The 72,089-nt window shown below is 43.8% G+C and overlaps 1 long non-coding RNA gene across 2 annotated transcripts; it reads left to right on the forward strand.

Annotated features, from left to right (window-relative positions):
• The first annotated feature begins 3,652 nt into the window (after positions 1 to 3,652).
• LOC128341713 (uncharacterized) lies at positions 3,653 to 38,977 on the forward strand. Of its 2 annotated transcripts, none has more exons than XR_008314522.1 (3): positions 3,653 to 3,712; positions 27,334 to 27,587; positions 36,541 to 38,977. It is a non-coding gene; the product is annotated as an uncharacterized LOC128341713 (long non-coding RNA). The 2 variants fall into 2 exon arrangements; XR_008314523.1 differs by lacking the exon at positions 3,653 to 3,712 and adding an exon at positions 26,840 to 27,142.
• The last annotated feature ends 33,112 nt before the right edge of the window (positions 38,978 to 72,089 follow it).

Consider the following 72,089-nt stretch of genomic DNA (forward strand, 5'->3'; position numbering starts at 1 on the left):
GGCTCCAGACACCAGGACAGCCCCGGCAATTACCTCTCAGAAGCCAGAGAAGATTCAGAGAGACATGCCCCAACTGCTGGGGGATGGGCAGGCATCGCCCAAGAGGCAGCAGATTGGTGGAGAGGAACTAGCCAGGAAAGCAGCTCCACAGCTGCAAGCAGCTGGAGGAATGATAAGGCAGGGGTGGAGTTGGGGAATGAGCCCCCTGTGGAGGCCAGGGATTGGTTGCCCAGGACATGTGCCTGGCCACGGAAGACGGAGCCAGCTGAAGGCGGGGAGGAGTGTCCGAGATGCAGGGATTTATTTAAGGCAGAGGCTGCTGAGGATGAGCAAATCAGCCGGGACGGGGTTTGTAAGCCTGACATTCTCCCAGAGAGGGGCTAAGGCTTTTGGCTCCTACTGATAGGTGAAGGCGGGGAGTGAATAAACTTCATTCCTTCCCCAACTCTGAGGCAACGCCTGCACCTATAATTCACTGCGAGGGAGCAGAAAGGGCACTTTGGAGAATTCCTCCTCCGAAAAGCCAGACACTTGATATCAGTGTGGCCAAGTTTCCTAAGACCTGGGTACTGTTGTAAACATGTTCTCTGGTTATGAAAAATAACGCTTCCTCTCTAGATTGTTTTATAGGTTGGCTTTCAATGGAGCATAAGGAGGTCCTGATTCATGGCCTTTGGCTGGTGGCTATTCCAAGCCACTGGAATTTGTGTTGCACTCCAACTGTCTGGAAGTGGGCTGAAATGAAGAAATCTTATTTTCACCAGGAAAAAACGTACTTCAAAAGTATTTTGAATTTAGAGCTGGTTAGCTCAGTTGATTACAAGTCCCGCTTCTGATTGGCAGAAATTGCTTGTAGGGTATTGGGGTGCTAGACTAATTTGGTTTTTTGGGACTGATACTTGTGCTTGTACCCCACGGGTTCAACCTATATATCAGTAAATAATTCATTAATTACCAAAGTAGATCTGTAAATCTCCACAGCTTTATCATCACATGGACACTGAGGCTTCCTCTGGGAATTTAAGGAATGGAGTGGGGCATTATTTTATATTACCCATAGTGCCTGCTTCCAAGCTACCCCCACACACACACACCATTATACCCTCATGCACACATTATAACACCTGCTGCTGCTGCCCCAACAATCTCCAGGGGGGAAACCATCCCCTGGTCTGGCACCTCACAGCCCCTGATCCTGCCTTATACCCCAGTGAGATTACTGCTGCTTCTTGCTTTCACCCGAGCATAGTCAATATCCAGAAGGCCCTCAAGCATTGATACTGGGAGCTTTAAGAATATAAGAACAGCCCTCCTGGATCAGGCCTAAGGCCTATCTAGTCCAGCATCCTGTTTCACACAGTGCCCCACTAGATGCCTCTGAGAATCCCACAGGCAGGGGGTGAGGGCTTGCCCTCTCTCCTGCTGTTGCTCCCCTAAAAATGGTATTTAGCAGCATCTTGCCTCTAGGGATGTGCAAACCAGTTCGAGATCCAGCCAGTTTGCCACTGAACCAGTTCGGCTTGAGGGCTGCAAATACGCATGTGCGGCAGCCTTCAAAATGGACACTGCAAGCCCCGCAGGGCAGGAAAGGCCCCCAAATGGGCCGAACTGGCCCCATAAAGACCGGGGGCAGCTGGGAGAGGGGGGAGCTTTAGCAAATCCCCTGCAGCAGCCGAAGCACCCCCTGGAGGCAGCAGAGTGAACCCGGACCTGGTGGTGAGTTAAAAAATAGTTGTTGTTTTGTTTTGTTTAGATTTCAAACCTGGACTGGCTCAAACTGAAGCGGAAACGGTGGGGGCGGGGTTGTTCAGGGGTGCACAAAACCAAACATGCCTGGTCCAGTTCAAGTCCAATCTGGACTTGAACCAAACTGGGCAAACCGATTTTGTGCATACCCCTACTTGCCTCTGAGGCTAGAGGTGTCCTATAGCCACCAGACTAGTAGTCACTGATAGACCTGTCCGTCATGACTTTGTTTAAGCCCCTTTTAAAGCTATCCAAGCTAGTGGCCATCACCACATCCTGTGACAGATAATTCCATAGGTTAATTATGCACTGTGTGAAATAGTACTTTTGTCGGTCCTGAACTTCCCAAATTTCAGTTTTATGGGATGACTCACGGTTCTAGTGTTGTAAGAGAGGGAGAAACAATTATCTCTGCCCACTCTTTCTACTCCATGCATAATATAATACACCTCTATCATGTCTCCTTGTAGTCACCTCTTTTCCAAACTAAAAAGCCCCAGATGCTGTAGCCTTGCCTCATATGGAAGGTGCTCCAGGCACCTGATCATCTTGGTTGCCCTTTTCTGCACATTTTCCAGTTCTACAATAACCTTCTTAAGATAAAGTGACCAAAACTGTATGCAGTACTCCAGATGCGGCCACACCATAGATCTGTATAAGGGCATTATAATACTAGCCTTTTAAAATTTTCAATCCGCTTCCTATTGATCCCTAGCATGAAATTTACCTTTTTCACAGCTGCCGCACACTGAGTCGGCACTTTCAACAAGCTGTCCACCATGACCCCAAGATATCTCTTCTAGACAGTCACTGACAGCTCAGATCCCATCAGTGTATATGTGAAGTTGGAGGTGGGGTTTGCCCCAATATGCATCTCTTTACACTTGCTCACATCGAACCATATTTGCCATTTTGTCACTCACCCAATTTAGAGAGATCTTTTTGGAGTTCCTCACAGTCTGTTTTGGATTGCACTGCCCTAAATAGTTTAGTGTCATCTGCAAATTTGGCCATTTTGCTGCTTACCCCAATTTCTAGATCATTTTGAACATGTTAAAAAGTACTTGTCCCAATACAAATCCTTGGGGGACCCCACTTCTAACTTCCCTCCATTGTTAAAACTGTCAGTTTATTCTTATCCTCTTTTTTCCTGTCCGTCAACCAGTTACTGATCCACACATGAACTTTCCCCCTTATCCTATGACTTCTAAGTTTACGCAAGAGCCTTTGGTGGGGAACTTTGTCAAAAGCTTTTCGAAAGTTCAAGTATAATCTGTCAACCAGATCACCTTTATTCACATGCCTCTTGACACTCTCAAAGAACACCAAAAGCTTAGTGAAGCAATTTCAGTTTGAATTTCAAACATCTCTGAACTGCTCAGGATTCACACCTGATCTGCCTAGAATGGTACGTGTCTGGCATGCCACAGCCCTTGGAGCAAATGTTCTGATGAGCAAGGCTTGCAATTCTACAAGCAGCAAGTTCACCTAGAACAAGCCAGAATCAAATGTCTGCATATCTTCCCCAGCTAGGAAGCCTTAAGTGACCAGTTTGGTTCAGTACTGATTAGAAGATAGGAATCACATTTGTTTCTTCAGGCTCGTAACAACGATAGGGCAAGGGGAGACAGTTGTCTGGGGGCCCCACTGCCTGGAGGGGCCCCCCAGAGGCACCTCACGTGACTCCCCATTGCCCCCTGCCCAGCCCCAAGGCTCCTCAGCCATTTGCCCTGTTCGCCGTCTCTCCAGCTTGTTCTCCTGGCCGGCAATCGAGCAGCAGACACGGGGCAAAGAGCGCCTTTTCTCCCGCCTCTCAGCTGATCGGCGGGTGGGCGTGGCTTCCACGGAGGTCTGGTGTAGGCCTCTGTGAAGCCTGAACTCCAGTAGGGCCCAAGCCAGCCAGGAAGGAGGAGGCAGCCAGAGAGGCCTCCACTGTTCTCTGCAGCAGAAGACCCCCTGCTGCCAGGTAGAGTGTGAACTCCTTTTTGTGGTTACCTTCCCCACCCCCCCACCTGGATATATAGGGATCTGCTTGCCATAGGGCTTTGATATGGGGGGGAGGGACTGAGAAGTCTCTGAATATTTATTTTGAAACAGCTTGGAAAATTTGCTGGCTTAAAAAAAACTATCTAAAAAGTCCTATAAGTGGCTTGTTTCATGGCAGAAAATTACAAAAACTTCTGGAAGAAACAGTATTATATTTATTTTATTCATTCATTTATAAATGCACTTATGTTCAAGTTGTTTTGCAACCCAGAAGGTCTGAGTGAGAACTGTGAAGCATGTCTTGTGCTTTTATTTTATTTTATTTTATTTTTCTTGTGTGTGAACTGCTCCCCAATAACTTGCAGGGACTTCAGGGTAAATCTGGCCAACATGTGAATGCAGCACCTCTATTCCAGAGGAGATGTGTGTTAAAGGGCTTTAAAAGCCTCCTGTGAAAAACCTCCTGCAATCAAACTTGACTGAATTTGTTCAGAATTCTGAGAAAACAAACATAGGCTCACCCTGCATGGTTGAAAGTCTCCTTGGCTAATCTGCAGCGAGGGGCCCATTTTAATCATTCATCTTTCTAGTGTGTTCTAGGCATTAAAAGTAAAACAAATGTATAGTACTCAATGTATATCACTATATATTGTGACGTGTGCGTGTGTGTATTCAGTGAAATGTATTTCCAGGCAGCATACTTATTTTGGAATATCAGACTTAAATCCTTGGGGGCCTGGGGTGTGCGGAGGCCCTGGACTTTGAGTGGGGGGGCCCCATTTTAAAATCTTGTCTCTGGGCCCACTCCAACCTTGCTACGCCCCTGTGTTTCTTGTATCTATATTCTGCCTTTCTCTTTCATCAGGGTATTTCAAGTATCTGGTGTTCACTCTACTGGCAAGCCTTTAGAATAGCTTCCATTGGCCTCCATCACCAGAATCACCAAGGAAAGAATACTAATGTGAAAACTGCACATTGTCCTTGATTTTCATTCAGTAGGCTGGTTGATGCCTACTGAAGCACAAATAGCCTTCGCATAGGAGTCAACTGAACCATGGCAATGGCTTTACATTGCAGAAGGGCAAATGGAAGTTAGATATTATTTTTTTGTAAGAGCATTCAAACCAGACCAATAAGACACTAAAAATGTCTACTTATAGGTGACACTGAACTTGTTTCATCACAATTTAAAGAAGAGATCAGATATGCCCCTGTTACAGATAGTTCAATAATCTCAAGTGAACCATTCGCAAACTCTAATTGGCTTCACTCACAAAGGAGTGCTTTTGAGGCCAGATTGATTGGTTAATTATGGTCCAAAACTAGAAAACAAAAGCAGGAAGGAAAAATACAAAATTATAAGATAAGTGATATAACTTACAATAAACCTATTTTACATCATTTTAGAGTTTAACAGTTATATTAAATCAGTACTCAAAAAACCAATACTTTTCCAGGGAATTAAGTTACAGATTTAACCATCGGATTCCTAATGGTACAAGCCCTGGAACAAAATTTTGCAGCATTAAAAGTAATATCTGTGTTGGAATCTGAAAGAAGAAAAGAGGTATAGAATTTATCTGACCTGCCTGGGAATTTCCTTACAATGTGAGTTGTTTGTTTGTTTGTTTGTTTTAAGATAAATGTCTCTATAAAATTGACAGAATAACAAAACATGATCCACTGTTTTAAACCCTACCCCTATTTGACAAGGACAAATCTGTTCTGCACAAGGGAATTTGAAGGTATCTCACCTCCAATACTGCTGATGGCAACACATAAAACCAGGCTAAAGTAAAAGATCTCCAGTGTTTAGATGAAACAAGAATATAAGGATACTTTGCTGGGGAGAAATCTTGCTATAGTTTCCAATCTCCAGGCAACAAGGGACTAGACCCTTGCCCCTTTGCAAATCAATGTCCCAAATACGTTCTTTTATGGCCTCATTTGCATTAGAATAGCCCAGAGGTAGCAAGACGGGGGGGGGGGAGTCTGCAACTCTGGCGTTTCTCCTCAAAGGTACTTATCCAATCAGAGTAAAAGTTATCAACCAAGTTGTCAACCAGGCCCATAGGGCAAAATGTTAATGTTTCATGCTATGTTAATATTTCAAGTAAAAAATGATCTTTCTTAACCAGGCTCGTGCCTCTGATGAGATGGACTCTGACTCCATACAGCATTGGAGACACAATGTGATACTGTATTCCAACAAATTGTTCTAGTAAGAACTAATCTGCCTACTTTCCTTTCATTCTCTCTACAACTGGACTAAATTTGGTTCAGATTGAGGTCCACAAGTTAGATCTCTTGCTCCTCAAATGTTCATGTGTCCACCATCTTGGATTGAGGTGGATGACATCATTACAAACTACACCATTAGGTGTCCCTTTATGTCACTCTCTACAACTGTACCAAACTTGGTTCATATCAGTTAGACAGTCTTCAAGTTAGTGCACTTGCACCTCAAAAGGAGTGTGAGCCAGACAATAATTGAGCAACCACCTTACTCTGGAACACCCTAGCCACAGAAGGAATAAACAAACCTCCATTGGAAAAAATAAAATCTATGGATTGCTGTTACACTTCTTTGGGCAGTCTCTGTGGCATGTGCAATCTGGGCCCTCTAGAAGCCTGTAAAACACCTCTCAGATATTTATACAACCTAACTTGCTCAATGACATGGCCATTTATTTGCCATCTATGTTTGGTTAGGCACCTGGTAAAGACCGTGACTTTTGATTTGGAGTATTGATGTCAAGCTTTTTGCCAGCAATAGATTGCAAAAGCCCAGAGGGCTGTCCTCAACCCTACTGCCAAAAAAGAAAGAATGGCAATACCGTCTGCATAAAACAAAGCGGAAATTGGACTATTCACCAATCTTGGAGGGTGGAAACTAGGATCAGTAAGAGCCTGAACCATTGAACTAATATAATAATTAAACAGAAAAGGAGCCCATATGCAGCCCTGCTTCACTCCACTGTTCAATGGAACTGAACCTGACAAGTGTCCCTGGGGATTACAATGTAACCTTCGGTGATTATTTTCATGCAGTCTATGAATAAGCACGTAGCTGGCAATCTATTGTAGAGGCTTCCAACTTCTTCCACAATCTATGTAGTGATGGGAAGGATTTGAGGGAGGACTAGGCCTCACTTAGAGCAACTGCTGAATGGATGGGCTTTTCCTAATAAGGGGGGAAGCCCACGGAAATCAAAACAAAGGACCATTCCTGAAGACTGGGTGGGAACTACACTCAGCCACCAGGAGAAGAGAATAAAGCTTTGTTCTGCCTCTTCTGTCTCAAGAGTGTCCTGAGAAAGCAGCTGGCCGAGAAGCTGCTGGGGAAATGCGAGGTCACAGCCTGGAGGCTAGAGACAGCAGGAAGATCCCTGCCTGTGAGTAATAAGATAGGGACCAGTTCAGTTAGACGCATGAGGGAAGTTATTTTCCTTTATTGTATTGCTTGAATCTGAGTTGCCTGGTTAATGAAAACACTCTCTCTGACAATCTGCTTTATGAAGAGACAATTGTTCTTATTGCATATTCTTATTTCTTTTTTAATATAGTAATAAACCCTTGTTAGTGAAGTGTGCTACTCTTCATTTTGGGTCTGCCTTAGTCACACGCCTCTAAAGGCCTAGGGATGCTCAGCCCCTTCTAAGGAGGATTTTTACACTTTACCCCCAGGAATCTTATGTGAAGAGTGGTTTGTCCCACATTAAAATAAAGTGGATGGTGTCAGCCTACTGTGAATCCTTTACAGTCAAGGCTTCACCCCAGTGAACTCACCCCTCCTCCTCTGGCTCTGGTAGGAGCTATGACAGTCTATTTCTGGGCACAGTGTCAAATGCTGACTTGAAATCAACGAATGTGGTATATAAAGCTCTTTGGGGGTTAGTACTATATATCTCGGCCAAATGCTGTTGTATTAGGCATTGGCCTACAGTAGACCTACCCACCCTAAAACTTGTCTGTCCTTTGGCTGAGATATTCTCATAGTCCAGCCTGTCCCACAACTTCCAACAAATGTGTCTTTTATAAAGGCTGCTAACTATACTTAGCAGACTAATTGACATGATACAATTTTCTTCCCTTTTTGTATAAAGGGATAATAATTGCAAGCTCTCAGTCTTTAGGAATCTGTATAAATTGGTCAATATAGGTGAAAAGCATGGCCAACACTGGGGCCCACCATTCAATGTTGTTTTTAATCAGTTCTGGGGGGATGTAATCATCCTCTCTGTTTGCGGCCAGACATTGGCAACCATATGGTCTGCACTGAATAAATTCTATACCAGTCAGTGACTGGACTACATAAGCTTTGGGAGCTAACTAAGGGTCTGATCCTACTGTCAAGATGTTCATTAACCATTTGGATGCTATGAGATCTTACATGAATAATTCTGATCATGCTCAAGGACTAATCTATACTGGCACCTATATTAGACATCTCCAGTTAGGAAGGGTCCAAGCCATGTTGCTGCCTGAGGCAGATACAATGCGCCCTCCCTGCTCCCTGCATCTACAAGTGAGGCCATGCTGCTGAGCTAGCAAAGGGGATATGTGAGTACTCTCAGACTATACCACCAAGCCAGGCAGTGGTGGGAAGGGCATTCCTAGTGCAAGTTGAGGGAGGGACATGTGCCCCAGAGGGATGAGGGGGATAAAACTAACAGTATTCCTTCATGAGCTGAGGAAGGCAGTAGCCGTGGATGGCAGGGTGCTACCTGGCACTTGATATCCCCTGTACCTGCCTCTGAGGGGACCACCTCACCACAACCTATAGAAGGGCCACCCCTGTCCCCAGTGTAGCCCTACATGACAGGGCTCCTATGCCTTTAACAGTTGCAAGAGAAGCAGAAGTTCAAAGGGTTTAACTTTCCACTTCACTGCAGCTCCTCCACACCCAGAGAAGCTGCTGAATTTATTCCTGAACCTGCTAAAGCTGCTATTGCACAAGGGGCAGGGCCTGGAACCTACTTGCACAAACAGCATGTTTCTAACTTTTTTGGTATGTTCTAGAGGTTTTAGGTCAGTGAGTCAGTGAGTGAGGGCCAAGCAGCTTTATATTATAAATGAAGCAGATATCCATAAAATTGAAAGGGAAATGCCATTTCCCCCTGTGTCAACAAATCAGGAACATTATATTAACTGAGCAGAATAACCAGTCTCTCTCTATATATAAATTGTAGGACATATGTTGCACATCCTGTGGTACATGGCCCATCTCGCGAGACTTGTGAGAGAGAGTTGTCCAGAGGAGAGAGAAGGCACAGAGTAGGGCTGAGTGGCAGATGGAGGGGCAGCTTTATATTATAAATGAAGCTGATATCCATAAAATTGAAAGGAGGGAAGGCCGAGGAGAAGGGAAGGCTGAGGAGGAAGAGACATTGAGCAGCGGCATCCGTCACCCTGCCAAGTCTCCTTGCAAGGAGGACCGCCAGGGCAGAAGAGTGCACAGGGGATTTTCTGTGCAGGCCAGAAGGGAAGCCCTGGCTCTGCCATTCTCCTCATGACAAGACTCAGCAGGGTGACAGAGGCTGGCTTTCAGTGCACTCTCCCACCCAAATTGACCATCCTCCTTTTGAGGAAATTCGGCTGGTGATAGGAGCCAACCTAGGCCGCTGTGATGCCTTTCTACCTAGGAAGGGGAGGGGAGGGAGAGGGGGAGACTGAGTGAGTGAGTTTTTTGGGGGAGTGAGTTGTGGGGGGAGAGTGAAGAGGGTTTTGCCACCTCCACTGCCATCCCAGGGTTTTTGAACCACTGCCATCCCAGGGTTTTGAAGAGGGTTTTGCCACCTCCACTTCTTAAGGAGAGTGGGAGAGGGAAAGAAGAACCAGGAGCCGGATTGTCCAGGGAGGAGTGAGGGACAGAGAACTAGGGCATAGATGTTCTGCGCAGGGCCAGCTAGTATTTATCATTGCTTCTAACAAGAACAAGACAATCTATAATCCAAATATATAGGATTTTGAAGGACATGATGCCAAGGGACACTCTAAAGCAGGAAAGAGGTTTACCAGGGGTTTACAAGTTCTGTTTTCTCAAGATCATTTATTTATTTTGTATGGAACTTTATTTGTCTAAATTATTCTTTCTCTGTTGGCTTGGAGGAAACATTATATAAACACTTTCCCCCATTTATATTAATGCTCATAATATTGAACAAAATGGATCCTGGATCTGATCAATGTTGACACTGCATTAAGGCTGAAGTACATTTTGTTCACCACAGTCAGCACAGCCTGAAGATTAGGCCACTTTGGGCAGAAATTGTAAAGATTAACAGGGAGATAGGATATGATGTTCCAGTCACTCCAGATACAATGGTGTTAGGTTATATGAAATATACGGTCCTGTCTAAACACCAGAACTTAGTGGGAAATTCAGCAATTGCAGCAAGAGCTATTATTGTTTGAAAATGAAAGGGGGAAAATGCTCTCCCACAGTTCAGGAATGGACAGATAAATGGTTTTTTGTTGTAAAAAAAGCTGATTCTTAACAGCTGAGTAGCAGAAATGGACTTGCTGCTACAGCCACCTTTCTTGCTCTCTAGAATAACAATAACTGTACCAATAATTATTAAAATAATGTATAACACCAAGGGCAAAATCCAGTCAAAGTGGAGCACTCACTAGTCAGCATGTGCTTAAATCTCTCCTATTGAAATCAATGGGCCTTTGAAGTGCTTAGCTTTGACTAGATCATGCACCATGCTATTTCCTGTGTAGCAAAGTAGTTTTGCAGATATATTATGGAAATGACATGCTGCATGATATTAATGTTCATTAATAAAGTCTATGTGAGGGGTGGGTGGGTTAGGAACAGAAGCATTGCCACTGCTCAGTCCCTTGAAGGAGCTTCACTTCCCACACAGCACCATGCCGCAAGGTCCTTCTGGGCATTCTGGAAGGCAAGCGCTGCATATGGTGCTTTGCCCTTTTAGAATGCCCATTGCCCCCCTTTAAAATGAAGATCGGTAGTGCCAGTGGCAGCATCAGAGGCCTGGCAGCCCAGCAACAGCAGAGGAGACCCAGGCCTGGCAACAGGGGCTTTTTCCAGTGTCAAAATAATTTTTAGTCTTCTCTCTTTACATCCCAAACTTTCTCCATGAAGTTTAGTGTGGGCAATATAGTTCTTCCTCTCCCCTGCTTTATCTTCCCAACAACCCTGTGGGGTAGACTGAGAGATCAAGCCCAAGGTCACCCAGTGAGCTGGTCTTGTGGTAGCAAGCATGACTTGTCCCCTTAGCTAAGCAGGGTCTGCCCTGGTTGGATATGAAAGGGAGACTAGAAGTGTGAGCACTGCAAGATATTCCCCTCAGGGGATGGAGAGCAGAAGGTTTCAAGTTCCCTCTCTGGCATCTCCAAGATAAGGCTGAGAGAGATTCCTGCCTGCAACCTTGGAGAAGCCACTGCCAGTCTGTGAAGACAAATCTGAGCTGGATAGACCAATGGTCTGACTCAGTATATGGCAGCTTCCTATGTTTCTATGTCTGAGCAGAGATTTCAGTCTAGGTCTCCCTGATCCAAGTCCAAGGCTTCAACTGCTACACCTGTGCAATTCTGCCCTTTGCACAGAAGACTTTTGAGTTCATGCATGTGATGCTAAGTGAAAATCTTGCCCTTTCATAAGCATAACAAACTATTAAAGCATGGTTTGTTGTTTACAGAAAGCACAAGCAAGAAGTCTTCCAGTTTTCATTCTATAAGGTCTCATTCCGTGAGATCTAATCTATCGTCACTGTTTAATCTATAAATATTTCTCTTTGTTCTTTAGATACTTCTAGCAAAACCCGTTATGTAAGAGAACAATGTATTACATTATGGCAACTGAATTAATGTTCTGGGAGATGAACATTGTGTTCATTTTGATTGTGCTCATATATTCATTATCATTGGACTGTACACATGTAGGACATTGTTGACTACTCGCCAGCAACACGCCAGAACACTGCTGTGTAAATCACTGCCTGCCTCAGCGGCCTCCAGCAGGGGGCCACCCATAAGGGCACATGTCTCCTCTCCATCTTCTCACCACTCAGCAGCAGCAAAAGCCTTTTCCTGCTTTCCATCCCATCTCGCTGGTCACTGTTGGATCCACCAGCATGGGAACTTCTCTTCCACTGCTACTACTGGTCACAGGAGATTTCTCTTTCTCCAAGGGACTACAACATTGGCCCATGCCCTCTGTCTGTTAGACCCAAGGGTGGCCTTTCCATGAGGCAAGGTGAGCCAGTTGCCTCAGGCAGCAAATGATTGGGGCTCTAGCAAGGCAGCATGATGTCTTCCCACTGCCACTCAGTTTCAAACAGGCCTGCTCAACTTAGGCCTCCCAGCTGTTTTTGGACTACACCTCCCATAATCCCCAGCCACAGTAGCCAATAGCCAGGGATTATGGGAGTTGTAGGCCAACATCTGCAGGAGGGCCAAAGTTGAGTGGGCCTGATTTAAAAGAAAGGGAGGAAAGAGGAGGAGGAGGAGGGAGGGTGCCCACAAGGGGGAGGCATTTGTCACCCTACATCAGGCACACAGAGGTCTTGAGCTGCAACTGGTTAGACTCATCATGGTATGAACCATATTATGAAAAAGAAGAGGATGCATCTTTGCTAAAGGAGTGAAAGAAAATGCATATTATCACTGGGTCACTATATAATCCTGCTATAATTATTGTAGGAGGACTGAATACAGGACAGTCCATAGCCATATAATAACTTGCAACGCAATTGTGTCAGGGCACATTGTGTTGTATGTCATACTGCTAAGTTACTCAGGCAATGTGCGGCCCATCTACAAGCCTCTGAAGACATATCTCTCCTGTCCAACTGGCCCATAGTTTGTCAAAGTGTGCATATGACATTTACAGAAGCCAGCCTAAACATCCTCTTTAGATCACTTCATGCCCCTCCATGCCACCCTCTACCCTCTACATGGGGAGAGGACCAGGAGCAGCATTGGTCACCACCAGGTAGGGTAATATGAGCATCAGGGAGGTGGGGAGGGGAAGCAGTTTCCCCCTCCTGGATGGAACCAGTCCCATTGAATTCAATGGGGCTTACTCCCAGGCAACTGGATATAGGATTGTAGCCTCCCCGCCGCCATGTCCAGTCCAGCAGACACCCATGTAAATGGTAAAGGGAGATGGGGGGGGTGCAATTGGTGGGGCTTGCGGAGGACGGAATGAGGCTGGGGGACTTGATTAACAGTAGGAATTTGCATGCTTCACATGCCATGAGTATGCAAGGAGGAATCAGTGGGGATTGTGGCAGCAGCTCAGCATGCTGCTGCCGCAAGCCTTTGGTGCGGCTTGAGCTGAGTCTGTTCCCTGTGGAATAACCACAAGATCAGAACAGATATAGAATGGACAGATAGAAAATGGATATATTTTCTCCGGACTCTCCAAGGCTGGGCAGGTCCTGGAGAATGACAAAGGACTTGACCTCCTGTGAGTTTATCTGCTCGGAGTATGGAGAACCTCTGTCAGTCATCTAGATGCATTTTATCTACTTGTGTAGTTCTGCTTCCTCACCTTGCTTGCTTTAATCTCAAGAAAACATTGTTTGCTTTATCATAAATTGACTTGAAGTGCTGTGGTTCAAGGATGAAGACGTGGTTAGCTGTCAGGTCCTGTTCTTTGTGAAGGTAGCATTGCTAATCTAATTCTCTTCATGTTTGATCTGCAGTGTGTGTGTGTGTGTGTGTGTGTGTGTGTGTGTGTGTGTGTGAAGAACGCTCACAGACTACTATTTGGGGAGTGCCTACAGCTCAGTGGTAGAGCACCTGTTTTGCATTCAGAAAGTTTACATATGCGTAACCCCGGGCATTTCCAGTCAACAGTACTGCAGGTGGTCTCTTGCCCAAGACCCTGGAGAGGTGTTGCCAGGACATTGACAACACTGGCTGTGATGGACCAGTGATCTGACTCAGAGCAGGCTGCTTCATGTGAATAAGCAAGGCCACAGTGCAGGTTGCTGAGACAATGTCATACGGAATGGAAGCACATGTTGATGGCTACATATTAATTCTGGGCTGAATTTGCATTGGCACTTGACTGCATCAACTTTTGCTGTACTGTACCTTGGCACATTATCTTCCAAGGAATTCAGCCAAAGGGTACAGTATCATTAACAGGACTACACAGAGGATACAAGCCAAATCTGTGTACCAGCCACTTATAAGATGAGCAAATATATTCCGGAAATATTAAATTACCTTACATATATGCTTAGGGATAGGTTGTCTTAGAAGCCAAAAGAATACCTGGGAGGTATGCCAGGAAACCCGTCACTAGAGAAGTGTTGTTTCCTTAGAGTTAACAACTTAGGAATTGCCTTGTTGAATCAAACCACAGCCCTCCAAGTTCAGCAGTCTGCTTCTAGCAATAGCTAGCTAGGTGCTTTTGGAAGCTCAGAAGCAGGGCATGAAACTGTGGCCCATGCCTTCTTCTTTGTCTCCAGGCCCCGATTATCATAGGTCTGGTTCTGATGATACTTTGCCTCCCCCCACAAGAACCAGTCTATGCAGTTAAGAAGGGACACTCATCAAGAGTTCTCCTATCCTGATGTCTTTTCCAGCCGACCTGATGTCCTCCCTTCACATGCCTATCACATGGAGGGCAATTCATACAAACTGCCATTTGACTACTATTCGCATTTGGGTCATATGTAGAGCAGCAGTTTGGATGCCTACCCTCACGCAATAAAAGAATGCACCGAGAGGACAACAGGATGGGCTTCCCCTGGACAGTGTCACTTCTTAATTGTATGCACCGGTTCTGAGGAGAAAGGTCTTGCCCAGATTGGCCCATTCAGTATCCCTGCATCAGAATATGGAGATTCATTTAGCAATTGGGTGTGGTTGATATACCTCTCCCTCCTCCGCATCAGGGCTAGCTTGCTAATGAAGTATACGGAGGCAGGCACCCCTTGTCGCTCGCCACCTCTGGTCACCTCTGCCAGCCCGCCACCCCACCCCCCAATACCTAGCAGTGGTGCACCAGCCGCCGTCACTCCTCTTCCTCCTCCTGTTCCTGCAAGACAGGGTGGTGGGCTAGAGCACCACTAGAGCGCTGATATGAATAACATTAACGAGTAGTACTTATGATGATGCTTTGGGATGAGAATCCATCTCTGTTCTAGCTCAGCACTCTACCTCCTTCCGTTCCTTCCTCTTCTGCCTTTTGAAAATATAGAAGTGAGGGGAGGAGAAACAGCAGCAGCATGATGTTGGGCAGCATATAGTAAGGAGCGGCGGAGTGCACAGCACCAGGGGAGCACCCTTGGGAATGGAAGAGCGGCATATGAAGCATGTTGATAGGGAGAAGCCAGGAGGGGGGACGAACTGGGGATGGGGCAGAAGGTCAGCTGGAGGAGTGGTGGGGTGGCAATTCATTGTGAAACATCAGGTGCTAGGGGTGTGGGCTGGCCAGGGATGTAGCTATAATTGAGTGGATGGGTTCAAATAACCCAGGGGCCCCAGGTCCTGAGCCCCCCACCCCGATCCACCCCTCCCTATTTTCTTCATTATCTCTCTCACTCTGAGGGGCCGCTTGGGAGAGGAGCAAACATGAGCCCCCTTTCCCCTGGCTATGCACCTGGGGCTGGCCGGGTCTTCCAACCCCTACTTTCTCTTACACACACCCATCCTGTCTGTTCCAAGAAGGAAGGAGTACAGTCTGGATTATGTATCCCAAATCATGAAAATAAGACTTAATCTTATTCATTTATCTGTGTCTCTTCAAAATGTTTGAAGGGCTCAGATGTTTCACTGTAGTAACATTGACTTGGCTCCACTTCCCACAAATCAATATCAGTTGCAGAGAAGCAACCTGTTACATAGGCCTTTGAGGACTAAAATAGTGCAAAGACTAATCAGGAATTCAGCTGCAGGAAACAGGCCTTCCTATGTCAGGAAGCAAAAGAGAGACTGCTGGAGACAGCAGTCCAAATGCCACCAATTGCCAAAAAGGACAACATGGCTGTACCAACAAATCCCATAGCAGGAAATTTCTGAATTATGTATTCAATCTGCAGAGCAATTTAGCATGTCATCTGCTTCCTGACAACAGATACTTGGGGTTATTTTATATGCATTTCATCGCCCATAGTCACGTTGAGACTATCGTCCTCTATGGAAGCTAAGGAAGTGAGTAGGTTATAGGGTTTTCAGACTTCTACCCTCAACAATATTTGTAACCTATTTTCCTCTGGTTATCAAAAGCTCTGTTGTTTGCAGTTTTAGGAGTTGATCATCTTGTCTCTGTTTTAATTTGTGTCCGGGCAAACTGGCACAGTCCTTTCCTATGCGGATTTTATTTAATTTTAATTTTATTTTATTTTATTTATTTTACATTTTTATTCCGTTCTTCCTCCAAGGAGCCCAGAGCAGTGTACATAGTTAAGTTTCTCCTCACAACAATCCTGTAAGTAGGTTAGGCTGAGAGAGAAGTGACTGGCCAAGAGTCACCCAGCAAGTATTATGGCTGAATGGGAATTTGAACTCGGGTCTCCCCAGTCCTAGTCCAGCACAATGCCATGCCAAATCTAACTTCCAAGTTAATATAACAGACTGACAAAAACAAGTATTGTTTAAGAAGGAGGAAGAAAGGAAGACTGATGCACTTTCACTAGCCATCTGCATTGTCAAAGAAAAAAAAAGGAAGATCATAGCACCATGAGATAGAAATTCATTGAAAAAATATTGTATTTATTGCGGCAGAATCCATGTACATGAATACGTGGAGCAAGGACCAGGATCACAAGCATATACCCCAACTTATCTGAAAATGAGGCCTAACTACTAGGGCTTGCACCATGCAAATCATAGTTCTAGGATGGATCCAATACCAATTAATTTGATGCATAAAGCTTTGATACATTGGGGTAGGAGTTACCTGAATTCAAGAAGCGGCCTTCCTCTATCTTCTACTTGGAAATTGGATGCCTTCTTGGCAGCTACTGCCTTCCTCCCCCTCCCTCTCCCCCAAGTATTGCCGCACAATGCTTCAGGGAAAGAAGCAGCATCACAACATTGCATTCTTTCCCCTGCGCATTACTGGGGGGGCGGGGGTGGGATTGCCACCACTATAATTACAGGGATCCTCCATTTTCTCCAGTAATGCCCCAGTAAAGGGGTGCAATGTTCTAAAGTTGTTTCCTTCCATGGAGCATTGTGGGGTGATAGCTGGAGAGAAAAACAAATCAAATGAATAAATACAAATCAAATCAAATCAATCAATCAATAAAGTAGGGGTGTTCATGAATGGATTGTGCCAAACAAGTTCACCTCGAACCAGGGGCAGTTCATCAGTCTGATTGTGGTCCAAACTGGGGGCAGTTTGTCAGTTTGATTGCGGACCAAACCGAGGGCGGTTTGGTCGTGATCAAACTGAAACAAGTCTGGTTAGGCTGAACCTGTTTGGCACGATAAGGGGGTCAGGCAGGGGCAGTGAACAAGTAAGTACGCTGCTTACTTGGCTGGTGCAGCTGCCGGTGCAGCCGCTCACCACCACTCACCCTCCCAGTGGCCCCAAGCAGCACCTTCTGCCCACTTTTACCGAGCTGCTGACTTGGCGGAGGCTCAGTTCTGGCATCAGTGAATGCGTGGAGGCCATTTCCATGGTGTTCACGCATGCACAGATGCCATTCCTGTGGCCATGCAATTTGCAACCACATGAATGGCAACCGTGCACGCACTCGTGCTACAGAAATGGCCTCTGAGCATGCATGGAGGCCAGAATTGAGCCACTGCCAAGCTGGTGGCTCAGTAAAAGAGAGGGGGAGCATGCTACTTGAGGCCATCAGGAGGGCGAGTGGTGCCAGCCATGTAAGCAGCTTACTCGCTCACCCCTCCTGCTGCCCCTTACCCCTGAAAGGGTCCCTCACCCCTTTACTTGTAAAGGGGAATCCTCACCAGATTCCCTTTTACATGTATATCCCCTGAACTGATTCAGCCTGGTTCGGTGGTCGAACCGGATGAGGACCGGTTCGGGCAGACATAAAACTGGACTACATCGAGTTGGTTCAAATCCAGTTCAGATTCAAACTGAACTGGCCAAATTGGTTCTGTGTACACCCCTAAAAAACTGCAGGTGCCAAGAAAGAAGCTGATTTCTTGTTAAAGATAGAAAGAAGTCTTGCTTCTTGAATTCAGGTGCTCCCCCCTTGTTGCATTGTTTTATTGGACACATTTTATCTTTGGATTCATTTTATTGCATCAGTTCCAATTATTGGCCCAATGCAATGCACAGCCCTGCTAGCTACATATTGTAGAGGATACATAGCTGTTATCAACCCATACCCCATAGTGATGTGCAAACATGTTTGACATCAAATGTGTTTGATGTTGAATTGGTTCAGTCCAAGTGTTCAGGGTCGAACCCAACTATCCCCTGTTCAGACTGCCCGCCCCCCTGCCATTCGGGGGGGGGGGTGTCATGATTTTTTTTCTTATTCTAATACACACACACACACTGGGGGACTTTCTCTAGGTGGTGGTGGGTTGGGGGGTCATACCAGGCTACGCAGAGGCCTATTGCACATGTGCAGCGGCCTCCAAAATGGCCAACGCACCAGAGGGGGAAGGCCCAAAGAGCCGGCTGAATGGGCCGGGTTGGGAGGCAAGGAGGCCGGTGGGTTGGGGGAACCCCTGCAGACACCCCTGCAGACCCACCACCATCACCTAGAGCAAGTCCCCCAGAGGAAGTAAGTTCTAAATATATATATATATTTTTAAAAAAATTGTGAACTCCCCCCCCCAGATCAAACCTAACGGAGGGGTTGAGGGGGTGCCAGAATGAACTGGCCCCATCCAGTTCAGGTCTGGTTCTGACTCAAACTGAACTGGGTTAGCCAGTTCCATGCACACACCTAATACCCCTCCTCCAGTAGTGTCTTCCAGGAACTTTTGGTAAAATAAATGTGTAGTATTATTTATTTATCATCTTTTTATTCTGCTTGACATGTACATCTCTAGGTGGTGTACAAAATTTAAAACAATATAAAAAGTCACAGATTAAAATCCATGAAACACCATAAAAACAATCACATAAAATAGTTATTAAAATTAATTATTAATAAAATTAATTCTAATTAAAACCCTGCGAGAACAGGTGAGTCCTGAGGGTCTTCCTGAAAACCAGCAGAGATGGAGATGCTCTTACTTCAGCGGGAAGCATATTCCAAAGCCCCGGGGCAGCCACAGAGAAAGCCCGTCATAAAAATATGACATTTTTACATTCAGCATTTCCTTATCTCCATTCGCTGGCTGTTGCTTGCAAGCAAGGATGACTCCAATGGCTCCTCCAGTATTTACTCTCCTGCTTTCACTTCCCCAATCACCAGACTGCAGTTTACAGAAAATGTCAGACAATACAGCCATAGTAATTTTATTTATTTATTTATTTATTGTTAAATTTTTAAACCGCTTTTCATTAAAATAATCTCAAAGCTGTTTACAATAAAATTAAAACAGAGCATAATTAAAATACATAAATTAAAACACATAATACAAAAGTACAGATAATATAAATATAAAAATAATCTCAATATAAAAATTTAATAACCCATAAAATAATAATAATAATAATAATAATAATAATAATAATAATAATAACCCTTTGCCTTCACCTCAAAAACACGAATGCCATTTAACAGAAAAGCAACAAGAACTAAAGCAAAAAATAACTGAGCACATGAACCAAACAACCACCAGGGTTCAACTTCCAGCTCTAAAAACAGTTGCCAAAAAACAACTTGCTCAGGCATTAAAAGATGTCAATGCTGCACTTGCAGAAATAACAACCAATAATTTGCAAGAAACAAACCAACTAATGTACAGTGCAGCAACAATAACAACACAAGAGCTCGGGTATAAGATCAGTGGACCTGAAAAGAAAGTAGTAAATCACCTAAATGGAAGATTAGATTAGAAAATAAAATCACCAGGCTTAGATCAGATGCTAGTAAAATGAAAGATATGAAAGACAAGAAACTGAAGAATGAAAACACCAAACAGTATCTGATCCAAAAATACGACCTAGGTTAAAGGAGAATTAGAGAAGTCCTGGAAATAATAAAGCAGCAAATAATAGCAGTGTCAAAGAAGATTAGCAGATACGAAGCCAGAATTACACAACACAGGCAGAATCTCCAATTCCAATCGAATCAGAGACGTTTCTACCAAAGCATAGAAGGAGAAACTGCAAAAAATGTAGAAACACCAAAAAAAAGAAGAAACAGTGCAATTTGGGGGGAAATTATGGGACAATCCAATAGATTATAATAAAAAAGCAGGCTGGGTGAAAGAGGTCGAAAAAGGTAACCAACAAATGCAAGATCTAATAATAACACCAGAATTAATAAGTGAAAGAGCAAAGAAAATTAAAAATTGGACTACGCCAGGTGACGATGAACTGCATGGCTTTTGGCTTAAACACCTAACAAGCCTTCATAAACAACTATCAAAACAGTTCAATCACATTTTGCAAGGAGGTGATATTGAACAATAGTTAACAACTGGGAAAACTCACCTCATCATGAAAGAGCCAGCAAAAGGTGCAGTTCCAAGTAATTATAGACCGACAACCTGCCTGCCAACTATGTTCAAATTATTAACTGGAATAATAGCAGATGAAGTGATGCAACACTTATTAACTAACAAAATTCTTCCAGATGAACAGAAAGGAAATTGCCCAAACACCAGAAGCACAAAAGACCAGCTGCTGATTGCCAAAATGATTTTAGAAAACTGCAAGAGAAGAAAAACCAATCTAAGTGTTGCATGGATTGACTACAAGAAAGCCTTCGATTCATTGCCTCACACATGGATACTAAAATGTTTAGAAACTACTGGTGTCAGCAAAAACATTCAGATACTTATAAAAAAAGCAATGAGCATGTGGAGTTAACAATCACAGTTAACAATCAATGGTGAGACACTTGGACAGGTTAGCATTAGAACAGGTATTTTCCAAGGGAACTCACTATCCCCTCTGCTGTTTGTAATCCCCATGACCCCACTTTCACAAATACTAAACAAAACAGGCCTCGGATACCAAACATCTAAAACATCAAGTAAAATCAACCATTTGCTGTACATGGATGATCTGAAGTTGTATGGAAAGTCTCAGTCAGAAATCGAATCACTGCTAAACACTGTCCGTATATTCAGTAGCGATATAGCAGTGGAGTTTGGACTAGACAAGTGTGCTGCATTAATAATGAAAAGAGGAAAAATAACAAAAATAGAAGGAATAGAACTGCCGAATGGAAGCAAGATCAAGAACCTGGAAGAGAAAGAACATCACAAATACTTGGGCATTCTCCAGGCTGATAACATCGCACACACTGAAGTGAAAAAAAACCTGGAAATGAATACATCAGGAGAGTTAGAAAAATCCTCAAGTCCAAACTCAATGGCAGGAACACCATACAAGCCATAAACACCTGGGCTATACCTGTTATAGATACACTGCAGGAATAATAGACTGGACCCAGGCAGAACTAGAGATGCTGGATCATAAGACCAGGAAAATAATGACCATCAGTCATGCTCTGCACCCCCACAGTGATGTAGATAGGCTATACCTCCCTCGCAGCTCAGGTGGAAGAGGAATGCTTCATGTCCATCAGACAGTAGAGGAGGAGAAAAGAGGCCTTGAAGAATATATCAAAGACAGTGAAGAAGATGCACTTCAAATGGTCAATTATGAGAAACTATTCAACACCAATGAAACAAAGCAGGCCTACAAGAAAGAACAAGTCAAGAACCGAGCAGAAAAATGGAAAAATAAGCCACTGCATGGTCAATATTTGCACAATACGTTTTAAAAGTGTTTAAAATGACTTTTCCCAAGAGCCCAGAAACAATACTATTAGGTATTGACAACAATGCTTTGCCGAGGAAATACTGGATCCTCTTTATGTATCTGACAGCAGCAGCAAGACTGACATTTGCACGCAAATGGAAAGACAGTCATTGCCCGAGTAAAGAGGATTGGATACTTAAAGTATTAGAATTGGCAGAAATGGCAAAATTAACAGCATTATTAAGAAATAAACTTGATGTATTTAAAAGGGATTGGGACCCTCTTCTTGTTTATCTGAAAACACATTATAAAATGGATTTTTATCAGGCCTTTGAGGAGTAACAACAAATGCTGTCCCAGAGTTGATTTCTATATGATTAATCAGGGGAAGAATGATGAAACTACTGGTAAGACCTGGGTATTGTTACTGACACTTGTTTCAGTGATGAGATGGAAGTCCTTATGTGCTCTTTTTTCTTTTCTTGTCTATTTGTTTGTTTTATTTGTGCTTTCCATTTGTGTGGTGGAAAAACTGAATAAAAATATTTTAAAATATATATATTTGCACAATATAACTGGAAAATAAGACATCACCAAGACCTGGCAATGGCTTAAGAATGGCAACTTGAAGAAAGAAACTGAGGGTTTAATACTGGCTGCACAAGAACAGGCACTAAGAACAAATGCAATAAGAGCAACAGTAGAAAAGTTAACAACAAACAGCAAGTGCCACCTTTGTAAAGAAGCAGATGAAACAGTGGACCACCGAATCAGTTGTTGTAAGAAGATCGCACAGACTGACTACAAACAAAGGCATGACAAAGTAGCAGGGATGATACACTGGAACATCTGCAAAAAATACAAGCTACCTGTAGCCAAACATTGGTGGGGCCATAAAATTGAAAAAGTTGAAGGAAATGAAGATGCAAAAACATTATGGGACTTCCGGCTACAAACAGACAAACATCTGCCACACAATACACCAGATATCACTGTAGTCGAGAAGAAAGAAAAACAAGTGAAAATAATCGACATAGCAATACCAGGTGATAGCAGAATAGAAGAAAAAGAAATAGAAAAAAATCACCAAATACAAAGATCTACAAATCGAAATTGAAAGGCTGTGGCAGAAGAAGACCAAAATAATCCCAGTGGTAATTGGCGCCCTAGGTGCAATTCCAAAAGACCTTGAAGAGTACTTCAACACCATAGAAATCACCATGAGCCAATTACAAAAAGCAGCTTTACTGGGAACAGCCTATATTCTGCGACGATATCTATAACAACAGCAACAACATTGATAATAAAATCCAGCCATCCCAGGTCCTTGGGAAGAACTCGATGATAACCAGTCAATAACACCTGTCTGACTGTGTAAACAACAATAATAATAACAATAACAACAACAATATTAATACACAACACAAAGCAGCAGCAGTTAAAAAAACCACAATACTCTCATTCAAAAGCCTGGGTGAAGAGTTCCTGACTCACACCTCACAGACCAATACGTTAAGACACATCTCAGCGTTACCACACCACACATATTGACTGACATCCTGACTAAATTTACTAGAGGAAGTTCTACTGAAATTTAGTAGGCCTTTAGAGTAACTCCTAAGTAGCACAATGGAATGCTTTATTCAGGATGTCAGCCATTATCTTGTTAGTTTTGGTTTGCTAAGGACTGGTTGCCCATTTGTTCTTAACTGACACCTAATGGAGGAGATTGTTACTATATTAAATGACAAACAGCAGTAGGAGCAATGACTATAGCAATGAACTCAGGAACCTCGTCTGTAGCTCCTTCTTCTGCAACAGTTATGCTCATCATCATCCCCAGAAACAGAAATCGTGCCATGCTTTTTCAATGTTTTCTACCTGGAATAAGGCCAAATTTGCTTTCTAATACAGCCAGTTCTACCAGCATATGGTATATTTTATTTGCAGATTTGGTGTTTCCACATTTACCCTCGGTATGAACCCTTCTGGAATCTACACAAGTGCTGCCTGCAATATTGGAGACCTTGGTAGTTCTGGGGTTAATTCTGCCCCATCTCTTTTGCTGAGAAGCTTTCCACTTCTTCCCGCAGGAACACACCAAAGGTCATTGCCCTGCCATATGTGCTCAGTTTCCAGTATCTTCCCTGCCATTCCAGTTCAACAGAAGCAACCCTCTCCTGTTTACTTCAGATAAACCATTGTGAAAAGTGACTTTGCAATTCTGCTTCTGAGCAGGAAATACTCACTTTTGTAGGACTCGTTTTTAAATTAACAGATAAGCATATTCCAGCTGATATAAAATTGGTTTGCCCTTCTCTGAATTTCATTCGCAACATCCTTTTGAAGCCCACATTTCTGCAAAATCAGTGGGAAAGAAGTAAAAAGTTACAAGCAATTCTGTAGTAAGGATGGAATATGTCTATCTGTTACAAACAAACAAAGGATATTCTGGCCAATAAAAATGAATTATTAAGACAAGGTCAGGACAAACACTACCTAATGTGATAAACAGTAAAATATGTATTTTAAAAATAGTGGAATCGTTTTAATGTAAATTCTGAAAAATATATACAACACCATTCCCCTGTACAAAGAATGCTAATACATTATAGTTCTTGCCAGATGCATTGCAACCCTTCAGTTGCATTACAAGATGTATCACTTGTTCTGGTTTTCAGGCTTGTGAGTACCAATCTCTAGGATACAAGTACAGCACCATTGTAACGGAGATGTGCTCCCCTATAACCCACAAACATGGATTACAAACAGACTTCACATAGTAAACTTACCCTTCGCAGGTAAATAATATTCTCCTCTCAAACTGGTCTTCACTGGAGACCTGTTGGTCCAAATTCTAGCTTTGTGGGAATAAATCTGTCACATTAAATACTATATTGACAATATCATGAAAACTTAACTCTAATGGAAATTTAGCAGTACACACTATAAACTAGATGTTAATAAGAATACCATAAAACTATGCAGGTCCAGCAAATTGCTGGGAGTGAGCTTTTTGTACTCAGTTAAAAACACTTACGTTGATAATGATGCTGAAGAAGACCTTGTGGGATCGAAGTAGGTCTGCAAAAGCGACACGTTTGTATATAGTTCTTTGTCAAGTCTCATTGTTTGTCAGAAGAACTATGCTTTTTGGATAGCACTAACATACAAATGATTGTATGTTATCTTTATAATGAATGCCTTCGTGCTTTATTGTTTTTATTGCATTAATTAGTATTTATCCTGAACTCCGATTACAAATATCTGGCTATGAAGTATAAACAATTTAAGCCAATTAAAGGACCAGTGTGATGTAGTGGTTAGAGTGATGGACTAGGTTTGGGTTTAAATTGCTACTCGGCAGTGAGGCACACTGGGTGCACCTGGACCAGCCACTCTCTACATTATGTTCAACACTTGTACAATGAGTGTACAGTGTATAAAGGAACAAATTTGTACACATGTATAGTCATTCATATGTTATGCTGAACACACGTACAGCAGTACACTTCCTACCTGTACCATGCATTTAAGAAGCTTGTATCCAGGTTCACTTTTAAAATGAGCACAGGTACAGTCATTCACACAAAAGATGTACAAGTGTACAGACATCTGTACACTTGTGTAACATAACAGAGTAGTTCTCATGATGATAAAAAAAATTCTACAAGCAAGGTAGGGAGAGGGGGAAATGCTAGACTATGAGCTGGATACGGGGGTGGGAGCCCTAGGGAATGGTTTTTCTCCCTCCTCACTCTGGAGCTGGGTGCTAGGGGTGTGTACGGAACCATTTGGCCTGGTTCAGTTCGAAGCCGGAAGAGCCGCAAATGGAACCAGGCCAGTTCGGTCCGGCCCCCATCGAACCCCACCCCTGGGTCCAATCTGGGGGGGGTCCACAATTTTTTTTGTAAATTTTTAAAATTAAAGTTAAATGCCTGTAGCCCCTTTGGAGGGCTTGCTGTAGGACCCGGGGGGGTCCCACAAGGGTCCCCTCTTCCCCCTCTGGCCTCCCTCATCACTGCCGCAGCTGGGTAAATGTAGTATTTTTGGCCCTTTCGGGCCTCTGTAAAGGTGAGCGGTGGCCAAATTTTGGCCACCACCACACATGCACAAATGGCCTCTGTGAGGCCATAGGCCATGCCAGGCCTTGCAGAGGGCATTTGCGCATGTGCGGTGGTGGCCAAAATGGCCGCTGCTCACCTTTACAGAGGCCCGAAAGGGCCAAAAATACTACATTTACCCAACCTCAGTGGTGATGGGGGGGGGAGAGGGAACCCTCGCAGACACACACACACACACACACACACGCAGCCTACAGCAAGCTTTCCAAAGGGGCTACAGATATTTAGCTTTAATTTAAAAAATATTTTTAAAAATTCGCAGACCTATCCCGCGGTTTGGTTCCAGTCCGGACAGAACTGGGGGGGGGGTGCATTCAGTTCGATCCCAAACATCCAGACCGAACCGCTGGACCGCAGTTTGCACATCCCTACTGGGTGCAGGTTCTGGGCTCACTGCTGCCACTCGCCGCCATACCCACACTGTCTCAGACATCATCAGGCATATATACACTACAAGTTTATACCAGTTTTATACTACTTTGATCAAACAGCTTCCCTCCCAAAGAATCCTGAGAATTGCAGTTTGATGCCTGGAGAACTCCCTAGCCCACCCTGTCCTAGAAACCGATTGATTGATTAAGTGCTGTCAAGTCGGTGACGATTCTTAGCGACCACATAGATTGATTCTTTCCAAGATGATCTGTCTTCAACTTGGCCTTTAAGGTCTCTCAGTGGTGCATTCATTGCTGTCGTAATCAAGTCCATCCACCTTGCTGCTGGTCAGCCTCTTCTTCTCTTTCCTTCAACCTTTCCCAGCATTATGGACTCTCCAGGGAGCTGGGTTTACGCATAATGTGTCCGAAGTATGATAGTTTGAGCTTGGTCATTTGTGCCTCGAGTGAAAACTCTGGATTGATTTGTTCTATGATCCATTTGTTTGTTTTTCTGGCTGTCCATGGTATCCTCAAGAGAAATACAATAGTAAATTTCTATGGGAAGATAAAATTACTCTTAAACTGGTTTAATGTAAGTGGCCAATAGGGATGTTCTGGCTATTCCTGATTTAATCTTCATTTATTTTAATGTAAAAATACTAATGTTAATTATGAATCAGAAAAATGCCGGGGGTGGGGGGGTGTAAAGTAGATTGAATACCAAAAATGCTGCAGAACATATTCACTTTTCAAATCATTTCAAAAATGTCTTTGAAACATATTCACAACTATGCAATTTTCTTTATTTCCCATTATGGAGTAAATAATAATAATGCTGATAATAGTAATAATAATGATAATCACAATAAAACTTATCTGTTGCTTGATAGTGCCTATAGTGATTTAAGATTGGTAGCTGTATTAAAGAGTTTCTCTTTTTCAAAGGCTTATAAGATTCTGTTCTTGGGAACTTGCACAGTACACAGAATTGCAGTAAGCCTGCTGCGAAAGAAATTAATCTGGCCATCATGATGGAAATTACAACACACTGGAATTCCTAGCCCTCCTAGCTGGAAGTCCACTTGATTATGCAATGGCTATTTGGAGAGGTAAGACAAGGGCATCAATGCCTTAAGTATTTGATTTCCTGAAGGCTTGAATCTGACAGAGCAGGCTATTGCAATGCAAGTGCTTTGGGTCTTATTTCCTGACATTAGCATTCCATTCCATACACATGATGATAACATTTGCTATGTTCGGAAAAAAGAAACATATAGTACCAGTAACATTTCTCCCACAGATCAGAGAGGATGATGAGATTCCACAACTCCAGTATTTTGCTGTGGGGAGAAGAGGATCGCAAACCACTATGAAATTGAGAGCTTACAAACAAGACTAATCATTCATGACAGAACCATAGAGTTGGGTGGGGGCCTGGTAGGCCATTTTCTCCAACCTCCGTTTGATGCAGGAAATCCAGAACTCGGGCACCCCAACAGAAGGTTGTTCATCCTCTGCTTACAGACCTCCAGCGAGAGCCCACCATCCCCCAAGGTCAAATTGTCAAATTACTCTTACCATTACAAAGTTTCTCTTAATGATGAACTGGAATCTACCCTTCTGTATCTTAAGCCTATTACATACTGTTGTCTGGAGAAGCAGAGAAGTAAGTCTTTGCCCTCTTCTTTGTGATAACCATTCAGATATTTGAAGAGTGCTATCATGTTCCCCCTTCAGACTTCCCTTCTCCAGGCCAAACATACCTACTGTAGGTCATTCAAAATTTCCTCACAGGGTTTGCTTTCCAGACCACTCACCATTTTTGTTGCCCTACTCTGAATCCATTCTAGTTTATTGATATCATTCTTAAACTGCAGTTAGTACCCAGAAATGGATACAGTACTCCAGATAATGTCTGACTAGTGAAGAAAAAAGTAGAACCATTACTTCTTGTGACTTGGAAACTATGGTTTTGTTAATGCAGCTTAATTGCATTAGCCTTTTTTGCATGTGCTTCACACTGCTGACTTATGGAGAAAAGGCTGGTCTTGTAGTAGCAAGCATGAATTGTCCCCTTTGCTAAGCAGGATCCACCCTGGTTTGCATTTAAATGGGAGACATATGTGAGCACTGTAAGATATTCCCCTCAGAGAATTGGGACCACTCTGGCACCTGCACGCCTGCATGCAGAAGGCTCCAAAGTTCCCTTCCTGGCATCTCTAAGATAGGGCTGAGAGAGACTCCTGCCTGCAACCTTGAAGAAGCCGCTGCCAGTCTGTGTAGACGATATTGAGCTAGATGGACCAATGGGCCAATTCAGTATGAGGCAGCTTCCTATGTTCAGCTTGTGATTGACTGCAACCCCAAGGTACTTTTCACATGTAGTAATGCCAAGCCTGGTATCCTCCATCCTATGTCTATGCATTTGGTTTCTTTTTTGCCCAGGCATAGGGCTTTGTATTTGTCTCTGCTAAATTTCATTTTGTTCATTTCAGCTCAGTTTTCAATTCTATCTAGTTTTTTTTGAATTTTGAACTCCTGTAAATTGGCAAAGAGGCACCTTTTTAACCTGGTAATTTTCTTTATTTAGCAGGGGAGAGAAACTGGCCCTATCCACCCCTAGCACAGTACCCCTCCAATGACAGGTGCTGGTCTCTGTCTTATATTTCTTTTTAAATTGTGAGCCTTTGGGAACAGGGATCCATCTTATTTATTTATTTCTTTTTTTCTCTATTTCTTTGGACACTTTTGTTAAAAAGTGGTATATAAATATGTTGTTGTTGTTTTATTCCTATCTTCTGAAGCATTAGTTTTGTGACATTAGGAAATGTGATGAGGATTCCCTCTTTCCCCTTCACCTAAGTTACTGGCAATAATATTGAAAAGTACCAGGCCCAGAACAGAGCCCTGTGGCACCCACTTGAAACCTTCTTCTAATTTTATGAGCACTCTTTGAGTATAGTTTTCTAGCCAGGTGTGAATTCACCTGATAATATCATCATCTAGCCTGCCTTTGACCTGTTTGCTAACCAAACTATTATGGGGAAGTATGTCAACAATTTTGTTGAAATCAAGATAAATGATATCCACAGCATTCCCACAATCCGCTAAGCTAGCAACCTGGTCAGAAAAAGAGAGATTCGACTAGTTTTTGAATTTTAAACTCCTGTTAGCTTGGCAAAGAGGCACCTTTTAACTTGGTGTTTCTCTTTACTGAGCAGGGGGAGAGTAACTGGCCATGTCCACCCCCAGCACAGTACCTCCAGTGATTGTTGCTGATGTCTATCTTATGTTTCTTTTTAGACTGTGAGCCCTTTGGGGACAGGGATCCATCTTATTTGTTGGTTATTTCTCTGTGTAAACCGCCCTGAGCTATTTTTGGAAGGGCAGTATAGATATCGAATTAATAATAATAATAATAATAATAGTCTGGGCCCCCAGTGAGGCACTACCTTGGTGTGGGTGTGGGGCTTGTGTGCTCTGAGGAAGGTGAGAGCTATGCCAGAGGTCCAACCATACTGGACAGGTCTCACCAGAGGAGCCAGACAAAGAGTGCCTCTCCCATCAACAATATGGTGAGACGTAACTTTAATAAATCTATACCGGATCGGTCGTTGCCCGGGTCAACAAGGACCGCGCCAGGTGCTATAGTGCCTGGACATCTGGTGGCAAGTGGGCAACAGGACTCAGGATCTTCAGGTGAGCAACCAAGGCAGGAGACAGCAAAGCTACTGGAAGAAACGTCGCTTAACCGAAAAAAAATACGAAAAATGCCAACAAGGAAATAATGATCTGCTATTACAAGTCTAGTCCAACTAGAAGAGGTTATTTAAAAAGAATGTACCAAATTTGGAAAGAGAAGCATCCAGATACAGAAATAACAGAACAAAGGCTAGCAGACCAGAGAAGATTCATAATAAGAAATAAAGTATTCACAGGAGTTGAGCTGGAAGAACTACAAAGAGCAACACAAGCTCAAGACATGGAAGAAGAACTACCACCAACTGAAGCAGTTGCTCAGGCGCAGGTGGAGGAGGTGTTGGAAATCGAGGGTGCTACTGTTGCTGAACTGTTTCAAAATCAAAACCAGGCAACCTCCCCTTTGCCTTCATCTCAAAAACCCGAATTCCGTTTAACAGAAAAGCAACAAGAACTAAAGCAAAAAATAACTGAGCACATGAACCAAACAACCACCAGAGTTCGACTTCCAGCTCTAAAAAAAGTTGCCAAAAAAGAACTTGCTCAGGCATTAAAAGATGTCAATGCTGCACTTGCAGAAATAACAACCAATAATTTGCAAAAAACAAACCAACTAATGTACAGTGCAGCAACAATAACAACACAAGAGCTCGGATATAAGATCAGTGGACCTGTAAAAAAAGAAAGCAGTACATCACCTAAATGGAAGATTAGATTAGAAAATAAAATCTCCAGGCTTAGATCAGATGCTAGTAAACTGAAAGATATTGATGTATAGTAAAGCTGTAAATGCACAGCTTGAAGTAGTTTGAATAATGGTTCTCTATTAGGGAACTAGCTTTGCCTGCAATATTCCCTCTAGGTTACAGTGACCATCTGTGGAATGTGTTATGTAGAAGGAGGGAGATAAGGCTGTCTGTCTGCCTGCGTGCATGTTTGTGGTTTATTCCCTAATCCTAGCAAGTCATGATGACGTATTTGCTATGTAGCTGAACAACACGTTATTCTGGAGAACAATTTTAAGAGTATAAATGTATGCTCTCTGTAATGGTCCTTTGTCGTGCTTTGAGCATAAGCCAAAGTAGTACCTCTGCAGAATAAAAGCTTTGATCTTTAAGACCTCTCTTCTGGGCTGATTATTGGCTCCATCTGCCCAGAAAAGAACCTTCCCTACTGGGTCAAGTCTACCCTAATACACCAATATGAAAGACAAGAAGCTGAAGAATGAAAACACCAAACAGTATCTGAGCCAAAAATGCCACCTAGATTCAAGGAAAATTAGAGAAGTCCTGGAAATAATAAAGCAGCAAATAACAGCAGTGTCAAAGAAGATTAGCAGATACGAAGCCAGAATTACACAACACAGGCAGAATCTCCAATTCCAATCGAATCAGAGACGTTTCTACCAAAGCATAGAAGGGGAAACTGAAAGTAATGTAGAAACTCCAAATAAAGAAGAAACAGTGCAATTTGGGGGGAAATTATGGGACAATCCAATAGATTATAATAAAAAAGCAGGCTGGGTGAAAGAGGTCGAAAAATGTAACCAACAAATGCAAGATCTAATAATAACACCAGAATTAATAAGTGAAAGAGCAAAGAAAATTAAAATTTGGATTGCACCAGGCGACGATGAACTGCATGGCTTTTGGCTTAAACACCTCACAAGCCTTCATAAACAACTATCAAAACAGTTCAATCACATTTTGCAAGGAGGTGATATTGAACAATAGTTAACAACTGGGAAAACTCACCTCATCATGAAAGACCCAGCAAAAGGTGCAGTTCCAAGTAATTATAGACCGATCACCTGCCTGCCAACCATGTTCAAATTATTAACTGGAATAATAGCAGATGAAGTGATGCAACACTTATTAACTAACAAACAGCTTCCGGTTGAACAGAGGAAATTGCCCGAACACCTGAGGCACAAAAGACCAGCTGCTGATTGCCAAAATGATTTTAGAAAACTGCAAGAGAAGAAAAACCAATCTAAGTGTTGCATGAAGTGACTACAAGAAAGCCTTCGATTCATTGCCTCACACATGGATACGAAAATGTTTAGAAACTACTGGTGTCAGCAAAAACATTCAGATATTTATAAAAAAAGCAATGAGCATGTGGAGTACACAGTTAACAATCAATGGTGAGACACTTGGACAGGTTAGCATTAGAAGAGGTATTTTCCAAGGGGACTAACTATCCCCTCTGTGTTTGTAATCACCATGACTCCACTTTCACAAATACTAAACAAAACAGGCCTCGGATACCAAACATCTAAAACATCAAGTAAAATCAACCATCTGCTGTACATGGATGATCTGAAGTTGTATGGAAAGTCCCAGTCAGAAATCGAATCACTGCTAAACACTGTCCCGTATATTCAGTAGCGATATAGCAATGGAGTTTGGACTAGACAGGTGTGCTGCATTAATAATGAAAAGAGGAAAAATAAGAAAAACAAAAGGAATAGAACTGCCGAATGGAAGCAAGATCAAGAACCTGGAAGAGAAAGAACATTACAAATACTTGGGCATTCTCCAGGCTGAAAACATTGCACACACTGAAGTTAAAAGAAAAATTGGAAGTGAATACATCAGGAGAGTTAGAAAAATCCTCAAGTCCAAACTCAATGGCAGGAACACCATACAAGCCATAAACACCTGGGCTATACCTGTTATCAGATACACTGCAGGAATAATAGACTGGACCCTGGCAGAGCTAGAGACGCTGGATCGTAAGACCAGGAAAATCATGACTATCAAACATGCTCTGCACCCCCGCAGTGATGTAGATAGGCTCTACCTCCCTCGCAGCTCAGGTGGAAGAGGAATGCTCCAAGTCCAACAAACGGTAGAGGAGGAGAAAAGAGGCCTTGAAGAATATATCAAGGACAGTGAAGAAGATGCACTTCAAATGATCAATAACGAGAAACTGTTCAACACCAATGAAACAAAGCAGGCTTACAAGAAAGAACAAGTCAAGAACCGAGCAGAAAAATGGAAAAATAAGCCCCTGCATGGTCAATATCTGCACAATATAAGTGGAAAATCAGACATCACCAAGACATGGCAATGGCTTAAGAATGGCAACTTGAAGAAAGAAACAGAGGGCTTAATACTGGCTGCGCAAGAACAGGTACTCAGAACAAATGCAATAAGAGCAAAAGTTGAAAAATCCACAACAAACAGCAAGTGCGACCTTTGTAAAGAAGCAGATGAAACAGTGGACCACCTAATCAGCTGTTGTAAAAAAATCACATGACTGCAAACAAAGGCATGACAAGGTAGCAGGGATGATACACTGGAACATCTGCAAAAAATACAAGCTACCTGTAGCCAAAAATTGTTGGGGCCATAAAATTGAAAAAGTGGTAGAAAATGAAGATGTAAAAATATTATGGGACTTCCGACTACAAACAGACAAACATCTGCCACACAATACACCAGATATCACTGTAGTCGAGAAGAAAGAAAACAAGTTAAAATAATCGACCTAGCAATACCAGGTGATAGCAGAATAGAAGAAAAAGAAATAATAAAAATCACCAAATACAAAGATCTACAAATTGAAATTGGAAGGCTGTGGCAGAAAAAGACCAAAATAATCCCAGTGGTAATTGGCGCCCTGGGTGCACTTCCAAAAGACCTTGAAGAGCACCTCAACACCATAGGGGCCACAGAAATCATCATCAGCCAATTATAAAAAGCAGCTTTACTGGAAACAGCCTATATTCTGCTACAATATCTATAACAATTGACAATAAAATTCAGTCATCCCAGGTCCTTGGGAAGGACTCGATGTCTGGATAAAACAAACCAGTCAATAACACCTGTCTGACTGTGTAAACAAGAAATAATAATAATAATAATAGTCTGTCAGGATTTATTCTTTGCAAATCCAATGCTGGCTTCTACTGGCCAGTGTGTTGTTATCAAGTTGTTTACAAACTGACTGCTTTATTACTTTATTTTGTTTAAGTTTATGAGTCCCTTGGGAACAGGCTGCTAACTTCTGAAAAAATACTAAGCCACTCTGAGCCTATGGGATAGAGTGGGACATACATACATACATACATACATACATACATACATACATACATACATACATACATAATCTGTTCTAATATCTACCCTGGTATCAAAGTCAGAATGACTAGTCTGTAGTTTGCCAAACCCTCCTTTTGTCCATTTTTGCCGACCGGGACATTAACTCAGCATCAGTTTTGTAGCAGCTCACCCATTTCCAGGATTTGTTAAAAATGGTAGATGGGGTTCAAAGAATGCATCACAGGTGTTTAATACTGTAGGATGCAGTTCACTCAGTGGTCAGTAGTAGACTGCAACTACACTGTTGTTTTAATATATGTCTTCATTTATTTTTATGCAGATGCTTCTCACTGAGCTACCATATTCACACTCTTAGATTTCTATGCAGGTGTACACATTTTTAACAGCTGTTGCAGCTGTTCTTTCTGAACAATTGATATCATTCAATTGTTACATTCCAATCCTGGGAGTCATTTCAGCAAGACATGGTTATACCTATCAAATCATACTTACCTACCTATACTAGGAGTTCAAGCACTACCTATTTATTTCCCATACACATCACATCACAAGCCATAGATTTGCTCTAATATCTCTGCTGCTATTTTATTATGGATTTGCTAGGCAACCTGTAACTCCCCTATTTTATCCTGTAACATCCAAGTCTCCAACTTTAGCAATATAGGCACTGTGACTGTATTACCCACAATGGTGCAACTATTGCCTGTCAGATAGATATATATATATAGAGAGAAGCAGACTGTACTCCTCTGTGTGCTGACCTCCATGTGTCAGCCAAATGCATACTTACTGGCTTATTCTTATAGATCTCTGTATGTGTAGGCTCCAGTCACATGCTCTGTCCAATTGGATGTACAGATTGTACAATAGAAGCTATGCACATAGGCTAATGTGTGACGGTCAGGCATATGGAATTGGAGGGGAAGCATGCTTACTTCAGTTGGAAACTCTCTCTCACACACTCACACACACACACAGGCCAACGTCCTGACTAATGCAGTACGGGCACCACGAAGTGAGATTTGTTTGTGCTGTGGGTGGATTCAACTAACTGAGCAGCAGTGATTGCACAGGAGAGGCAAATATAAGCTATCTTCCTTTTCCCTGGAAATGTTCTGTGCCACTCAAAAATATGCCTCTGAGGACTGCATGACCCTCAGGGACATATTTTCTGGTGGTACAGGGGGTTTCCAGGGGAAGGGAAGATAAGTTAAATTTGCCTCTCCCTGTGTAAGTGCTAATGCTGCATAAGTCAGGAACACTTCAGCAGCACAGGTGCTTCTTCACACTGTGCAAGTGCTGTGTAAGTCAGGATGTCAGCCACATTCATTAGCCGAATGTCTGCATAGCTCCTTCGCTTCCTGGATTTAGAACCATGCCTTGTGTGAGGTAGCACCAGTTTTTCCACCCTGCTGCAACCATCTAGACACACTGCACAAGCCACTTAAATAATCAGGTGTGTGAATTGCTGGGAGAATGAAAGTCTTGTGTACTGAGCTGTAGGGAGGGAAACAAAAAAATTAGCGTAACTGAGGATGCCGCTAGACATGATGTTGGGAGATCCAGGATCAGATCTCTTGCTTCTTTTTGAAAGATTCATAGCAACCACAAGAGAGAAGAATCTGATTGGGATCACAGCAATGGGGGAATAACTATTGCTTTCCATGCCACTTTCCTTTAAAATTACCCCCTTAAAGCTCCTATTTGCCCCCACAGGGGGCATAATGTATCCAAAACATAATGCATCTATATGGTGGGTGAAGGGTCCTGATCTGATTAATAGTCTAATTGCTGCTATTAAATACAAAACAGGAGGAGATCCAGTTGCAGATCTCTCAATATCATGACTAATTGTTCCCTGATAGTCACCTAATGGCACAGTGGGGAAATGACTTAACTAGCAAGCTAGAGGTTGCCAGTTCAAATTCCCTCTGGTATGTTTCCCAGACTATGGGAAACATCTGTTTTGGGCAGCAATGGTGAAAGGCGTCATCTCATAATGCATGGGAGATGGCAATGGTAAGCCCCTCGTGTATTCTACTAAAGACAACCGCAGGGCTTTGTGGTCACCAGGAGTCGACACCGACTTGATGGCACCCTTTAGATGGTGGTGGAGAGAGAGAGAGAGAGAGAGAGAGAGAATAGCACAGTGAGATACAGAGAAAGAGAATGGGCAAAGGAAGTAAAATACTGAGTTAAATTTGTATCAAAAATGTTTTTCCATGTTTAACATATCAGTGCAGCATGATCAGAATTGTGCATTCCTGTCTCAGATAATCACATTTGATGATGTAAGTGGGCATGGATCTGTTGTTTTCATGGTAGCATTGATTATTTCATAGTTAAAATGCATGAAAAACTATTAACATTTATCTTTTTTTTATCCATGAGTGGGCAGGTTTTGTGCCCAGGAGAAGATTTTCAGGGAAATCACTGCAGAATGTTAAAAAATAAATAAAAGTAACTGTAAGCATGGGTGTTCATTTATGGAGACAATATTCAGAAACTGTTTAATTTCCTTTGAATGCAGCTCATTCCTTTTTTGTTTTCTTTTCTTTTTTGTTTTGGGCCATCAGTCTGGCCTCTCAGATAAAAACTAAATTATTTCAGTCCATAAAATCATAGGTGATAAGGTTATACAGACACCATGATAAGGTTATACAGACACCATCAATAAACCATCTGTGGGTACAAATTCCATGTCGATTTACACCAGATTTATCATGTTTTGATAGCAGGCAAAAGGGGGAAACTGCATGGACAGAACCTATATCTAACTACTGACAGTCACCCAGAGCATCTTTTTATAGCCATCAAAGTAAGTTCATCATTTGCCTCCTGGAGTTTGGGGTCTCTTTTTTCCATTGTAATCATAGCTTCCTCTCTGTTTTTTTCAGCATATGTCTGCCTGGCAGGCCAGCGCCACTGCCTGTCTCTCCCTCCGACTGCTGCTGTTCCTTCATCCTGTTTATTATCAGCCCGTGATGCAGCATGACCAGCCAGGCCCTCCCAGAGCATCCAGGATGCATGACATTAACCTGAGGAGCCTTTGAGGAGCCAAACATCCATCCCTTGCGCTGATCCTCTGCATGACATTAGAAATCCTTTTGTTTGCTTGTTTCAAAATCACCAGTTTCCGATCTCAAACACAGCTGGTGTACATTGGGCTATTACCTTAGCTACATGAGAGAGATCACCTCTTAGTAAGCAAGTGGTCTTCATGGCCATTCAAACCTAGCAATACAGGAACATAGGGAGCTGCCTTATACAGAGCCAGACCATTCGTCCACCTAGTTAGTATTGTCTACACAGACTGGCAGTGGCTTCTCCAAGGTTACAGGTAGGAGTCTCTCTCAGCCCTATCTGGAAATGCCAGGGAGGGAGCTTGGAACCTTCAGCATGCAAGCATGCAGATGCTCTTCCCAGAGCGGCTTCATTCCCTAAGGGAACTATCTTATACTCAGTGCTCAAACATGTCTCCCTTTCAAATGCAAGCCAGGGCAGACCCTGCTTAGCAAAGGGGGCAATTCAAGCTTGCTACCACAAGATCAGCTTGAAGATCTAATGAAAGGTCCCTCAAAGGGTAAGAGCAACTGGGGGGGAGAGATTTTCATCTGAATTACAGCACAGGGAAATACTCCCCACCCCACTGCTATACCCCACCCCATTGGCTATTTTGATATTTTGAAAAAACCATGGAAGCTACAATGATGCTTCTACATCTGGTTTCATGCACATACATCTGCACTTTCCTCAGGATCTTTTACACTGTTAGGTGGGTTGCTTGTTTTCAGGTAAAATGGTCCTTATGGGATCATGAGTTGGGATCAGAAGGATTAACAAAATTCGACAAGCAACAATGGCGATGGTGTGATGTTGATCTTGGTGGGGAAAGGGCCAGCTGGGCATTACCCACCCCTTGCCTCTCCAGATTCCTCTTTTCTCTGGAAAAGAGAATGGAAAGACATAGTCAACATTCCTTTGTATTCCAGGTTTTAGGGGGAAATGTGTGAGCCAAACAGGATCCTAGGAGGATAAACACCCTTCATGGTGTTCAAGCATGCTCCTAACCCAAATGCTCAAAATACAGAAATGAATCTTTATTAGAAGTTTAGGGACAAGGATCTGTGGTAGAGGAAAAGACCAGACATATAAGGCAGTTAAAGCTTGCAAATTAACTTCCAGCTCCATAGGCCTAATTTTCAGGATCACTTACAGGTTACAGTTTTTCTAGGGCAGCTTAACCAGGGACAAACAAAGGGCTAGCTGAAGATTACCAGAACAATAGGGGAGAAAGAGATGTGACTACACTGAACCAGGTTGGAGTAGATGTGGCCAAAACTATTTTTACAACCAATAGGATATGGCCAAGATTCCCAACCAATGGTACTCCAGATGTTGCTGAACTGCAACCCTCATCATCCCCAGTCACAAAGTGTGCGCACAGAGAGGCCTGAACCGGGCTGCAGCTGGGCCGGACTATCAGTTGGGAAGGTGGGGCCAGGGCTGTCCTTACTGAGCCCTGGCGGGGTGCGGGGCCCAGGGCAAATCAGCCAGGGGTAGTCGCCCTGCTTGCCATGCCCTAAGGACAGCCCGGGGTAGGGCAGCTGGAGGAGCCCTTGCTGCTGCCTCCCAAGTATCCGCCACCTGAGCGTCCACCCCCACCACCTGAAAGCCTTCATTTCAAAGGTAAATACAAGCACTCCCACCTACTGCTTTAATATTTTAAAAGAAAAACCTTCTTAGACTTCATTTCATAGGTAAATAAAGCCACTTCACCCCCCCACCCCACCACTGCACTGCTTTAACGTTTTAAAAGTAAAGCCTTTTTTAAGATCAGAAGATCCCCTGTACTTGTAAAGGGGAATCCTAGCTGGATTGCCCTTTACAAGTATTCCACCCCCCACAGCCAGCCCACAAGCCATATCAGCCAGCTTGCAGGCTGGATTGGAACGGGTTGGGCTCAATTGAGCCTGAGCTACCTGTAGTGGCTCAAATCTGGGTCAGATTCGAGCCGAACCAGGTTAGTGTCTGGCTCGCACATCCCTAGTTTGTACAGGCAGCTAGTGCAGTTATAGCAAATATAGAGTGTGGCCTAAATGCTTCCCCAATCCTTGGTCAGTTTTTGGTGACCAACAGGGGCATATCTAGGGTGGGGCAGGCAGGGCACGTGCCCCGGGCACACTTGAAGGGGGGCGCAAATTCTTAAAATAATTTTTTAAAAAAAAAAAATGACCACCAAAAACAAAATGGCCACTGCACATGCTCAAATGGCCTCTGTGAGGCCCTAGGCTATGCCAGGCCTCACAGAGGCCATTTGAGCATGCGTGGTGGTCATTTTGTTTTCAGCGACCATTAAAAAAACCACAATTATTTTAAAAAATGGCCACTGCACATGCTCAAATGGTCTCTGCGAGGCCCTAGAGGCCAGCAGTGGGAGGGGTAACCTTTGCAGACCCCCCCCCCCCAGCCTATAGGAAGCACCCCAAAGGGGCTACAGGTTAAAAAAATATAATATAATATAAGTCACTGTACACATATTCAGTTTGGCACTATGTACTATGTAATCAGGGCTTGTGAATACTGAGCTGAAGCTTATGAGCTAGGATTGTATTCATTTGCTTTTACTTTGCTTCTTATGATAAATGAGTTAAATGTGGTGTCTTTAAAATATGGTTATTAATGGTGAGTTTGTCTTTGAATCAGTGTGAAATCCTTAGTATTAAGGCCCACTGGGAGTTTCTTGCTCTCTTTCTCTCATTTTAACTGTCTTTCTGAAATACTAGAATATATTCCAAGCAGTGACACAATTTACTCTACATATCCTTTAATTATTTTCAGAGTATCTGGGAAAAGTCAAATTCTCCATTTATTTTTAAAACTTATAGAATAGTGATGCTAGTAGATGCATAGTAGAGAATTAGACAGGCACTTCTGTTTAGTTTTCCAAGTACACCTCCAGATAGTATTTGGGTATTTCATGAGCCCCAGCATACTGAAATTTGTAGTTTTCCAGCATTTTTTGGTCTGGCTACGTCCACTGCTAAATAGTTTTTGAAATTTTAAAAGATTAACGAGCTTGACTTGTATTTTTCAGCTGATATTATAGTAAAGTTATCTGAAAGATGGGTGTCAGATGTTTGGACAAGGGGTGCAATGTCAGTGTTTGCCCTAGGCGCTATTTTCCCTAGATACGCCTCTGGACTGACCAATAACTGCATGGTATCCCCCTTTCCTTGGTCACAACTTGAAAATGGTAGATTGAACATGCTATTTGCAAGTGAGCTGAATCCAGCATGTGATTGGTTACGATCTGGGTTAGTATTGTGCACAGGACAGCATTTGCGTTCCATTCTGAGCTCGGAACGGAATGCAAATGCCCTGGATTGTTCCAACCACAAACCATTCTGCACATCCCTAATCTGAATAGTTCATCATCAATTTTATTATGGCCGTTGGCCAGCAGAAATAGGAGTAACAAATATACTCAATACAACGATCAATAAAACAGTGCTAAAACACAATAAAACAGAATACTCATGATAAATTACTTAAAAACAATAGACAGCTCTCGCAAATCTGGATATATAAGAGGAGTTCAAATCATCAGATTTTACTGCCAGTGTTTATTGACCTTTTGGAAAGCAATTGTGTGGATTTGCCCTTATCATGAGGCAATCATATAACCATAGAAAGGCAAACACCCTCCCTCAGCACAGAAAGCTGTCATCGTATGGATAGCAAAGTGGCTATTCTAAAGAGCAATAGTCTAAATAGCCTTCTGAAGTGTTCAGAATTTTAGTTAGAGCCAAGATAGGGAGCAGGATTTGGCCACCCTTCATACGCAAGTGCCCTCCATTAATTAGGTACAGGCCAACACTCCAACTTGGCCTGCAACCAGTTCTGTAGCATATGTAGTATAATGGTTAGTGTATCCCTAAAATCTCAAAAGTGAAAATGGTTTCAATTCTTTAATTGCAGGAATAACTATATATAGTGTTAATAACTACATTAAGAACTGTGTCCCCACTACCCTTCCTGGAGGCTCCTGACTTGCCTCTCCCCTGCTTCCCCAGCCGATGGGTCATGCACTCCCCACACCTTCTGCTGCGTCTTCGGAGTGGCAGCAGAAGGCACTGGCAGGAAAGACAGCAAGGTGCCTGGAACACGTCCACCGTGTTCCTTCTCCCCTCACCACTGGGAGGGCACTGGGCCAAGCACAGGCTTGTGGCAGATGACATGGAGGGCATCCCTAGTGGGGGGGATTGGTGTTGGTGTGCACTGGTGGTGAGCGGGGCTGACTGGTGGTCCCCACCATGTAAACCAGTGATCACTGACTTATGAGGAAGAAATGCCAAATATGTCCCAGGCAGTTGCTATTAAGCTCACATCAAGAAAAGGAGGTCTACTGTTGCTTTCTTCCACACCAAAGATTCTGTTGCCCTCTGCTCCTTTCCCCTATGTGTGGCAAAATTGGATCCAGAACGGGTGAGAAGACAAATAGCAACAGCATGGTGTAGTTTAAGTGATCTCCCTGTGATGGCACCCATAAGGTCAGTATAGGAAATGCCAATGGGTAGTTTCAAAGGATATTTAAGCTCAAGTCTTTGTATAGCCATGAAGCTTCCTGAGTAACCTTGTGCCTGTCCCTACCACTTACCATAAGCTACTTCACAAGATTGTTGGGAGGATAAGTGTGTGTGTGTGTGTGTGTGTGTGTGTGTGTGTGTGTGTGTGTGTGTGTTGCCCTGAGCTCCTTGGAGGCAGGACTGGATAAGAATGTGATTAATAAACATCAGTGTCTGGCAACATATCTGACCTAACATGGATTTGGAGAAAGTGCCCAATGAAATCCCAAGAAATAGCACAGCCCCCACCCCTTCAAAATGCCTTCATAATGGCATGACCTCACTTTACTGCTGGCACAGCAACAAAATGGTTCTTCCAAAGAACGCTTTTCTCTTCTATAGTGCCAGGGATTCAGAATTTGTATACATGAACACTGCCTGGTCAAACGAATACTTGCAAATAATCTGAACTTCAATTGGATTTCTTCACAGTATGTAAGATATAACTAATGACAGTATAAAAGAATCAATAGTCTCCTGCCTAACCCTTCTTAGGTGATTGTGAACAGTATGACAGCTGCTGACAGAGCTGCAGCTGACAACCATATTATTGTTATTTTCACTCTCTGCAGGGCATTCTAATGAAGCAAGATAATGCTACTGAACAATCTGGATTTCTCTGCAGAACATTGTATTTACTATTCAGAGAGAGCTGCAACTGAAGGTCTCCCATTCCCTCAAGTGACTTTCTCCTCTCTCCCTTGCTACAGGAGATGGCAACGGTCAACCCCTCCTGTATTCTACCAAAGAGAACCACATGGCTCTGTGGTCGCCAGGAGTCAACACCGACTCGACGGCACAACTTACCTTACTTACTCTTTACACGTGGCACTGCCTCCAAGAATGATTCCATGGAGCTTTCTCCCTTACTTTTTTCAAGTCCTTCTTCACAACCTACGTTTGTGAGGATATGTGCACAACATGAGCAAACACTTCCTTCCCCCTCACAGCACACTGGAGCACCTTTCCCTAATTTGTCTGTGTGGGGGGTGGGGGGATTCAGCTGAACCACTCCTTTATATGTCCTACAAAGACTAGTTCAAACTGTAGAGGAGTGGTTAAGGTGAAACCCTCCCTCCCTCATGATTAAGGAAGACTGCCCATCGTATTAGGAAGGGAGAAGGATGAGCACACTCATTCACACATGCCTTGATTGCATGTGCTGCAGCCAGTGGTTTGAGGTATTGAGGCAAGTCTCATGATCAGTTAGACTCACTGGGAAGGGGTTTGCAGGGAGAGCGGGATTAGCCCTCTTTCCCCGCAGATGAGCAGGAAAACAGCCCTGGGCAGCTGGATCGGCTGGCCAAATGACTGCTGGCTCCATGACAGAGCCGGCGGGGCCTGTGGGGATCGGGGGCTGCGTGGCCCCCAGAAGTTCCAGGATGCCCCGTGTGAGCGCGTGGGGTATCCTGGAGAGACCCCCAGGGCTGGGAGGCTTGTTTCAGGGGGTCTCCTTGTGTGTTGCTGCAGTGTGGCAACACACAGTCGAAAAGACGAGGTTAGCGGAGCACTCGCTCCGCTAACCTCATCTAAGGGAAGGGGGAATTAGGAGGGTTTGCTACCGGAAGCCGTGTGGCTCCTGTGGCAGCAGACGATTGGGCAAAAGTGGGCTAGGCTCCCTTAGGCAGCTTTTGCCTGATCGTGAGAATCCCCTCATAGTCTGGAATGGCCCAATGCTTTGGTTCAGTGTGCTTCAGTTCAGGCTTTAAATAATGCTTCATGGACTGTATTAGACAATCCAGGGCTGGCTATGCACTATGGTGTCAGGGGGAGGTTTGGGGGTCTTGAACTTGAGCAGTACAGTTTGAAGAGGGGGTTAACCCCACTTCCCCTGCTATATGGGAGCAAGGGATGTGTGCTTCAAGGCCATTCTCTTCCAAGCTCAATTTCTGCCCCTCCATGATCCTTTAATGATCCTTTCCCAACCTGGGGTCCTCAGATGTTGTTGAACTACAACTCCCATTGTCTCCAGCCCGACATCATTGTGGCTCTGAGTGATTGGAGTTGTAGTCTAACATCTGGGGACCAAAGATTGGGAATCCTTGCATTAAGCTGTCTGCCCTCTTTGGAGTTTAGATAGTCCTTTGGATGGGTGGTGGGTGGGTAGTTCAAACTGAAGAAGAGACTTTTATGCTGAGAAACAACTTAAAAGAGAAGTGCCAGTCTTGAACCCTGATGTGGTATCATTCATGTGCTTCAGATAGTATTTTTGAAAACTGGTCTCAACACTTTCAAGCTATTCTCACGATGGGGGGAAAGCGGGCTAAAGAAGCTCGACCCGGTTTTTCCCCATCATGAGAACCAGTGGGCTCATGGGCGAGCCAAGTGCTTCTCTGGCGGCTGGCCCACCAAAGTAGCCCTCCCATTAGCCCAGGTTAGCAGAGCGAGCACACCACTAACCCGGGTTTTCTGATCGTGTGCTGCCACCGCGTGGCTCCGTGCCATGGCGACACACGAGGAGACCCCCGCCAGGAGGCTGTAAGCAGCCTTCCAGGTTCGGTGATCTCTCCAGGATGCCCTGCACACTTGAGTAGGGCATCCTGATCCCCACCACCCCTGTTGGTTCTGTGATGGAGCTGGCAGTCATGTGAGCGGCTGATCCAGCAGCCCAGCTACAAGCAGCTGCTCGTCTGCGGAGAGAGTGGGCTAAACATGCTCTCCCCACAGAACCCCCTCAGGTGCTTTACACCGATTGTATGAAGTGCCTCTTTGTTCGTGTGTATTTAGGACCTGCATAGTTGAGGAACAGAGTTGAGAAAAGATAACAAACAAAGGTCTGTAAAAGAAGCAGAAAAGTTTGGATGTCTTTTTTAGCCTACTTTCCAGTAGGCTTATGAGATTACCTGGCATTCCGTGTGTCCGTGTGTGTGTGTGTGTGTGTGTGTGTGTGTGTGTGTGTGTGTGTGTCCCACTATCAATGTGGCAATGCCTGGACCAATATGAACCAAATCGGGTACAGTTCTAGCAACCCCAATACAAGATGGTGAATACATAAACTTTTGAGGGGCAAATGGGCTAATGTGTAAACCGCATAACCAATTGGAACTAAATTTGCTACAGTTGTAGGGACACATAGGGATGCCCCAATGGCGTAGTTTGTGATGATACCATCCACTCCAATTCAAGATGGTGGATGTGTGAACATTTGAGGTGCAAGTGGGCTAACTTGTGGAATGTCTAACTGATTTGAACCACATTAGGTACAGCTGTAGTGAGTGATATACAGGGACACCTCAAAAAGTATAGTTTGTAATGATGTCATCCACCCCGATCCAAGATGGCAAATGTGTGAATATTTATAGGGGAAAAATATTTTTAAAAAATTATTAAAATTAACAGGTAGGTGAATCTCCTTGATTGTCTACATATTTAATGCTACCATCATGTGCTATTCCCTTAGGAATTTTGAGAACTTCCTGCCTAATCATTCTGGCATTATAACACAGGATGCAAAAAATGGGAGTACTACTCCTTTTATATGCAATTTTGAATGATGGACAGTGGAGTATTCAATTCCAGAAGCTGTTATAATTTCTGCCATGAAGCAAAGCAGTTATGACATTTTTAAACAGTTTTACATAATTTTAAATAAATCATTAAAAATCAGTGAGTAAGCCAATATCATTGAAAGTCCACATACTTAGTCTTCAGTGACTAGTCTAAAAAGGCCAGTGGACAAGAAATGGAACCAAGCAGCCACTTCTATTAGAAATAATTGGCTTGCTTCTTAAGTGTTTGTTTCCACGTTCACGTCTTGAAGGAAAACAACAATTTTGATGTCCCTTACCTCACACCAGATTTACTGTGATGAGTTTGTTGCTTTCTTAAGCTTGTGAGAAAGCATGAATTACTTTATGCTTTTCTAGCCAAGCCATTTCCTGCAGATTCCCCCACCCCCATCCAGTTCTCTACCTATGCAAGACAAAGATGTATTTTTACTTACCTTGGAGAAGTATCTCTTTTTCTCTTGACAGAACAGATAGATTGCAATTCCGTATACACTAGAAAGCTACCTTTCAGTCTGCAGAACTAATCAAAATGGTCAGATTAAAGTATGACCATGATAGAAGTCTTCTGTGATTGAAAAGACCAGTAGGCCAGAAAAGAAACCAAGTAGCCATCATCTTTGGCAAGAAAGGACTTACCTCTTAAGGACTTACATCCATGTTGGTGGTGATCACCTGTCACTTCTTACACTTTTTCCCTTCCTGAAACATTGCAAGGATGTGTAACATCAGAGTTTTTGTAATGAGTTTATTGCTTTCTTAAACTGATTGAAAGCCATGCACTTCAAGGTTATTACCTATAAAGCCCTAAACAGCTTAGGCCCTGGGTATTTAAGAGAATGTCTTCCTCACCATTTTATGTATGTATGTATGTATGTATTTTATTTAAAGTATTTCTATACCACCCAAAATTTGTGTGTCTGGGTGTTTTACAATTAAAATCATTTAAAACATTGAATCAATTAACAATTAAAATCATTTAAAAGATTAAAAACATTTAAAACCCAGTATTAACATTATTTAAAACTATAAATCTAATTAAAAGCTTGGGTGAATAAATTTGTCTTCAGTGCCTTTTAAAAAGTTGCCAGAGATGGGGAGGCTCTTATTTTAACAGGGAGCACATTCCAAAGTCCAGGGGCTGCAATGGAGAAGGCCCATTCCCGAATAGGCACCAGATGAGTTGGCAGCAGCCGCAGGTGAACCTCTCCAGATGATCTTAGCAGGCGGTGGGACTCATGGCAAAGAAGACGTTTTCTTAAATACCCAGGACCTAAGTTGATCCAAAAGGGCCAACAGAGTCACATTCCCTCTGTCAATTCCCAATTGGAGAACATCCATTAGGCTAACCAAGGCAGTCTTAACCCCATAGCCTGCTCGAAATGGGTCTAGATAATCAGACTGCCTGGAACTCGGAGGCCACCACTTTCTCAATCACCTTGCCCAACCATGGAAGGTTGGAGACAGGTCTGTAGTTATTTAACTCTGAGGGATCTAAGGCAGGCTCCTTCAGAAATGGTCTAATGATTGCCTCCTTAAGACAAGAAGGCATCCTGCCTTCCCTCAGAGAAGCATTTATAATCTCTACCAGGCCCTCTACCACAGCCTCCCTGCCAGATAGTATAAGCCATGTCAGACAAGGATCAAGAGGGCAGGTGGTAGGCCGCACCATTCCAAGCAACTTGTCCACATCCTCAAGAGTCACAAACTGGAACTGATCCAGGATCATCACATAAGAGGAGCTGCTGGACACCTCGGCATCAAACTCAGTAACGATTGTGGAGTTTGAATCTAAGTCGGCGCAAAAACGAGAGATTTTGTCCACAAAGAACTCAGCAAGTAATTGCTGGTTCTAAGTACTGATTCAAGGGGTAAGGGGCGCACATTAGCCTCTTCACGACCCTGAAGAACTCCGCCGGATGTGAACTTGCAGAGGCGATATGGGAGGAAAAGAATAGCTTCATTGCCACACATATCGCCTGAGCATAGATCCTCAAATGCTCTCTATGTAATAATCTGTTGGATTCGAGTTGAGTCTTCCTCCACTTGCACTCTAGTAATCTACCTCGCCACTTCAGCCCCCATAGTTCTTCCGTATACCAAGGGACCAGTTTCTAAGCGGGTCGGAGAGGATGCTTAGAAGCGATCGTGCCCACTGCCCTGGTGAGTTGATTATTCCAATTCTCCACCAGGATGTCAACAGGGTCACCAGCAGAGCCAACATTGAATCCCTCCAAGGCTTCTTGGAATCTTACTGGATCCAGTAACCTTCTCGGGTGGACCATCCTAATGGGCCCTCTGCCCCTGTGGAGGTGGGATGTGGTCATGAGTCCAACCTTAACCATATGGTGGTCTGTCCATGACTAAGGGGAAATCACAGGAGTCACCACCCATGGAACACCACCCTGTTCCGAGTGGAAGACCAGATCAAGTGTGTGACCAGCAATATGTGTTGGTCCCAAGACCACCTGGGATGGGCCCATGGTCATCATGGTCACTATGAACTCCTGAGCCGCCCTGGACAAATTAGTCCCAAAGTGAACATTGAAGTCCCCCAGCACCACAAGCCTGGGAGACTCCAACACCAACACCAAACCCAATACCAAGTCCATCAGCTCAGTTAGGGACTGTGTTGGGCAGTGGGGTGATTGGTATACCAACAGAAGTCCCAGTCTATCCCCGGTCTCCAGACTTAGGTACACACATTCAATATGGTCAGACTCTTCAACAGGGATCGTGGCAAGTGTGATATTGCTCTTGTAGTCCACAGCCACTCCACCTCCCTGCCCACTTCCCCTCCCCTGCTCCTCAACAGAGTACCTTGGAGGTAGAAGCCGGGTCCAAATGCGCCACCAGCCTCCCACAACCATGAGCCCCACCGCCTGTTGAGATCATCTAGAGAGATTCACCTGCAGTTGCCATCAACTCGCTTGGCATCTACTAGGGAACGGGCCTTCTCCATTGCTGCCCCTGGAATTTGGAATGCGCTCCCTGTTGAAATAAGAGCATCGCTATCTCTGGCAACTTTTAAAAAGGTACTGAAGACACATCTATTCACCCAGGCTTTTAATTAGATTCATGGTTTAAATTTTTAATGCTGGTTTTAAATGATTTTAATATTAATGTTTGTAATGTTTAAATGATTTTAATTGTTTAATTGATTTAGTTTTTATTTTAACTGTTAATTGATTTTAATTGTTTTTATTTGTTGTAAACCGCTGTGAGCCATTTTTGGAGGGGTGGTATATAAATCAATCAATCAATCAATCAAATAAATAAGTTATGTTCCTTACTTTGCATCATTCCTTATCTTGCATCACAATTTTTGTTATGCATTTATTAAACTTAGTGGAATCTATGATTTTTATTTTCTTAAACTTAGTGGATCCCCCCCCCCAACCAGCTTTTCCATATCATTCCCAAAATGAAGACATATGTTGCCCATTTGTTGTACAGGCAGGGTCATAGCTAGAGAAAAGGGGGCCCACATTCGCCCTCTCCCTGGGGCCCCTCGGAGTGAGGGATATAAGAAAGAAAATAGGGAGGAAAGGAGCTGGGGGGTCCTCAGGAGCTTGGGGACCCAGGTTCTTTGAATCCTTCCATTCAATTATAGCAACACCCCTGTTTACAGGAGACCCTCATTATCTGTGGTTTTGCAGATCACAGTTTCATGTATCTGTGAATCGGTCTTAGAGACCCACTTTCTTTATCCACAGCATGAAATGTAGGCAATTTTCACCTATCCGCAGCTCCTGGGTGGCCAAAAATGAGTTCTGATGTCATTTCCAGCTCCCATTTTGAAGCACAGATCTATTTTATGCCTCTTTTCTGTTAAAAAATATTTAAAACAAAAAATAAATGGATTGGGGGAGCATTCTTTGAGACCTGGAGGACAAGGTACTATGCTTTTCTACCCTTATTTATTTTCCTTTCCTGCCTTTTTGATATTTTTCTTAGAGACCTAACCCCTGGATTCCCAATAGGATAAAGTATCTTTATTCACAGTTTCCATGTTTGTACTAATTGGAGGGAACTGAACCCCACCCCTCGATGGCTAAAGCTTGGTGATGGAGTTTTAGCCTTCATCAAAGAGACAATGAATGCATCATAACAGAAAAACCAAAGACAATGTCATAATTGCCACCTGCAGAGGTGGCGGCAAAGTGTCACATCTCAGCACTGGTGAGAGATGTAGCTGGTGAGTAACAATCTACATTACTAACATATATGTATTTTAAAGAACAAGAACTATGAACAAAATGTTGCCAGTTCAATTCACAGCTGAAAAGGGACAGTTCTTGTATTCATATACTGTTGATTCACAGAATTGCAATATATTATTTTTACCTGAAATTCCTACCAACCGTGTTTTATTTCACTTTCTTGTATCTGTGAGCATCTGAAACCATTTATGATTTCTTGTATCTGTGAACATCTGAAGCTTAATCAGGCTTATAATGATAAAATACAGTACTGTTTAGCTCTAGGACACAACTTTTTCAGTAGCAGACAGTGGTATAAGAGTGCCTTCTATGGATGAGAAGATGCATAACCATAGAAAGTCATTACAAATCCAGGAATCATTAGAATAGCAATGGAGAGAGTTGCTTCAAAAATATGATACATACTGGTTTATAACTTATAAAATTGTAACAATGGCTGCCATCCAACTCAACTTAAGCATTTTAAGCCTGATTAATTTCATTGGGAAAGTTAAGTAGATGCTTAACTACATTGCACTGAAAACTAATGGGACTTAAAAGTGCTTAACTTTGTCTGGATCATTCCAAATTGATCCAATCCAGTATTGAGCTAGTTAAAAGAACATTAGAGGACAAACTGTGATTGCTTGATTCTGTGGTCACATGGTAAAATGCTGCAGTTTTCCAGGAAGTAATCAAAGCAAATGAGACCAAGCAAATCAAGATATTTTCATTGAGAGCAATCTGAAAAATTGCTTGTTGGTTTGAAAATGCAAATACTCCACATAACTCAAAAGAAGCTTCATTAATTTTATTTCCTGTGAGAATAATTGCTCTCAGTTAACAGTTGTGCAAAACAAAACATACCAAATCTTTACAAATTATCTAGAGTCTTATATGCAGAATGGATTAGCACTTTACATTTTACATAAATAGAGTTATTCACCTGAGTGATTCTCATAACTGGGTAGGGGTGTACACAAAATCAGGTTTGTCCAGTTTGGTTTTGTGCCCCTGAACAACAACCCTCCTACCGGCTCAGCTCAAATTTGAGACGGTTTGGGGATTCTAACTTTTTTTTATTTAAACACTCACCACTGGGTCTGGTGGCTTCAGGCAGTGTGCCATTGCTGGCAGGGTTCCGCCATTTTCTCTCCCCCCGCCAGCTTCCCCCCCCATCTTCTAAGGGGCTTGCAGCCCATTTTGAGGGCATTCCCACCCTTTCTTTAGTGGCGGTGGCCATTTTGAAGGCCGTCGTACATGCACTCTGGCCATTTGCGTGGCCCGGCTCATGACCTGCCCATGCAAATAGCCAGGGCACATGCACAGCAGTCTCCAAAATGATTGCTGCCACCGGAGAAAGGGCTGGAACAACTGTTAGAAGACTGGGAGGATGCCAGCAGGGTGGGGAGTGTGAAACAATGGAGAAACACCCCCCCCCCCGCCCCATTCCATGGCAGCAGCAGCACACATACACCCTGAGACCACCAGATCCAGCAGTGAGTGTTTAATTTAAAATAAATAAAAAAACATTAAAAACCCCAAACCGGTTCAGCTTGACCTTGAGCTGGACTGGTTCGATGGTGAATTGGCTCAACCACAAGCTGGTTCACACATCCCGAGTGGCTCCCAGGATCTGTGGTGTGATGTCAGTGTCATTGACCCTTTAGGGAACAGTTATCATACTGCAATCAAATTCAGCATACATATAGGGAGAGCTTCAGCAAGGAAGTCTAACACAGATACTTTGAATTTCAGAAGAGGAAACTTCTCCAAAATGAAGAGTATGGTGAAAAGAAAGCTGAAAGGGAAAATAGGAGAATCACTTTGCTCCATAATGCATGGAGTTTGCTCAAAACCACAATACTAGAAGCCCAGTTAGATTGTATACCCAAAAGGAGGAAGGGTACAACTAAGTCCAGGAGGATGCCAGCATGGCTAACAGGTAATGTCAAGGAAGCCATAAAAGGGAAGAAGACTTCCTTCCAAAATTGGAGGGCATGTCCAAATGAAGAGAACTAAAAGGAACACAAACTCTGGCAAAAGAAATGCAAGGTGACAATAAGGGAGGCAAAAAGAGAGTTTGAGGAACATTTCGCTAAAAGCATCAAGGGAGATAACAAAAACTTCTTTAAATACATCAGATGCAAGAAACCTGACAGGGAGGTGGATGGACCATTAGACAATGAGGGAGTGAAAGGGATTATTAAGGAGGATATGGTGGTTGCAGAGAAGCTGAATGAGTTCTTTGTGTCAGTCTTCACGGCAGAGGATACTAAGCATATACCTGTTCCTGAACCAGGTTTTGGGGGGATGGAGGCTAAAAAACGGAGTCAGACAGAAGTGACAAGAGATGATGTTCTAAACTTTCTGGAAAAACTGAAAACTAGCAAATCGCCAGGGCGGAATGGCATCCATCCAAGAGTCCTCAAAGAACTCAAATGTGAAATTACCGATCTCCTTGCTAAAATATATTGCTTATCCCTGCAATCGGGCTCTGTACTGAAGGACTGGAAAGTAGCAAATGTAACACCGATTTTTTTAAAGGGATCCAAGGGTGATCCGGGAAATTACATGCCGATTAGCTTAACATCTGTTCCAGGCAAATTGATGGAAAGCATCCTCAAGGATAAAATTGTAAAGCACATAGAAGAACAGGCCCAGCTGGGAGTGAGCCAGCATGGCTTCTGCAAAGGTAAATCTTGCCTCACTGACCTTTTGGAGTTCTTTGAGAGTGTCAACGAGTGTGTGGATCAAGGTGATCCAGTTGACATAGTATACCTGGACTTCCAAAAGGCTTTTGACAAAGTTCCTCATCAAAGACTCCTGAGCAAACTTAGCAGTCATGGGATAAGAGGACAAGAACATATATGGATTGCTATATGGTTGAAGGACAGGAAACAGAAGGTAGGTATAAATGGAGAGTTTTCACAATGGAGGGAAGTAAGAAGTAGGGTCCCCCAGGGAGCTGTACTGGAACCGGTGCTTTTTAATTTATTCATAAATGATCTAGAAGTCAGGGTAAGCAGCAAGGTGGCCACATTTGCAGGTGATACCAAACTATTTAGGGTAGTGCAATCTAAAATGGATTGTGAGATGCTCCAAAAGGATCTCTCCAAACTAGGTGAGTGGGTGACAAAATGACAAATACAGTTCAATGTTGGCAAGTGTAAAATGATGCACATTGGGATGAAAAACCCCAACTTCAAGTATACACTGATGGGATCCGAGCTGTCGGTGACTGACCAGGAGAGGGATCTTGGGGTCGTGGTGGACAGCTCGTTGAGAGTGTCGACTCAATGTGCGGCAGCTGTGAAAAAGGCAAATTCCATACTAGGGATCTTTAGGAAGGGGATTGAAAATAAAACTGCTAATATTATAATGCCCTTATACAAAATTATGGTGCGGCCAAACCTGGAGTACTGCGTACAATTCTGGTCACCACATCTAAAAAAGGACATTGTGGAACTGGAAAAGGTGCAGAAGAGGGCAACCAAGATGATCAGGGGCCTAGAACACCTTTCTTATGCGGCAAGGCTACAACAGCTGTGGCTATTTAAGTTTAGAAAAAAGACTGTGGGGAGACATGATAGAGGTCTATGAAATCATGCATGGTGTGGAGAGAGTGGATAAAGATAAATTCTTCTTCCTCTCACATAACACTACAACCAGGGGTCATCCCATGAAATTTATTGCCAGGAGATTTAGGACCAACAAATGGAAGTACTTTTTCACACAATTCATAATCAACTTGTGGAATTCTCTGCCACAAGATGTGGTGACAGCCAGCAACCTGGATGGCTTTAAGAGGGGTTTGGATAAGTTCATGGAGGAGAGGTCTATCATCAGCTACTAGTCGGAGGGCTATGGGCCAGCCTCAAAGGCAGGATGCCTCTGGATACCAGTTGCAGGGGAGTAACAGTAGGAGAGAGGGCATACCCTCAACTCCTGCCTGTAGGATTCCAGCAGCATGTGGTGGGCCACTGTGTGAAACAGAATGCTGGACTAGATGGGCCTTGGGCCTGATCCAGCAGGGCTGTCTTATCCCTATGTCTAAGGATCCATGGCCAAACACAAACCTCCAGTCTAGTCACTCCTTAATTTATAAAATGAGAGATACCAGGGCTCAAATACTTCCCAAAGGCTTCCTCCTGGATGTTTAGGCATGGTCTTCTTGCATTCCAACAGAGCTCCTTAGGTTTCATACAGATCTCTCCCCAGCTAATAGTTTTCAAATGTTATCTCCATTCCTTTTCTTTAAAGATAAAGTGTGCCACTGAGTTGGTGTCGACTCCTGGCAACCACAGAGCCCTGTGGTTGTCTTTGGTAGAATACAGGAAGGGTTTACAATTACCTCCCCCACACAGTATGAGATGATGCCTTTCAGCATCTTCCTATATTGCTGCTGCCCAATACAGGTGTTTCCCTTATTCTTATGGAAACATACCAGTGGGGATTCAAAACGGCAACCTCTGGCTTGCTAGTCAAGTCATTTCCCCGCTGCACCATTAAAACTAAATGTTGCTTTGGGGATTGTGTGTGCATCAGGAAAGCAGCATCAGGGGAAAGATTAAAGTAGGGCAGACCTGAAACTCAGCCCTTATATTTGTAGATATCTTTGCAGGCAGCAAAAGTGGAGGAGGTGGGAATGGGGGTAGCTTTGACACCTTCCTGTCAAAACCACACAAGTTTAGTGAACTTTGGGGAAGGGGGCTTATCTAAGGTGGCAGCTGCATTTTTCTCTTGCTTAAACATGCAGGCAGAGGCAGCAATACTAGAAGCTCCTGTGACAGGACATGCTAAAGTTGCCAAATATTTGGCAGAAGTGCTGAGTCAAATAACTTTGGCCCAGCCCTAGATTCCCACTTCCTCAGCAATTTGGTCCTGATCTGAATCAGGAGGTAGCTATTTGCTAAAAGCTATTTGCTAAAATGTAGTTATATGGAAGATGCAATCACAGTCATCTCATCTAGCGGTGTTCTATTTCTTTCAGACTTCTTCAGTTTGATCCTTTCCTTTCTGAGTTTTCTAGTTCCCCTGGCAATTGGTCGTAGTCAGCAGCCTGAGTTGTATCTTAGATGTTAAGTTTTAGCTGGCCACTCCTCATACAAGGTTCACAGCAGTATCAACTCAATTGATCAATTTTCAGTTGAATATCAGCTGGCCAGTTGCCTCAAGATAACTCACAGATAGGTACTTGTTTTGGATAATCCCTGCAAGTGCTTTTGTGTCGGGTTTGCAGGACAGTAACAAAAATGTAACCATATATATGTCAGTACTAGAGGATGGCTTGAGGAATGGAATACTGAGTAATGAAAAGACAGTTTTAAAAGCTATACCATCCAAAGTACTTTTGCCTGTGCTGCAGTCTGACACATTGAGCTGTGCCAGAAGGGACCTAGTAGAAAGAGGTATCTAGAAGTATAACTTTGGCAGATCACTTTACTTCCTAGTTGCAGTTGAACTGCTTTGGGCTGATTTGGATGATTCGTCCACCCAGCCCTGCCAAATCACTTGCCTCCTCCCTACCCAACATGCTATTCTTCCAACACTTAACCACTTGGGGGCAGAATCTTCAATCTGCCCTTCACACACGATTTAAATACCACTTTGAAGTAGCATTTAAATTGCACAGTAAGGGGTGGCTCAGACTTTCCATCTCCATGAGATATGGGCTCCTTCACTCCTCCATGTTTGATTCAGCATGGCTAGTTGAACATATTGTCTGATCCAACCATTTGCTTCCATGGAGCCATGAAGTCGCATTAGCACTTCAGGCTCAGCTAGAAATTAGGGATGTGCGAACAGGTTCAATGTCAAATGTTTTTGACGTCGAACAGGTTCGTTTTGACTTTTCAGGGTTGAACCAAACCACCCCCGTTAGACCCTGGACTGAACCCCACCCCCTGGGGGGTTCATGAGTTGGGGTGTGTGTGTGTGTGTGTGTGTGTGTGTGTATGTGTGTGTGTATATATATATAAACTTACCCCCTCCAGGGGAGTTGTCCGAGGTAGCAAGGGAGGGTCTGAGGAGGTTCCCCCTCCCCACACTGGCCTCCCTTATTTCAGTGGCCACCCAGGCCACCCAGAAGCCTATTGTGCAGGTGCGGCAGACTCCAAAATGGCCACCGCACCATAGGGGAAAGGCCCCAAACTGGCCGAAGAGTGGCTGAATGGCTGATTTCTGAAATCAGCTGGGGGAGGGGGAATCTCTGTGGACCACCCACCACCACCACCTTGGACAACTCCCCCAAAAGGGGTAAGTTTTTAAATTTAAAAAAAAAACTTGCAACCCCCAAACAGACCAGACCAGGGGAGTTCAAGGAGGTGCTGGACTGGACCAGTCTGGTTCGGGTCCAGTTTGGACTCAAACTGTACTGGACCAGCCAGTTCCATCCATATCACTACTAAAAAGCACTTGAGAAGAGAAAGAGCCTAATAGATTGATTCACATGGGTAGTGTGAATGAACAACTACCTCAGCAACTACAGCATCCAGATTTCTTTTATGGATAGAGACAAAAAGGTAAACATTATTTCTCTTCCCTCTCCACCCCACTTCATAAGAAAAACAACAGGTCTGGGGTTAGAGTCAAACAATATCAAGTATCTCTTAAAACATTTTCCACCAGACTATCAAACTACTTACGTCAAAGAAAGAAGATGGGATAGGGTCATTCCAATGGAAAAAATCATTAAAAAATTATGAAGTTACAGTACCACTGTATACTTTTAAAAAGCAAAAAACTAAACATATCTATGATGCTTTGAGTTCACTGTTAAAGTTCATGCCACAATAAACGTGTTAGTCTTGAAGGTGCCACTGGATTCTTCATTGTTTTTGTTAAAGAACAGCAAAATGTTTCATAACCTCTCACTAAATCTTCAGACCATGAGTAACTCATTAACCATCTAACTCCCTGTGGAAGAAAGGGAAATGTAGGATGTTTTACAATCACATTATAAGAACCCCCTTGTTCTCAGGAAGCAATGCACAGGCTGTACAAAAACGCTGAGCCACCAAAAGAAAAAAAAGCATGCTTAACATTTTATGGTTGTGTTTAGTATAGTTCTGGTCAAACATTCTTGTGTAATGCAATGTCTGTTGGAAAGATTTCCTTACCCATACATTTCCAATCAGTTAAATTGTGTTGAGCTTATTATGAGCTCAACAATTAGGTCCCCAAGTCTAGTCTGAAGGCAGGTGAGGCAGCAACCTTGCTGAAGCTAGGCAGGTCTGAGTCTGGCCAGCGACTGGATAGGAGGCTACTTGGGAATCCCATGAATGCTGCCCTGAGCTTTAACATGGAAGAAAGAAATCTAATAAATACATAAAATAAGTAAGTACATTAAATAAGTAGGCCCAGAGCCAACTAATATTTAAACAAGTTGTTCTAGGAAGAACTAATCTGCCTACTTTACTTTCACTATCTCTACAAGTGGACTAAACTTGGTCCAAATTTTTTATGCAGTTCACAAGTTAGCCCACTTGCACCTCAAACATTTATGATTCAACCATCTTGAACTGGGGTGGATGACATCATCATAAACTGTGCATCTGAGGTGTCCCTACAACTGTACCAAATTTGGTCCAAATAGGTTCCCACTTGCACCTCAAATGTTCATGTGTCTGCCATCTTGAATCTGAGTGGCTGGCAGCATTAAGAACTATGCTCTTGAGCCATCCTTATATGTTCCTACACCTGTAGCAAATTTTGTTCAAATTGGTTAGGTGGTCCACAACTTATCCCAATTGCACCTCAAACCTTTACACATCCATCATTTTGAATTGGGATGGATAACATCATCACAAACTATGCTGTTGAGGTGTCCATATGCGTCCCTACAACTGTACTTGATTTGGTTCAAATTGGTCCAGGCATTGCGAAGTTGCTGAGGGGCAGACAAACACACATGGACAGACACAAACACAGAATGTCAGGTGATCTTGTAAGCCTGCTGGAAAATAGGCTTCGAAATGCTGAAATTCAATGAAGTCATTCTTACGACCAGCCCTAGCCGGGTAGTTTAGGACTAGCCCAGGTAGGGCTGGTTGTGAGAAGCGCTGGGATTGCTCCCGATCCCGCCGCTCCTCTACTAGGTCGCCCTGCTTTTTAACTCCTGCTTACAGTGAGGTAGGAGGGTGGGCACGGGCCTCCTACCTCACTTGCTGGTTGTGTGCATGATTGGTTTGTTGGCAGCAGCTCCTGAACTTCTGGTAGCCATCTTACCTATAGAGCCAGGGAGAAGGAGTGGTCTGACAGCAGGGAAGTATCCCAATGCATCATGCTGCTTGCATAGTGCATTGTGGGATATCTAGAGGTGCAGCTTCCTTCCCTGCTGCTCCATATCACCACTGGGCTCGCTGCTGATCATGTGGGCATACACACAGCAGAGTCCAGGAACAGCTCAGTTCATGCGGGGTAAGACAAGTAGCCTCCTGCTTTCCCCCTGTCCTCCCCACTTTGGTCATGGGAACGACCTCATTGTATCACAAATAAATTATACAAAAATGTCCATTTCTTGTGGCTTCTTCTCTTTTATTGACTTTTCAGGGTCAGCTGTCCCTCAAACCACAAACAAAAACACACATATCTACATATTTTAATTAAATATCTCATTAGATATATAAAGACATAATTGCCATCTAATCTACATGTTATGATCACTGCACACACAATCCATCTAAAGCATATGCACATATGTAATTATTCACACATTATATTCCACACATGTGCAGCAGTACACTTCCTATTTGCAGCCTGCATTTGAGGAAACCAGTACCAGGTTCACTTTCAAAATAAATGTATGTACAGTCAACCACACACACACACACAAATGTACAAGTGTACAGCATGTACAAAAATGAAAAGGTCATTCACATGGCCAGCCCTACCTGGGTAGGGCTGGTCATGTGGAGCACCAGGATTGGTGCTGAAACCACTGCTCTGCACCGGGGTAGGATCATCTGCAGGGAGGCAAGTTGGAGCCTGCCTTCCCACCAGCCCTCCCCAGCACCCCATGTAATGGTTGTGTGAACAACCTTGAAGTCTGAATAGGGCTACTGATTTCCTGTCCATTCATAAGGGTATCAGGCTTGCAAGGGTACTTTCAAAGTATAGAAATCCGGTAACATATAGTCCAAGACACCCTGATTACTGGAAAGAACGTACATAGATGATTCAATTATGAGTACTTCTACTGAAAATCAGGCAGCTGGAATATTTGAGAACTTGAATATGGGAGGGAATAGAAGACTCGTGAGGGGAAAACCAAGTGAGGAGGGCTGGCTTTCTTTTCTAGATATGGAAATTAAATTAAGAAATAATCATTTAGAGACCAAATGGTATAGAAAATGGACATTTTATTAAAGAATCAATCAGCACACCTCAAAACAGCAAAAATACAAACTATGAAAAATGTGTTAAAGAGGGGGGAGGATGTTTCCACAGCTCAACATCAAAAGGAATCTAGAGAGAAAGCTGAAAACCTAATTAGGAAGAATGGGTATGAATGGCCTGTTTGAAAGAGTTGGGGAAGAGTTAGATTCATTCAGGCTTTGCCGGTACTTAAAGGACCATTCACTACTGATAGATTTACACGGCAAACCCAAAGAATCTTGGAAAGACAGGGAAGCTATTCTCAAGACCAGGGGAAATTGGGCTAAGGGAGCCTACCCCGGTTTCCCTTGGTCCTCTGCTGCTGCAGGAGCCACACAGCAACTCCCAGCAGCAAACCACAAAAACTATCCCTCCCCTTCAATGAGATTAGCAGAGTGAGCACACCACTGCCATGCCATGGCAACACACGAGGAGACCCCCACCGGGAGGGTGAAACAAGCCTCCCGGCCCCAGGGGGTCTCTCCAGAATGCCCCACATACTTGCGTGGGGCATCCTGGCACTTCTGGGGACCAACTGGCCCCCGATCCCCGCCGCCCCTGCCTGCTCCATGACAGAGCTGGCAGTTATGTGGGTGGCCATTCCGGCTGCCATGGGGCAGCTCCCTGTCCACGTCCCTGCACTACCCCGAATGGCACTTCACACCAATCATGTAAAGTGCCTCAGGGAAATAAGGTGAATGTGGTTTGCACAGGATATTTAAACAATTGTTAGTTAACTCTCGATTGGATGACAGGAGATGTGATGTACAAGACTGTGAAATTTGTGAACAGGGAGAAGGAAACTGTGGGAAGAAAGTCACGATATATAAAATTCAACGCTTAGGTTGCACTTCATTCTGTATTGGGAATCTGGCAGGTCATTGAAAGATAGATCAAAAGAACACCTGATATATCTATATAAGGCATTGTGCAAAGAGAACAAATCCCTAGTCATTGCATATGAGGATTAAGCATGAAGGCCAAATGGTGCCCACTAAAATATTTATTTTGGGGATTGAAAGGAACCTACAAAGATGGAAAATCAAGGAAACATTATTTATAGAGAAATTGAGCCCAGACATTAATGCTTGGGAAGCGCTGGCTGATGCCATGAAGTTTATTAGCCTCTGAGAAGAATCAGGTGTTCCACCTTCTCTCCCTCCCCCGCCCCCCCACCCACCACCACCTCGCTCATTATTTCTCTGCCAGTCAGGGAACTGTGTGTTATCACATCTCAGGAACTTAACAGCTGGGGAACCACAGTCTTCATCTGTGCTCATTTGTTTTTACTTAACTAAGGATGGTGTGTCACATCGAAACGTCTTATGGTTTTATGTTTACTAACTTTTAGTTGTCCTTGTTTACACAATAAAAGGTCTTTTTGTCAAGAGTTTGGAGTTAATATGTGCATCGCATCACTGACTTATCGACTTACTAGAAAGATCTGGCAGTGGGATCCTTGTATATTGAACAGTCAGAATTCTGAGCATGAAGTGTTCAGAACAAACCAAGCTGTATGTAGTGTCAAAGAAATGCTGCTGCTTAGGAGAAAGGAACTAAAGGACTGTCTACTTTTTATGTGGAGATATACCCTAAACTGAGCATCTTCAAAAGTTTCCCATTAAATATCAGGTGTTTTTCCAATACAGTGTAATCTCTGAAAGGCATCAGCAAAACCCCAGAAGCTTCTGTTTAGCACCATCTGCCCAATTAGACAGGCTCAAAAAAGACTGGAAATGTGAGGCACCTGCAGAAGACAGCAGCCTCCTTTGCACAGCGACATCAAATTAAGTCACACAGATATGACATTGGCAATGCCGCCTCTGGAATGTGCACAGATACAGATCTTTCATTTCTGCCTACAAGGTTTCCCAATAAAACCAACAGTGCATAGCCGACTGTCCTCATGCAGCACTGACAGCTTGTACGAGTGATGTTTAACACAAGTATCTCTAATTGTTTATTAATATGAACTGCTCAGTGTACTGTTGCATAAGCTAAGGTGCTGCTGGAAATGGGAAGCTATAGTTCCTTATTCTTCTTCAGCCATGGTACACAAATCTCCCTCCCCCCGCCCCTCACACGCACACACACATCACACAAAAGCATACACTCATGACTATATCTACAACTTGAACTTCTCATTGCATTACTGTCTAAAACATGGACACTTGTAAAGTCACCAGGAAACAGCCCCTGGTGGTGCAGTGGTAAAACTGCCGCCCTGTAACCAGAAGGTTACAAGTTCGATCCTGACCAGGGGCTCAAGGTTGACTCAGCCTTCCATCCTTCCGAGGTCGGTAAAATGAGTACCCAGAATGTTGGGGGCAATATGCTAAATCATTGTAAACCGCTTAGAGAGCTTCGGCTATAGAGCGGTATATAAATGTAAGTGCTAAAACAGAGGCCTACACTATATTCCAATGGCCCTTATTTACTAGGCACCATCCTTGTTTTCTGGTATTTCTTAAGGTGATTCACATGACCAATAGCGGGGCAAGGAGGGCAGGCAGGTGGGGGGAGGCAGGATTCAACCCACCTTCCTCTAAACGATCGCTCTGAATGTCTTCAGTGCAAGAGCCGTGTACCCACACAATCTGTGCTGCTCCCGGCAGTGCAGATCAACAGAGGCTGGGATTCATTTTCCCAGCCTCCAGATATCCCACAAGGAACTGTGCAATGAGTGTGGTGTCTTGGGGGATCCCCCATCAGATGCGTGCTCTAGGATTCCCCTGTGAGATGGGCATTCTAGGCATGTGGTCGTGACCCGATCATACAAATGGCCTGCATGCATGTGCACAAAAATGGCTGCCACACACTCACAGAGGCTGGTGAAGCTCTCAGTGATGGTAAAGTCCACCTTTTAAAAAACAAAATTTAATGTCGCTGACACCCACAAACCAGACCCAAACTGGTTCGAATTTGAACCGATCCAGGCCCCTCATTAGGGGTGCCAAAACCAAACATGCCCAGTCCTGTTCAAGTCCAGTTCAGATTTGAACCAAACAGGGCAAATCAGTTCCATGCACATCCCTAGTGAATACAAGTGGCTAGGGAAGATATTGGCTCACTTCATAAGAATAAGACATGGACACTTGTAAAATCACCAGGAAACAGAAAGGCTATAGGATGCAAATGGGTGCTTCCCATTAAGCGTGATGAAAAAGGAGACATTCAAAGATATAAAGCCAGGTTGGTTGATAAGTGGTATGCACAGAAATATGGTGAGGACTATGAAGAGATCTTTGCACCAGTAGTTAAGTATGCATCAATTCGACGGTTACTTGCAATTGCTGCATCTAAGGCAATGGATGTGCATCACTTAGATGTAAAGAAGACTGCATACTAACTGAGCAAAGAGACAACTGAGCAAAGAGACACCTTTTAGTTTTAAAGTGGTGATTCTTTTATATTTAGCTGGGTGGGTGGGCAATTGGCCCTATCCAATCCCAGCACAGCATCTCTCCAGTTTCTTTTTAGACTGTGAGCCCTTTGGGGACAGGGAGCCATCTTATTTATGTATTATTTCTTTTTCTATGTAAACCACTTTGAGAACTTTGGTTGAGCAGTGGTATATAAATATTTGTAGTAATAGGGGTAATTTTTAATGTTGATATCAAAGAGGATATAAATATGCAGCTACCTCCAGGTTCTGAGGAGTTAGGTAAAGAAATTATTGTGTGTAAACTGCATATATATATATACTCGCAGCCAGAGCTTAAGATGGTAAATTAAGGCAGTTGCTTCTGGAAGTGCACTTAGCCATGGACCTTGGGGATCAGGTCCATGGCCTCCTATCTCGGGGGGGGGGCTTCCAAATGATCTGGGGGGCCTCCCCAGAGCCCTGCTGCTGTGCCACTGCCCCATGCCCGCCCCACTAATATTTGTCACTTTCACTGCCATTTGAGTGGCCGGAGTGTGTGGGGTGACTTGAGCCAAGTGGAGTCAGCAGGGGCACTCAAAGCAGCAGGTTGGGCTCTCTGGCAGGTGCACCTGTACAATATAAATATGGAGCATCGCAAGCCTATGACACACGTCTACTTCGATCAGCTCAAGTAACCACTCCAGCCATGCAAATGGTGGTGAAGGTGTCAGATATTGGCGAGGCAGGACAGCAACAGGCGTGGGGCAATGGCACAGTGGTGGGGCTCTGGGGAGGCTCCCCAGATCATTTGGAGCCCCCCCCCCAAGACAGGAGCAGCTGCAGGGTGGTGGCAAGTACCTTTGAAAAATTAAAGGGGGGCTCACGGTGTGTGTGGGGGGGCCCTCCAAAGCCCTTCAGGTCTGGGCTGATTTTGGAGTTAGGTGTGCTACTACCTGGAAGAAGGATTTAGACAGGAGGAAGCTGATCCTTGTCTGTACACTAGAAATAGAGATGGAAGATGGACATACATTCTTATATTTGTAGATGTTCTGATAGTTTGTGATCTGGATAAGAAAGATTATTATGAGATAGTGAATGATTTAAATAAAGAAGTAGGAATGAAAGATTTGGGTGAAATATCTTATTATCTCCAGATACAAATAAAAAGGCGAGATGGTGAAAGTTTCACACTCAATCAGAGGCAAAATACAATAGACTTAATTGAGTGTCTTGGTTTTACAAAGGCAAATGAGATGAGTACTCCAATGGAAGTAGGTTTCTTAAAGGAAAAGGAATCCAAGGAGTCTCTAGAAAGCAATAAAAACTACAGAATGTGAATTGGAAAGTTACTGTTCATTACAACTGTATCGCATACTGATATTGTAGCAGCAGTTGGAATATTCTGTAGGAAAATGAATTCACTGACAAAGAAGGACTGAATTGCACTTAAAAGAATTGCACAGTATTTAAAGGGCACAGCAGATTAGGGATGTGGGAACCGGTTCAGATCTGAACCGTTTCGGATCCAAACCGGGGGCGGTTCGGCGGTTCAGATCTGAACCGAACCACCCCGGTTCGGTTCGGATTCGAGCCGAACCGGGGGTGGTTCAATTCGGACCAGTTAGGATAGGTTCAGACACCCAAAAATTGGAAGGATGGTAGCTGGCACCCAGGGGTACCTGCCACCCAAACCCCAAAGCAATTGGACACTCATACGATTTTTTATGAATTTTTGAAAATTATTTTTATTTATTTCTCATAGGATATAATGGGACTCGAACCAGGCCATTATTCCTTATTGTGGAGCACCCATGGTTGCCAACAACCATGCAAACCCTGAAGCAATCAGACACCCCTATGATTTTTTATGAATATTTGAAATATTTTTAATTATTTTTCTCATAGATTATAATGGGATCTGAACCAGTCCATATCCCCTATTGTGGAGCACCTAGGGGCACAAAAGCGGGGTGGGTGGTAGACAGACAGGGGTGCCTACCACCCAAAAAATCCCAAGGCAATTGGACACTCCTCTGATTATTGGTGAATTGTTAAAGTATTTTTGAATTCCTCATAGAGAATAATTAGGATTGGTACAGGGTTCTCTTGTTTCTGAGGTATTGAGTGTGGATTCTATGACAGCAAATGAGATTTTCAATGAGACACCATGAATCCACTCTAATATGCTATCATAGAATCCACACTCAATACCTCAGAAACAACAGAACCCTCTACCCCATGGGTTAGAAACCCATGGGGGTGGTTGACAGCCTATGTGCACTACACCACCACTCGCTCTGGGCCACCCCAGCACCCCCCAAGTGCACTTATGGGGCTGCTGAAAGCTCCATTATAACTTATTATGAGGAAAAACCTTAAAGACACGTAAACTTCAACAATAAACCAAAAATCAGCCCTCTGCCCAAATCCTTTGAAAAAATTCAGGTAGCTTCCTTGCCCCTACCTGGCACTACCACCAACCCCACACTCCTCTAGGCCACCCCTTTGCCCCCGACGTGAAGCTATACATTTGCTGACACCTCCATGCTTCTTTATGGAGAAAAAGACGCATAAACTTCAAAAATCACTTAAAAATCACCCCTTTTTCCCAATTCCTTTCAAATAATTCAGGTAGCTTCCTTGCCCACCCTAGGAACTACCAGCCACCACACTGCACTCTACGACACCCCTTTCCCCCCGACGTGAAGCTATACATTTGCTGCAATCCTAATTATTCTCTATGAGGAATTCAAAAATACTTTAACAATTCACCAATAATTAGAGGAGTGTCCAATTGCCTTGGGATTTTTTGGGTGGTAGGCACCCCTGTCTGTCTACCACCCACACCACTTTTGTGCCCCTAGGTGTTCCACAATAGGGGATATGGACTGGTTCAGATCCCATTATAATCTATGAGAAAAATAATTAAAAATATTTCAAATATTCATAAAAAATCATAGGGGTGTATGATTGCTTCAGGGTTTGCATGGTTGTTGGCACCCATGGGTTCTCCACAATAAGGAATAATGGCCTGGTTCTAGTCCCATTATATCCTATGAGAAAAAAATAAAAATAATTTCCAAAAATTCATAAAAAAATCATACGAGTGTCCGATTGCTTTGGGGTTTGGGTGGCAGGTACCCCTGGGTGCCAGCTACCATCCTACCAATTCTTAGGTGTCTGAACCGATCCAAACTGGTCCTAACCGGTTCGGATACAAACCGAACCAGGGGGTGGTTCGAACAAAACCAAAACCAAACCACCCCCTCCTGGTTCGGACCTGGTTCGGATCCGAACCCAACCGGGTGAACCAGTTTTGTGCACATCCCTACAGCAGATCTGGAATTAGTACTGCCAGCATGTGAGCAACCCAAGTTAGTAGGATACATGGATACCAACTGGGCTGAAGACAGAGATGACAGAAAGTCAACAGTGACAATCTATTTTTCTATGGAGGAAGAACAATCTCATGGTTAAACAAGAAACAATCTATTATCTTCAGCCAAAGCTGAGTATATATCCATGTGGCACAAGTTTGACAATAGATTATTTGGTTGCATAAACTTCTAGAAGATTTTGGAATAATGCATGAAAACAAAGTTGTATTATTCTCACAAAGTGAGGTTACACAGAAATTTACATATTGATGTGAAATATCATTTTATAAGAGAATTACAAGAGAAAAAAGATTATTGCCATAAAACATTGTGCTTCAGAAGAAATGGTTGCAGATAAACTGACAAAACCATTAACCAGTGTCAAAATCTGTGGATGGCAGAGCTGTTAGGATGATCTCTCAGAGTAAGACTGTTGTTTATGATTTGGTAATAGTCACGTAATAACCCTTAGTAACTTTGTTGAATAAACTTATCCAGCCTAGGTTTCTGCTCTGTTACACTCTGCTTCAAAAGGATCCTGAGGTTTGGGGTGCAGATGTCTCAGTCCCCACAGAGGATGCTGCAGAATTGACATGAAAAACACATACTGAGGCTGTCCTCACCACCTTGGTCTTGACTGTTTGTAAGAACCGCAGGCAGCTGTACGGCTGCTGGTGGCACCTCAGTGGCAAACCTGCCAAAGAAGCTTGCCCGTTAACTGAAGTTAAAGGGCACAAGCATGCCCTTAACCCAGGTTAAATGCTCGTGTGTCAGTGCCACACCACCAACACAGGAACAGGCTCCCAACCAGCACCGGCTGGGTCCTGGTCCCCGACCCTCCACACTGCCAGGGAAAGCCAGTGATTTGTGCACCCAGCAAGGACTGACTGATCTTCTGTGGGGAAGGTAAGTTTGAGCAGCCTTCCCTGCCACCCGCCTTCTCACATAATCATGAGAAAGGACTCACTAAATCACGCCTCATTTCCTGCTTAAGTCTTTTCCTTAAGTGTTTTGACCCTGCTAACTGTGCAAAGAGGCACCTTTCAAAGTGACGATTCTCTTTATATTTAGCAGGGGGAGAGCAGCTGAGACTATTCAGCTCCTCCCTCTGGTGGCTGCTGCTAGTTTCCACCTTGGTTTTCTTTTTCGATTGTGGGGACATGAACTTCTTTGAGAACTTCTGAGTTAAAAAGTGGTATATAAATAGTAGGAGTGGTTGTAGTTGTTCCTGCACTTTGAGTTGTTTGGAAACAATGAACAATGAGCACAGGTGGACACTCCCATGCACATGTGCCTGTACTGAAGATGAACTTGCTACTGGAATTTCACTGCTCACGTTTTAGATGAGTGCTCCTTTAACCATTGTTTAAATCTGCCTTAAGAATGTCAGTGCAGTCTTCATATTGGCGGTGGTACTGGAACAGTGCCAACAATCCAAAGAAGGAGAGTCACATGCCTTCCATGTCGTTCCAATCAATGCTTTCCTTAGGCTTGCACAGAATGAACAGGCACATGACCAACCAGTTTTAGTGATAATACTCCCATCAGTGGTTAATGGCGTTTGACCTGTACTTGCCTCGAACAATAATGTGAAACTTAATGTAACTATGTAGCAGTGATCAAGTCTTTTTCCTGTAGGGCTGCTTCTAATGTATGTTGCAAAAAGACAGGCCTGTCTGTTTCCATCACAGGCCAGCCAGGTATTTTCTGCAGCTCTGGCTAATCAACTGAAGCTTTGATAGATTAACTAGTAAAGGAAGTTTTTAATCAGTGGGCTGAGAGTTAGGGGAATGCTTATTTATTTTTAAATATTTTTGATTATGTAGTGTTGTAATAGGGAAGGCTGAAGAAAATGTGTTTTTTAACAGCCTGCCTGGGTTTGCTTTTTCTTTTTCTTTTGCTTTGGGACCAAAAATGTTGGCAGAAATGGATGGGCAAAGTCAGCCTTTCTTCACCTCTCCTTTCTTTAAATAGCTTTACACCTAAAGTGAATATAAGGCATGTGCACTATGCTGCACCAGGGCTGACTCCAGGCTTGAGGGGGCCCTCAGAAATGTGGTACCTCTCAACCTGTATAGGCCCCCTCCTCTTACTTTGGCCACAGGCATGGATTTCTTTCATTATCCTATGTTGTGATGCTTTGTGATGCACAGTAGAAGGAAAACAAGGTTGGTTGGCACCAGTTACAATGCTGGTGGTGGCCTTAGTAGTGGCCCATCAAAACTAAACAAAATTTACATCTGCCACCAGGATAAGGATAGGGAGTATACCCAGTCAGTAGCCAGTTGCTGGCTGGGCCAGTCCTTCTGAGAGGACTAGGGCAGGTGTCAGCAGCAATGAGGCTTCCCAGGGATGCTGGGCCCTAGCAGATTCCCAAGAATGCCTTGCACTGACATTAGCCCTGGGACCACTCCTGGACCCACCAAAATACCCCTGGGTTCTGTCCCAGACCTACCAAAAATACTGGATTCCATCCTCAGGCACTACCCAGGTACTGGATCTTTAAAATTGTATTTGCAGATCTGCTTTGACTTTGGCGTTATGCAAATGCACTAAGTTTTATTAAGTGATTGCTCAGTTGAAAGTTAGATGACTGCCTTCTCAACAATTGACTTGAACTGGCTGATAATGTTATGCTTAACTGGAATTCCCCCTTCGGAGCTAAGGAGCTGCCTTAGCATGCCATTGATCCATCTAATCCAGTGCTGCCAAGAGCTCCTCATGCAGAGCAAAATGAGTGTCTGGAAAAAATATTTTGTAGTCCTTGAGTGAGAGCTCAAGCTGTTACCCAGCAGTAGTACCCAGAAATCTAACTGAATATCATGCCTAGGGTCTTGTATATGCACTCTGGGTCACTTACCAGTTGGTACAGTCACCCACTGCCAATATAAGGGTTAGTTTTAAGAGAATATTGTCCTTTCCTTAGCACTTACAACAGTTTGCATCCCTGAGTGTTTTCTGGAATGATGAGCAGCCACTGGTCTGTCAACCCAGCAAAGTCACCTGGGCTAACAGACCCAGATGGAAAGCTGGTCTTGTGGTAGCAAGCATGAATTTTCCCCTTTGCTAACCAGGGTCTGCCTTAGTTTGCATTTGGATGGCTGTGCATATGAGCAGAGGCGCTCTTACCCCTGGACTTTGGGGCCAAAGTCCAGGGCCTCCACAAACCCTGAGCCCCCAAATCCTCTTTAGTCTGTCCTGGTTGGTGTGGTTTGTGCCCTCAAGAATCTCTGTGTTAAAAAAAAAGATGCTTAATTTGCAAGGGGGGTGGGGCACCAAAGGTTCCATAATTACCTAGGTTCACCTCTGCATATGAGTGCTGTAGGATATTCCCCTTAGGGATAGAGCTCAGTGGAAGAACATCTGCATGCTTTCATGCAGAAGCTCCCAGGTGTATTCCCTGGCATCTCCAGGTAGCACTGAGAAAGTCTCCTGCCTGAATCCTCAGAGATCCAGGTGCTGCCAGTCAGTTTAGACAAAATAAGGCAGCTTCCTATGTTCCTATATATCTCCAAACTTTGTGACTTGCTGTGAATTAAAGCCTGATAGGGTGTACAGGTGAAACTCGGAAAATTAGAATATCGTGCAAAAGTCCATTAATTTCAGTAATGCAAATTAAAAGGTGAAACTGATATATGAGACAGACGCATTACATGCAAAGCGAGATAAGTCAAGCCTTAATTTATTATAATTGTGATGATCATGGCGTACAGCTCATGAAAACCCCAAATCCACAATCCCAGAAAATTAGAATATTACATGGAACCAAGAAGACAAGGATTGAAGAATAGAACAATATCGGACCTCTGAAAAGTATAAGCATGCATATGTATTCAGTACTTGGTTTGGGCCCCTTTTGCAGCAATTACTGCCTCAATGCAGCGTGGCGTGGATTCTATCAGCCTGTGGCACTGATGAGGTATTATGGAAGACCAGGATGCTTCATTAGCGGCCTTCAGCAATTCTGCATTGTTTGGTCTCATGTCTCTCATCCTTCTCTTGGCAATGCCCCATAGATTCTCTATGGGGTCAGGTCAGGCGAGTTTGCTGGCCAATCAAGCACAGTACACTGTATACTAGGGATGTGCATAAAACCGGTTCTCCTGGTTCGGTTCGGGTCCGAACCGGGTCCGGACCGGACCGGGGTGGTTCGGTTTTGGTTTTGCCAGACCACCCCCCCGGTCCGGTTCGGTTTCGAACCGGTTCGGATCCGAACCGAACCGGTTCGGATCACAAAAAGTGGCTGGTTTTGAAGGGGACATTGTGTTCTACCTGCCACCCAAATTTCAAGTCGATTGGACCTTCCTCTGATTTTTTACAAATTTTTTTCAAAAAATAAATTTTTGCCCATAACTCACAATGTGGAGCCCTTAGGGGCAAAAAAGCTGGGGTGGGTGGTAGCCACCCATGGGTGTCCTCCACCCCAAAAATCCCAAGGCAATTGGTGGCTCCTAGTATTATTGGTGAATTTCTGAAGAAAATTTTTTTTCCCATTGGCTAGAATGGGGGTTCGGGGCTGCCCCAGACCCACCTCTGTGGGGTGGCAGCACCGCCAAAGTGGGTCCGGGGCCATGGCAAAAATGCCCTCAGTCCCTCCCAGCAATCCCCGTAGAGATAGGAGTGATGGTTCTGTTGTTTTTCTGAGGTATTCTGAGTGTAGATTCTATGATAGCTTATGAGATTTCCAATGAGACACCATGAATCCACTCTCATTTGCTATCACAGAATCCACACTCACTCAGAACACCTCAGAAAAACAACAGAACCATCACTCCTATCTCTACGGGGATTGCTGGGAGGGACTGAGGGCATTTTTGCCATGGCCCCGGACCCACTTTGGCGGTGCTGCCACCCCACAGAGGCGGGTCTGGGGCAGCCCCGAACCCCCATTCTAGCCAATGGAAAAAAAAATTTTCTTCAGAAATTCACCAATAATACTAGGAGCAACCCAACAATTGCCACCCCATCTTTTTGGCCCCTCTCTCTGGGCGCCCTAACACGTAACACCTAGTCAGTCCATCTTAATGCCTACCTACTACCACCACTCCTATCCAAGCAAGTAAGAGGAGGACACTCAGAGAGACAACACCCACTCTCTGATCTAACAAAAAGGCCACTGCTGTGCTGCCTGCCAGCACAGCAGCAGCAGCGGAGCAGCACACTAAGCACAAGAGCAGCACACACAGAGAAGAAGCAGGAGGCAGAGCAGCAGAGCAGCAGACCTGCCGCTCTGCATGATGGGTGACGTGATGCCCAAAGGAACCACCGCCTCACTCAGTGCCTGCCACTGACTAGGCCCGACAGACAGAAGCCAGCCAACCTGCTCTGCTCTGCTCTGATGCTCCCCATGGATGATGCACACACACCCTACATCTGCATCCCAATGACCAGACCAGACCAGACCAAGTGCGCAGAGTCAGCACAGGCCAGCAGCCACCAGCCCAGCAACAACAACAGCTACTACTGCTACCACCACAACCAGTGTTGCCGCTACAATAACATTCCCAGTCCAGTCACGCGCGCCACAGCCTGAGCCTAGCACACAGCCAACAGCTGCTGCCAGCCAGTGCCTGGCAAGCCCAGCCAACATGAGGAGGAGAGAGCTAACAAGTAGACGGCGCACGCACATCACCAACCCATCACGACGGCGCAACTGCAAGGGGAGAGGGCACAATTACAGGCAGGAGGAGGAGGAGGAGGAGGGTAGCAAAATATATAAAGCAATATATATCAAGAGAACACAAGCCAGAAGTTTAAAAAAAAATTAAAAGAAAGACTATAACCAGCAGAAAAAACTTGGGGGTGGGGGTGTGGGGAGGGGGAACCAAACACAGACTCTGAGGGGGGCCACTAAGTGAACAGAGACAATGAAACCACAATTGCTGCAAATTAATAATAGCAAATGAATAAGTGGAACCAAGCAAAGAAAACTGGACTCGGTTTGGCAGCAGCAAACTTGGGAGAAGGCTGGATGGGGTGGGGTTGGGGTGGGGTGTGGTTGGACTTGGAGGGGCAAGTTTGGAGCAGGGAACCAAAACTGATTATATGGGACAACAAGAAACAACAACAGAATCCTCTGGGGGTGGGGGGGAGGGATTCAGGGAACCAACTCGCAGGGCAGCAGCAGTCAGCAGAAACAAACAAAATGGTACAATTTAAGCAAAACCAGCAAGCAATATATAACTGAAACCAATGGAATGCAATGTGAAAATCAAAAAGTTGGACAACAACAAGGCAGGACAAAGAGCAATAATTAATGGAAGAAGATTTAAAGCAATGAGGATGCAGTGGGTGGGAGTGGGGGAGGGGGAGGGTAGGCCCAAAGGATGAGAAGGGAAAGGGGGGAGGGGGGGGAGAAAAGCAGACAGACAAGGAACAGGGAAAATTGGGGGAAATTAAGAAGAAAGTAAAGTGAAGTAACACACAGTATACAGACAAGAGACAGACAGAGAGAGGAGACACACAGAGAGTCACAAAGGGCAGGTGGACAAAGGATTAGACAGAGCACACACAGAGAGACACAGGACACAGTCAGGACTCACAGAGACACCAGAGCAGCCAGCAAAGGGCAAGCAGGTCTCAGAGATGATCCCACAACTGCAGCCAAGAGAAGTTTCCAGAGAAGAGGCTTGGGTTTATATAGGTTTGAAATTCCCTCCTTTGGGAGCCCCCACCTTTGCACTCCCCCCACGGCCAACAGGGTGCCAGCTCTCAACAGTGCAACAGCCAAGCAGCCTACCAGACCAAAGGACTCATTCTGGCCAATCAAGGATCAATAGCGCAGCCAATACAATGCCTGGAAATAGCATCACAAAATGGATGCAAGGAGGAG

This window comes from Hemicordylus capensis, chromosome 1 (assembly GCF_027244095.1).
Source record: "Hemicordylus capensis ecotype Gifberg chromosome 1, rHemCap1.1.pri, whole genome shotgun sequence".
NCBI classification, from domain to species: Eukaryota; Metazoa; Chordata; class Lepidosauria; order Squamata; family Cordylidae; genus Hemicordylus; species Hemicordylus capensis.